Below are 72,089 nucleotides of genomic sequence, written 5' to 3'. Positions count from 1 at the left end.
CTAATACTGAATTTTGATAATCGAGTCAACCGATTTCTTGGAAAACTCCTCTTCTTTTCAGAGTTACCAGATTTTCATTGAAACCATTTTCTTGTCAATACATATATCAATTGTTGGAATATGTCCAAACCAAGCTCAATTGTTTGAACTTGCTCATATATATTCAATTTCAAAATCCCCTATGATGAATTGAGATCATCATATTCGAGGTAATCTCATTATTTGAATCCTAGTAAATTTGTTTAAAGTCTTCAATTTCGATATATCATTTGTTAAAACCACGACACCTTGCGGTGGCGATTTCTTTGAAACTTGGACTCATTTCATTTTCACACCAGAGGTACAAATTTATTGATTCATTATCCTGAACCAGTCTTAATACAATTTTGTGTTAAGATAAAGGTACTTAAATTTCATTCCAATGTACTTCTACTAATTCTTTCGTCTTTGAATTAATTCCACAATATTCAATTCTTTCTTCAATTGAAATATCCTATCTTTTGAAATATCTAGATTCACTTCCTTTGAAAACGGTGAATTCGTTCGGTCACCGTAATCTTTGAATTCTTTCAGTCATTACAACACCTTACGGTGTCTGTATACATTTGTAGCCTGTGCTAATAATAAACCCTATTCATACGTCATTCGTTTGATTCATCATTCAAGTAGTCTTGATACGATTATGTATTAAGACCATGATACACTAAATTCTATTGTATTGTCCAGTGTATCTTTGCCATTTAAATAAACGTTATTGATTTCTAGTTTGATCATTGACAAATCATTTTTCATACTTCCATTCACAAATTGAGATTATTTTCTGGCATTGAATCTTATTGTTTCTACAAGTCATTCTATTTCAAATTCCATGCCTATTAAATATCTCTTTTGATTTATGAAACTTAGTCACCTTGTTAATGGCATTATTTCATCTCATTTGGTTAACCTCAAATCCTGAAACTAAGTTTTGAGACCATTGAATTCCAAACTATCCTATGATATCTTTATATTTATCTTTTGATCTTATCTCAAACACCGTAGTATATTATTTACTAATTAAATATATATATATATATATATATATATATATATATATATATATATATAGTAGGAGTTGTGTGGAAAGTCCTATTTTCCTAGAAAGTCTAGGAAGCAATAGTATAGTGACATGTGGCATGGATGTATTTTAAATAGAAGGGCAAACATGTAATTGCATATATTTTTTTTTTATTTTTGGTAATTATCTCAATTTCTATATTTTTGCATGTTCGTATTTGTAATTGATTTGTATGCAGGATATTCGGGATTGTAGTTTTTTTGAATCCAAATCTATTCCAAATTCCACGAACACGAAACACACATCTATATATTATAATTCGATCATTCTATTATTCACCAGCATAGTTCTTATTCTATATTTTTTAAGTCTGAAAAATCATGGCTTCGAACACCCTTGCTGATGGTGGAGATGGTAATTACAGTTACTTTTTTAGCCTTTTGTCTTGTTATATTATAACCTTTATTCAAAATAGTCAGATTGTTCTTGATGTTGTGTTTTAACAGCAGAGTTGTTAAGGTTTAGTGTTTAGTGAGTATATAAGATTGCAGATGTTTTTCTAATCTTGATGCTGTGTTTTAACAGCAGAGGTCACATTGTTAAAATCCACAGTTGTTTTTTACGAGCAAAACCATCACGCTTGTTATTGGTGCTGTGTTTTAACAGTCATACAGATTCAGGTTGTTTGTGTTTTAACCGTATTGTGTTTAACAAGTTACCTGTTGTAACAGATATTGAGGTTGTAGTCAACGTCTTATATAAATCATTCTGAATGGTGTGTTTAAATAGTGTTGTGTTTTAACAGTTATTGAGACTGAAGTCAATTTTTTTTTTAATGTTCCAAATTGGATGTTGTGTTTTAAAAGTAATGTGTTTTACTTGTTATGTGTTCTATTTGTAGTTTCTTATTGAATGATGTGTTTTAAATTTAATGTTTTTTACCAATTATGTGTTTTACCAATTATGTGTTTCAACAGATGCTGAGGTTGTGCCAAACCATCATCATGTTATTGGTGTTGTGTTTTAACAGTCATACATGTTCAGGTTGTTTCTGTTCATTGTTTCACATGAGTGAGGCTGAAGTCAGTTTTTTTTTAATGTTTCATATTGGATGTTGTGTTTTAAAAGTAATGTGTTTTAATAGTTATGTGTTCTATTGTAGTTTCTTATTGAATGATGTGTTTTAACTGTAATGTGTTTTACCAATTATGTGTTTCAACAGATGCTGAGGTTGTGCCAAACCATCATCATGTTATTGGTGTTGTGTTTTAACAGTCATACATGTTCAGGTTGTTTTTGTTCATTGTTTCACATGAGTTGGCTGATGGTTTCTAGTCCGAAGGTCACCCCTTTATTACATATTTGAATGGTGTGTTTTAAATTCCATAGTTGCAGTTTTTTGTTCCGTTTATTTAAACTATTTATGAGAAATCATCAGTTTGTTATATGTGATGTGTTTTCAACAGTTGTTGAGTTTGAAGTAAATGTTTTTTTATAGGTTCACCTTGTATCATTGAATCGCTGTTTTTTAAATTGCATTATGTTTGGTTAGTAATGTGTTTTATACCCATTTTTTTGTCATGTGTTGTAGATGCACCTAATTACCAATTACGTGGTGTTGAACAAGTTTCTCCAAACACTGGAACGAAGAGATATATTCCGGATTCACCCTCTTCGTTGACGCCAGCAGAGGGAATGTTATTCGATACAGTTGATGACGCGTATAACTTTTATAAAACTTACGCAGAAGCGGGAGGTTGGACTGTAAGGAAGGGCACACAGCACGAAAACCGTGGTATTGTTATAAACAAGTACTTTTTCTGTTCAAAGGAGGGTCAAAAAGACTTTCGACCGGTCGATACTTTAGTCGAACAGCCGTCTGATAGGTGGGTACGTAGGGTACCATCCAAAAGGACCGGATGCCAGGCTGCGATCAGGATAAAACTTACCGATGCTAAGAAGTATTTGCTGTATCATTTTATAGAGGCGCACAACCACGATTTTGTGCATGAAGAAGATTTTCATATTCTCAAGGAAAACAGGGGTATTAATCGTGCACACGAAGAGATGATAAACAAGATGTCACATCTCAACATCGGGCCTGTTCGTGCATTTAACATTATGAAGGAAGTGTATGGTGGGTTCGACAAAGTCGGTGCTACCAAAGTCGATTTTAAAAATTTCAAGAAAGAATTAAATCTTTTTATCGGAGAGTTTGATGCGGAAATGTTTGTCAAGCGACTGATGAGGAAAAAGGAGTTTTTACCGAACTTCTCTTGTGAATATGAAACCACAGACGAAGGTGTGTTGAAGTGCATTTTTTGGGCCGACGAGGATATGAAGAGAAATTATTACATGTTTGGGGACGTTATATCATTTGATGCTACCTACAAGCGTAACAAGTAACGATGAGTTTATTTTTTTACATATTCAATGTGTTTTAAATCTTATTGTGTTATAAATACATCATGATTTTTTTTGTCATCGCTGATTGTGTGTTTTTTTAAAGGTATAACATGATGTTTATCCCTTTCACTGGGATTGATAATCATAATAGGAACGTGACACTTGGTGCTGCAATTCTCGGTTCTGAAACGGCAGAGACGTATAGCTGGTTACTTAGGGCGATCAAGAACGCATACGGGTACGCGCCTCCTGTAATCGTTACTGACCAAGACCCTGCGATGAAAAGGGCTATAGCTGATGTTTGGCCTGAGTCGAGGCATCGGTTATGTATGTGGCATATCATGGATAAACTCACTACAAAGGTCTGGTTTTTATATGGCCGGGTTTTATTTTTTTTATTTGTATGATTTGTACTGTGTTTTAAATTTTTTTTTTTTGTCATTCACGATACAATGTGCCCTTTAGGTCGGGGCTGCCCTATGTTCAAATACAGATTTCAGGAAAAGATTGTCTGCACTTGTTTGGACTGATTCTCTATTGCCTGAAGCTTTTGAGGCTGAATGGGCAGCTATTATTCATGATTTCGGTTTAACCGACCATGAATGGCTGACGTATATATATGGGCTACGTGAATCATGGATTCCAGCTTACTATCGTGAAGAAGAAATGTCTGGTCTTATGCGGACATCATCTAGGTCCGAAAGCGAGAATCACTTTTTTGGCAAAATTAGCAATCCAAAGTGCACGTTGGTTGAATTTCTTAGCCACTTTGATACGGCTATTGAAGCGCAAAGGCACGAGCACCGAAAAAACGATCATGACACTCGATACACCAACCCTGGAGAGTGGAGTGATTTTGTTCTCGAGATGCAAGCAGCTCAGATATATACTAGAACTTTATTTTTGGATGTTCAACTCGAGATTCAACATGCTATCCATCGTTGTACGAGTGTCAGATTAGATCACGTCGGTGATTTCATTAAGTTTTTTATAAAGGATCTCGATCAGCCATGTTCTTCGTTCTTCGAGGTTTTTGTTTGTTTTTCTTTATGTGTTCCTTATTTTTTTATTATTTATTTTTTATATGAACTGTGTTTTATGGATATTAAATGTTACAGGTTATGATACGCGAGGAGGATGTTACTGTTAAGTGTATCTGCAACAGGTTTGAGCAGTTTGGACTGTTGTGTAGTCACATTTTTTGCGTGTTACGGATTCTTGACATAAGGGAGTTTCCGAAACAATATATATTGAGGCGTTGGACGCGTGAGGCTGTTCCAAATAGTTCCCCCGGGTCCATTCTTACGGATGGTGGAGATCCAGATCGTAGTGAGGAGGTTAACCGGTGTGTTCGGGAGATTAGTCACGCAACTGAGTATGTCGTGAACAAGTTGATTTCAAAATTTGATAAGTTGTCTGATTTTCGTGATCATATCAAGCAGTTTATGTCAGTCGCGGATGAAGCTCAAATAAATGCACCTCCCAAGACACGACGTAATCGGTTTGCTGAACTACTAGGAGTTGCTCCAGAGAGCACGGCCACTATCCGTGTTCCAGTTGGTACCAGGTTCAAGGGCTGTGGTTCTCATAAACGCCTTAAATCTCAAAAGGAACGAGCCATAAGTCAGTCTGGTAGTAAACGTCGTCAATGTTCATTATGTAAAAAATACGGTCATAACAGAGTAACGTGCTGGAAATACACCGTGGCTGGGACTGAGGCAGGTTCTTCGCGGAATGCTGGAGGTAATGAAGATACAATTCGTGAAGGAGATGCTGCTATGGTTGTTCAAGGTGATGGTCCTGGATCGAACGATGATGATGATGTGTTTTAGACATCTGGAAACGATGCAGATATGGATGATGAGGACATGGCATAGTAGGATCTTTTTTATCAATATTCTAAGTATGTTGCTGAACTATTCATTTTTTCAGTTTTATTTTTTTATCGTATGTTTGTTTTGGATTTGGTTTTGGTGATTTTAAGACTTATTGTATTCGACATTTTATGAAAATAGTTGCTTTTGTGTTTTAGTGTTAAGCTCTTTATTTAAAGCCATATGTGTTTTATAGGATTCCTGATTTGTTCGTGGGTTTGGCATATTGTTTACTTTGTTAAAAATGTGTTTTAAAGGTGTTTTAATATATAAAGTGCAGTTTTCAACTGTGTCTTAAGTATTCACTTTGTTCCAGAGAAACGAGCATCCTTTTTAAATGTTAATGTGTTTTAGTAGCCATCTGTGTTTTATAGGATTTCTGATTTGTTCGTGGTTTTGGCATATTGGTTACTTTGTTAACAAAGTGTTTTAAGTGTGGTTTAAACTATAAAGTGCAGTCTTTTAACTGTGTTTTAAGTATTAACTTTGTTCCAGACAAACCATCAGACTTTTAAGTGCAGTCTTTCAACTGTGTTTTAAGTATTAATTCTGTTCCAGACAAACCATCAGCCTTTTAAATGTTAATGTGTTTTATCATTTTTAATTTGTCTTATGTTCCTTAGATTCCATCAGCCTGTTATATGTAATGTGTTTTCACAGATATTCGAATCTGAAGTCAATCTTTTTTATACTTGAAGGTTTTTGTAAACTATTTAGTTTCTTTTATTGATAATAAAGTGCTTTAACTTTCTTTTAATGTATGTTTTCACAGATACTCGAATCTGAAGTCAATCTTTTTTATACTTGAAGGTTTTTGTAAACTATTTAGTTTCTGTATTGATATTAAAATGTTTTAACTTCGTTTTAAGGTATAGATACTTGATGAAATAGATAGGTTGGTTACCAGATCACATTATTGGCACTAAGTATCTAGACTTTGTTTTAAGAGGTCATACAACTGTAACAATGTCTTTCTTGTAGATTGAAACAAAGTAACAATGTCTTTTCCAGACAAACTAGCAGCCTTTTAAATGTGAATGTGTTTTAACATTTAATTTGGGTTATGTTCCTTAGAATCCATCAGCCTGTTATATGTAATGTGTTTTCACAGATATTCGAAGCTGAAGTCAATCTTTTTTATACTTGAAGGTTTTTGTAAACTCTTTAGTTTCTGTATTGATATTAAAGTGTTTTAACTTTGTTTTAAGGTATAGATACTTGATGAGATAGATAGGTTGGTTACCAGATCACATTATTGGCACTGAGTATCTAGACTATGTTTTAAGAGGTCATAGAATTGTATGTCTTTTGTAGATTGAAACAAAGTAACAATATAGTCATATATTCACAAGGTTAAAGAGGTTCAAACTTAACATATTCTACTTTTTAAAGTCACTGAGATAACTGAACAAAACGGTGAAACTGGTTTTTTAGAAAATCAGTGCACAATACGTCAACAAACTACCGCTAACAAAGTTTTTTTTTCGAGAACATGTCATTTGAAGCTAGTTATCCAATCTTGCAAGGATTGCGTCATAGGCTTTTGCTTCTAGCCTCTTTTTTTCATCCGCCGTCAACTTGTTATATCTAGCAACCTCAGATTTAACAAAACCTCTGTACTCGTTTCCTTCACTTAGGAGCATCTTCGTAATGTACTTACGCCGCAGATCATCAATTTCTTTGCTCTGCTTGTATGAAATCTCACCCGCATCAGTGCACTCATTTGAGAATCCGCATTCCCAACCTTTTCCAGATACGCCCTTGTATGTTTCCATATGGCGCATCAGGAAGACGCCACAATCGATTACATTATTTTTTGTACGCCATGGCATCTCCAATCGTACCGGCTCAACTTTATCGATCACCCCGCCCGCCGGATGCCCATTTTTTTTCCAAGTACACTGATAAAGCATCACGCTGCACGATAAAAAGTTTTAATCAGCTTGTGTTTTAAACTGAATGCATTAAAATGAACAACGTAATTAACAAAGGGATAAATTTAAAGTTCTGACTCAGTGTGTTTTAAGTTCTTAATACCGTTATTATGTAGAGGCACAATACACATGTGTAGTAAAGTAATACAAGTTTTGCCAACGTAGCATTAAGTAACATTGTGTTTTAATTTAATATTATATGTTATTATGTTTTGTCATATTACACTGTGTTTTAAAGATTTATTAGTGCTGATAACGTATCATTCATTTATCAACTGTGTTTTAACATCAAACTTATAATTCTCATGAAGTGGGTTTTGAGATAATATCATTTACTATCAATTGTGTTTTAAAATCAAACTTTATTCACCTATCCGAACACCTTTTGTAAGCATTTTTTTTGCAGTTTTTAATTTTTGTGTTTATAAAAAACTTGTAATCAAATGGCATGCATTTATATAACACAAGACTTTTGTATTACATATATAGACGGGCGTACCAATTTTTCCGGCCTTTTTTTGTATTTCGCTTGCATTGAGACATCCTTAGCGCTGTTGTCCAAAACTTCTACCTTCATGTCCCTTAAATTAAAGCATACACAATAGAAATGAGCGTCGTGTAAGACTGGTACAAAGATGAGGGCCTGTTCAGGTATCTTTTTCACATCAGCTGAAACTAAAACCGGTTCCATGTTGTCTCCGAACGTTTTTGCTCTTGACTTTGCATTTTTAATGTAGTCGTCTTCATTCTGCATTTCAAATTAACCGCGTTAAATAATATTACTAAAGTTGTAAACTTAAATTGCAATTCCATTATGATCAGCCTTACCAACATATTTACTGAACAGAACAGGCGTGCGATGCTCCCCTTTTGCTTGAATTTTTCTTCGTAATTCAACAAATCCGCCCACGCGCTTATTACCAATACGTGCAACTCGATTCCCGGCAATAATGATTCGAGCGGAGATCTCATCACCGGCACTCCTTTCTTAGTTCTAAACACAACATCCCAAATGTATACAAATGTGTTTTATTAAATGTGTTACAATTTATTCATCAGAATCAGTTTCAAACTATTGTGTGAAAATATTCTTTGTAGAAACATTCTTAATTTAAAGTGCTTTTTTATAACATACCACATCGAACCCCAGGCTGAGAACATGTATGAGCTGACGGAGAGTTCAGTGTTTTCAAGCTTTGCCTTAATCGCTACTGCCCGCTTCACGTAAGGAGACCTTAGAGCATCGGTCAACTCTGTTTGTCTTTCCGGTCTTACTTTCGGCTTTCCAAGGTCCAGATCGTGTATAAGCTGCCCACGTCTAATCGTATATTCGTACTCCTCCTGTGTTTTCTGGGAGATCGGTGTGACGGCGAGTGCCGTCTGCACCATTTCTTCAACCTGAGTCTTCTGTGCGGGCGGCTCAATTACTGCAAGCTGAGTCGTCTGTGTGGTTGTCTTGTCAACCGTCTTGCATACCTCTTCTACCAATGAAGGTGTCCACTGCGACAACTGTGACATATCCAAATTCTCCTTATTTGCCTCTTTTTCCGGTGTTTTATCATTAGGAGTTTGTGGTTGTTCAGTTGTCGTACACGTCGATCCGACCTTTTTCAACTTATCTGTCCACAATTTGTGTACTTCTTTTATTTTCTCACTTTGGGGGTACAGTTGGAAACCTTCTGTAAAAGTGTCGTTTATCCTTTTTACACATTCGTCGAATTAATTCAAGAACACCTCCAACATTCCCGCATGTACCTGAATTACATCATACACACTTTATCATATTCTTATTTCTCCCATTATGCAACGTGTTTTTACCAGAGTTAAAATGTGTTTTTGCCTATCATTATTTGTGGTTCTATTTTAATTTTTAATGTTATTTGTGTTTTACCTACAAGCATTGTGTTTTAGCAATCAGAATGTGTGTATTAAATCACCATTGTGCTAGTTCCAAAACCTGCAATATTTTTTACCATTATTAAAGTGTTTTACCATTTTGAAAAATGATATTTACCAATCATTAGTTGGTTTTTTATTTTGTTCATCAGTATTTTACCAATAAGTAGTGTGTTTTAATAATACCAAATTCAGTTTTTTGGTATTCTGAGTGTGTTATTAGCAATCAGAATGTGTGTATTAAATGATCAGTATGTTAAACCTGCAATGTGTTTTACCATTCTTAAAGTGTTTTACCATTTTGAAAATGGTATTTACCAATCATTATTTGGTTTTTATATTTTTTCCATCATTATTCTGTTTTAACATTTATCAGTGTGTTTTACTAATACCAAATTCTGTTTTTAGGTATTATGATTGTGTTTTAAGATGTTAAGTTTAAGTAATTGGAAAATTAAAAGATTACCTCGTCGCTTTGTGTCGATGGTGTCGATCCATATTGAGATGCCATAGATGAGGTAATTCCCGGCTGACTTTGTTGTGTTTGTCCCCACTCGCCTGTTTCTCGGTAGTATCTTTCTATATCAGATGTATCTATAAAAGGCACTCTTTCCTGGCCAGCTTCTTCATTCATGCAATCTGCAAAATCGGTATGGAAACCCGCATTAACCGGGATTTCTTTGACAACACGCGCATTTTCCGGGCCACTTTCATGTTCATTTTTCTTCTTCCCAGCCTCACCGGCTTTCGGCAACTGCTTTTCAATCTGTTTTTTTTTTCGGTACCGGTGAGACCGGAGGTTTACCATGTGTTTTACCGGCCGGCTTCACAACAGACTTTTTCCTTTTTTCCGGAACACATTTGGTAATGTGTTTTTCAGCCTTGGGTTCATCTTTATGTTTTGTTTTCTCTTCTTCTGCTTCGATTTCATCATCCGTCTTTTTTTCAAATGGATACCTTTGTTCCGGTTGCAACTCATACTCATCCACTAAGATTTGATCAAATCTGACCGAGTCCAACTTTATGCTTACTGCCTCGATATCGTCATCATTGATATCTTCGATGAGATGAGTTGCTCTTGGTTCACCTTCTTTGTATATCTTTTGGTCACGTATCAACGCAGCCTGTAAAAAACCAATAACGAAACTGACGTCAGGTGTGTTTTAAAGTTGTTGTATACTTCCCTCGACGCAAGGCTGGTAAAAACTTCATATTAATTGATGAATTCGTAGTTGTCTCTCCCAGAAGTGTGTTGTAGAACAACAAAAAGTTCAACACAAAGATCCGTCCGCTCGCTTGTTGCCCCTGCATGTATGTTTTGAATTGAACAGGCGTCAAGCGTGCAGGAGCAATTTCGAATTGTCCTTTCCATTCTGCCACAACCTCGTGGAAATCACCCCTTGCTCTCTCTACTTCCTTTATTTCTTCATTCCCTCTCGGTACTCCGAACACATCGTGCACCAATTCCTCTGTTATTTGAATGTGGTGGCTACCGCAATTCAAGACCCGTGTTTTAGTGTCGTAGTTTTTTACCAACCACCAACTCAGAGTTGAGGGAATCGGACCCATTCGAAAGCTAAGTATTGACCCGAAACCTATGTTTCGGACAGCCCCCTGTTGATTTTCATTCAAAGATTCCATTAACTCCCCCATGTGCTTAAGAGCCAATCGCAAAGTTAGTTTCCCATCAGCAAGTGGTATGTAATTCTTCACCGGTTGTGGCCTCTTGCGTGTTTTAGAGTGTTGTGGCTTCTTGCGTGTTTTAGAGTCTTTGATTGATATAGCATCTGCGGGTTGTTGTGTTTTCTCAACAACTTGTGGACCCGCACCTGACCTTGTTTTTTTCCAAGGTGGGTTGTCAAAATCATCATCAGAATCTTCTATTGTCGTACCTGACAAAACACCAATATACGAAGCCGGTCAGCAAGTTAGTCTTTTAAGTATCTGAAATTTAGTTCTTAATTTTAAATTTACCGTGTGCTGCTTCTTTAATCGGCTTGACTGTTTGTATAATCGCAGCTTTCTTTTCTTCCGGTATGATTCCAGCCTTTTTGTGCTTCCTTTTCTTACCGGTATCGTTTTCCTTATTGCTTGTGTCGGCTGATTTAAAGCCCATAAAAGTTGTTAGTTTTATGCTGTTGTGTTTTAAATCATCAAACATATGGTTTCACGTTTGTTCATTTAACTTACATATGGGAATTTCACTTTTTTCGTTTGGTTCCGACTGTAAAACGACATTTTTATCCATTACGTTCGGAAAGAGATGTGCAATGTCAGACAGAAGGGTACCGGCAGGCGGTTGTTGTGTGGACGATACTTTGTTGTCTATTGTTTCTTTATGTTTTTTAACACGCTCAACTGTTAGTAACAAAAAAGAACACAACTGATCAGACAGGTAGCCATATAAGTTACCCCGCCCCCCACACCCTTAACTGCCACAACTAACCGCACCCTGTAAAGGCGATCCTTCTTCTGTGTCTGATTCATCCAGTATTATTGGCTTGTCCGGTGGGTTACCGGGTACCCTTGAAAGCCATTTTCCTTTTATTCTCTCACTTTTTCTCCGTTTGACTGAAAACACATGTTTATGATTTATAAAACACATTTCCCATGCCTTAACTAATAACCTAACCTTAAAACAAAGTATGTTCACCGAAAACCCACTACCAAAATGACCTTAAAACACATATGTTTTACACACACTTCTAATAAAAACCCCATTAACAAAGTCAGTTTATGGATAACACATCATTAACCTAACCTTAAAACACAACATGCTAAAACATTCCAATAAAAGACATTTGTTCAAAACGTGTACATGAAACATATTTTTTAAGGAAAAACCCACTTACAAGCTGACAGTAAAACACATCTGCATAACACCCATTTCAAGTAACATAAACATTAACAAACACAGTTTATGAAGAACCCACTACAGAACCTAACCTTAAAACACATCATCTTACACCGTTCCCATAAAAGTTATATGTTCAAAAATAGTACATAAAACACATATGTTCATTGAAACCCTCTAACTACCTAACCTTAAAACACATCACTTTGAAACACACCCATAAAACACATTTGGGGCAAACTAATTAACACAAAGAATTTTTAACACACAACATCACACTCACAAATTGATACTCGATACAGAGTGTAAAACCTATATAAACATACCATAGCACACATAACCAAAAAACAACCAACAAAAAAAACACAGTCATCCCCAACAATCGGAAATCATACACACATTTTTTACTCTAAAACACATACCTAAGGTTCTCGCTACTTCAACTTTGCTCCCGGATACTGTGTTTTCACTTTCACCGACTTTGATTTTGCTGGAATCCATCTTGTTTAAATCCTCCTTTTTTTTTGTGTGTCTTACCTGCAAACATAAAACACTTCAATGTAGACAACTATCGAACCCTAATCGCCTTCTAAAACACAGAACACAATGCCCAATTGATCTTACGTATATAAAAGTTTGAAAATCTCTTATCTTCATCCATGATTCTAGGTAATTTTGGTATGAATTTTTTCTGATTTCCTCGAGGGTTTAGAGAGAGAAAGTGAGAGAGAGGGAAATTCGCGTGTATTAAGGAGATGTGATGTTTTGACGGTTATTTTTTATTGTTTTAAAACACTGTTATGACGATTATACCCCTCATCATTTAAAACATTCTATTAAATTTAGTTGAATATTACAATATTGCCACTGATTTGATCTCAACCATTAAACACACCAATCCAATGGACCAGATCGCTTCCTAGACTTTCTAGGAAAAACACACTTTCCGTGCGAACCCTACTCTATATATATATATATATATTTAGCCCAAATCTCGAGGACGAGATTTAAAACAAGGTGGGGAGGATGTAACATTCCCAAAATTTCTAAAATTAGTTACTACACGAATAAATCATGGGTAAGTTAACCAATAGAAATGTAAGGTGTTCTGGCAAAAGTAGGAACCGTTTAATCATGGAATTATAAAAATACATTATATTTGAACCTACTCCATTTTTAATGAAACTTGGTTCAAAATGTAGATACAAATATTCTCATTTTAAAGACATATTCATTATTTTATAAAACGTCATATTTTAAAAGTTATAAGCACCAAACGAGTAAAAGCAGAATTAATTATAATAATAATAATAAGATAATAAAAATCAAAATAAAAACTTATGGAAATTATAAAGTGCACGTGAGTGCATGTGAATAGACAAATAGAAGGAATAATAATAAAAATAATAATAACTAAAAACTAACTTATGAAAAATTGAAATGCCAAATGCATGCATGTGTAGATATGAGATGATACGTACGTGTTACCTTGCATTAAATTTCAGTAGTATACGTGTCTCATATTCAACTTTGGCTCCAAGTTACTTCCATTAGTATATATAGGAAAGCAGATGATCGTCTTTTCCTTGCTCAGCTTCTTTCATCCTCTCAAACTATATATCTTTCTTTAATATTTCACCCAATAATAATAAAACCCTACCCCGTTTTAAGTGTTTAACCCTTGATCACCGATACCCTGTCCGACTGACGTAGGGCCCCGTAACGTATGTCAAGGCTCTGCCTAAATTCGTTGGGGTTCTGTCTCGTGACGTAGGAATAAAGTGGAATTAGGTTACTATACTTAATGTGAGTGCATTATTTTAATCCAGGAGTTATACCAAGATATGTCAACCCTCCAAAAATATTTCTGACACCCCTAATATATTTAGAATACCCTATATGTCCTAAAATACAACCCGTATATGAAAACCGATCCCGAATAACCTTTATTTCATTAAAACCAAATAAAACAAGATTTGCCAGTCGCTCGCGGGCCGCGACAGCTCAAAGATAAACGAAAACCTGGTGCCGCCACGTGTCGATGACTCAGCAAACCTAGCCGCCTTTTCTGGACCTCGCGGGCCGCGTAGCCCTTAGCTACGTCTTACGCGGGCCGCGTAAAACTGAAGATCGGGCCCTATAAATAGAAACGATCGGCTGTTCATTCAAATCGTTCAAAAATCAATTTTCTCTCTCAATTTCTGCAGTGTAGGCCCTATACCCGGGCATTATACCCCTCTAAATAGCGAAGCTCTGCCTCGTTGTAAGTATCATAACCCCTGGATACGTATTAGATACGCTGCCTGATTGATCTAGGGTTCCGTAACGGCTGTCGTGGTTCTGCCCGACGTAGTCGTTGGAATGCCGTCTCGGGGAGGGTGTTACTAATGTTAAAATGGGTTATTATACTAACACGTGTGCATTGTTTATTTAATTAGATTATAACCAGGAAGTCACAAAGGAAAGCCCTATAATAGCAATGTGAGTAATCTCCTTTTTATAAACTGTTTTTACAAAACCTTAAATATTTTACAATGCAATTTAGCAGTGATTGAGTCTTTGTAATTCTTCAATTACTGCCGGTATTATGGGGTTTTGTATACATTACTTGATAATCTTCACAATTGGACGAAGAGTTAGCCAATGTGTGATATGACCATAGCCACAGATACGGTCGAGTGGCAAGTACTGAATGAGTAATTGTGTAGATATAAACATTGTAATCGCCCTCAATACTGTTTAAATTAAATTAATGTTTTTGATTAAACTGTGATTCACTCACCAGTATTTCCTGCTGATAAAATGTTTTAAACACGTGTTTCAGGTAACTTAGTGTGAAGCCCATAAAAGCCAGCTGGAGAGCACTGAAGGCTTAGCAAAGTGGCAATAAAAGTTACCTAATTAAAAAGGAGAATTATTTTCAATAACTGGGGTTTTTCCCTATAAATGTATCAAAATGAAAAATCGGGTTTTGTCCCACTTATAAAAATATTATCAGAAAAACTTGGTTTTTATCCCATTTCTTTACTTTAAATATTTTTGGTGTTTAACTCTGATAAAATATTTCCTAACTACGGTCCTGATGAAATTTTCCGCTGCCAAATTGATAAACACCGATACAACTGAAACTGGCCCACGGCCGCCCGCTCCCGGAATAGGGGTCGGGGGTTGTGACAAAAGTACAAGTCAAAGTCAAAGGAAGAAAAGATTGCTAATTCGATCTGTCATTCCTTGCTTAATTATTACTTGTACTCTCGAACTCCGTTAATCGATACCTTAGCTTATGTTATTTTAGTTGTATTATGTGGAGTAACAATGCCATAAACGCTATTAAACGCTAATCTACTTAACGCTAATCTCATCGCAATCGCATCGCATTTTGAATCGCAGTTCTGGATATTGTTTTACGTGTGTGTGCTATTATGTGTTACTTGTGCATGTTTATTATATGTTTTGAGGTGATTAATCGCAAACGCAATCGCAACTCTATCGCAACGCAATCTCATCGCGAACTGGAAACGCAAGTTTACTTATGTTGTTGTATGTTAGTTGTGTTATTTGTGTAACTATTATTTAAACCTATCGCATCGCTTATTCGACACTCGCATCGCTCAACGCACGAAACAAAAAGTCGGAAACCAACTCACACAAGCCATCCGATCGAAGGACCATTCGATCGCATGGTCATCCGTCTAGATGGCCATCCGATCGGAAGGCCATCCGATCTGTCATACCTTGCACCGCCTTTCTTCCTCTCCACCTATAAATACTCACCTTTCACGTCACTGTTCATGTGATGTGACAGCTCTCCTCCGACCAGCGCATTCTCGGCCCTTTTTCTCTCGATTTCTCGCGATTCTTGTAAGTTTTCATTCAAATCTTGTACTTCCATCATCTACACACGCACTTTCTCATCGATTTCACCATCAAATCTTAAGTTGTCACCATGAAATCTGTGGATTTGGGCTGTTCTAGGATGATGTCATCATGGGTTCTTATGAACACCAAAGTGTGACCTCATTCCACCAAGAACAACTCAGATCTAAAGGATTTCTACAATGTTTAAACACTGATTTCACCTAATCTAAGCTTAAACTAAGTGTTTCAAACTTTTCTTCAATATTCTTAACTTTTCATTAAAAAACCGATAGAATCTGAGCTCATTCAGGCCTTCTACTCATCTTCTGGTAAATTGCCGGTCTGAGAACGGATTACTATCGAGGAGATAACTGATGCGTGTGTAGTGTAATATATTTTAGATGTATATTTAAGCCCCTTTTTACACTTTTAGCCAAGTTTTAAATTTATAAAACACGATATTTACTAACACTAAACACACATATGGGCAAGTGCACCCATCGTGGACGTAGTTGGTAAGATACTGAGGTCGTCCAAGGACACAAGAGCTTTTAATACCGGTTTATCCTCAACGTCTAATCAAATCAAAAAAATGAGAAAAATGTTTTAAACTAAGAAAAATAAAAACTAACTAAATGCTGAAAAATAAAATAAAATAAAAACAGATAGACAAGATGAATCACTTGGATCCGACACGTGTGTTAGTATAACCTTTGATTATTTTCGCACTTTTGCACTTGTTTAATAGATTATCTTAGTTATTGTAGTAGGCCCCTCTTTTGAAGGCGACGTTACCCTCAACCCAGTAGTTTGAGTCAGCAAGGATACAATCCTAAAGGGTCGGATTATTGAAAGATAATGAATTAAGTTATTAATGCAAATTGTGGTAGGCCCCGCTTTCGGCGGTGACGTTACCCTCGGCTAAGTAGTCTGAGTCAGCAGGGATACAGTCCTAAATAGCCGGGTTATAGTAGTAATAGTAGTTAACTTATGAGGGGGTCAAAGAGTTTGGATCCCCGCCATCCAATACCTATGGGCATTGAAGGAGATCCTACTAAATTTGACCCAGGTCCCAAGCAGGACCTCTAAACGCTGAACAAGGGCAAGACCCTTACCAAACCGTTCCCTTAACCCCCGACCAGGTAGCCAACATACCTCCATATAGACCGTGGAGATATGAATGGTGAAAATCTTTTATTTTATATAGACAGTAAAATAATGCCAAGACACCACGGACAAACGATAAGGAAAGATCACCTTCAACATAAGTAACTAGTTATTAAAGTCATTAATACAAAACCAAATAAAAAGTGCAAAAGATTAAAAATAAAAAGTATTATACTAAACACTTGTCTTCACCAAGTGATGTAAGAGACTTAGGCAAACATGGCCTTGATTGTCAAGAACTCTTACGATCAATCTTGGATCCCGAGACGACTCACACACTCTATGATGGACAATGGATGATGGTGGTGGATGATGGTGTTATGGTGGTGGTGGGTGGTGGATGAAGTGTGAGAGAGGTGGTGTGCCAAGGGATGAGATGGAATGAAACCAAGCACCCCTATTTATAGGCTGAACAGAAGGCTGGGCACGGCCCCGTGTCCGCTGGACACGCCCCCGTGCCCGTCTGACATTCTCTCTCTTCATTAATTGTAATTCGCAATTACAATTAATGCGCCTGCTGTACTTTCACCACGCCCCCGTGCCCGCTGGACACGGCCCCGTGGTGGGCAATGGAAGCTTCTACTGGTTTGTCTTTTCTGCTGCTTCTTGGGCACGGCCCCGTGTTCGCTGGACACGGGGCGTGTTCAGTCTTCTGTTTTCTCTTCTTTGCCTTGGGAGGTGCCGTTGAGGGTCCGGGCGGTCTACTTTCATTCCTTTTCTTGTATTTATGCTAGAATTAGTTGTCTTTTTGCTTCTTTTGTGATTTTGAGCTCATTTCATCCTGAAAATACAAAAGAAAGACAAAAACACTCTTTTTCCAACATTAGTACTTAAAAAGGGTTAGTTTTATGCCTTAATTGATGTGATTTATATGTTGCATTTTATACACATCAAATACCCCCACACTTGAACTTTTGCTTGTCCTCAAGCAAAACTCTTTTAAATGTGGCTTACACTCCCAAATGGAATAGGTAGAAGAGAAAGTTTTTAGCTTGTCCTAGAGTGTCGGGAATCCAAGGTCTTTGTAAGTTTTATTTTTATTTATTTACAATCCTATTCGTTATGATTTATTTTGAACGTTTCATAAGATAAATTACTTATTTGGGCATAGCATGCCTTATTAAAATTCCATTTATATACAAGTTCACATACCTCGCGGGGGATCACTCAACACTCGGCCGAAGGTGTAGATTTTTAGTGAATCACTCGTGAGCGGCATGGAACTTACGCCTTCCATAGGCTTGCCGAGCAATCAATCCTCCTCCTTTTTAACTTTTTACCTTTGTAAATATCAAGAGGACTTTTGGGGTGAAGGGTTAGGCTTGGGTTAAAGGTGGTTGGTTGGGTTAGTTAGAAAAAAGGGCGAAAATCGTAAAAAGCGTCGGTTTTCGTGACATACCTTGTTTTTAGTGACTTTTTATTTTGAAGTATTTCTCCAAACAAGCTTTTATATAGCTTTTGTTTGTTTTTGACTTCATCATTGTTTTTTTTTTTCATCACATAAAAAAAGCGAGTTTACGAAAAACCGAGCTTGTTACTAAAATAAAGGGTGAAAAATAAAAAGGGTTTTTGGTGGGTAAAAAGGGTTTTGGGGTAATGAAATGAAAGGTTTAGGCTCAAAGGGGCTATCTAGGGGGATTTTGGGTAGGTGGTAAAAAAAAATGAAAAATAATGGTTTAGAAAGAAAAATATGGTTAGTCCTAATGCCTCCATCACTTACTTACTTGGGTTTAAGTTGGTAAGGACCGGGAATGTATTGTCGTGGCAAGTTCTAGAGTTGTAAGAACCAAGCGGCTATTCACACAAGAAACAAAAAATGAGCATTTAGTCTAAATATGTATATCTTTATGCTCAATAAAGGCTCAAAACTCACTTTTGTGGGAATGGGTTTTTAATGTGATCAAGTATATATAATCGAATTTTTAACTAGACTTGTTATGCCGTTTCGTAATTTTCTTATGTTGGTTCTTTGTTATCACGACGCTATCGGTTGTAAATTTGTAAAAATATAACCTTTTTAGAACTTGTTATTCCCAACTTAAACTAAGACAAGTAAATGATAAAATAAATGAAAAAGTTTTTGAAAAAATTTGGGGTGTTTAGCGGTTCCAATAGAGTTTTGTGTAAGGCTTGTATTTAGGATTTGCAAAATTCAAGGTTTTAGCATTCCCCCCACACTTAAATTACACATTGTCCTCAATGTGTCCAAAAATAAGGTTTTTGGTTGATTAGAATGTGTAAAAGTAGGTTAAAAAGCAAAGATTTATGTTACTGGCATCCTGGACACGGCCCCGTGGTGACCGGGCACGGCCCCGTGGTCAGGTGCCAGTAACGAAAATTAAAGAATTAAAACAGAAGCCTGGACACGGGGGCGTGTCCGCTGAACACGGCCCGTGTCCAGTTACCTGAACTGGGTGTTTTTCTGCAGGTGGCTCAGCACGGGGTCGTGTTGGTTGGGCACGGCCCGTGTTGAGCCTTCTGTGATGGAGATTTGTGTCGGGTTGCTCTGTTCTTCGTGCATGGGTCCATTTTTCTCGTTCCCCTTTTCATCCATTACCACCATGAATGTGTTTTATTCGCTAAACAACCATCAATATTAAAAACCATCATAACATTGCAAACATAGAGAGATATTACATAAAGTTAAAGATGAAAGTACATAAATATTAAACCATGGAGTTCTAGCCCTATGCTTTATTCTAATATAGCAAAATTTCCAAGAAGCTACTAATCTTGGTTAGATAAGGCTTTTTAGAACTCCTTTTTCCGGGCGTGGTCCTCCTCATATATCGACGAGCCACTCCTCTACCTCCCTTGGAAGGAGAAAAGAGGGCTCATTTGCATTAGTTTGAGGAGTTTCGACTTCCGCTGGAATTTCTTGTGGGTGTTCCATGGGAGGTTCTGCGGGAAAGTCGTCCCAACCGGTAGGGTTGTTAACCCCGAGTGCCAAGTTCCAGTCCTGTTGTGGAAGGACTGGCTCCATAGGAGGTGCTACAAGAATGTTTAACCTTTGGTGCAAAAGGTTAATTTCTTGGAAGCTACTTTCAAGTCCCATTGTAAGATCGTTAATACGGTCAATAAGGACCTCCTCTACTGACGTCATTTCGTCGAGAGCTTCCCTCAATGCTATCACATAGTGCACAAGTGTAGCTTCAACGGAGGGCCTTCTTCCCCTTCTGCTGTTTGAGGAATGAACGGATGATGTTTCGCTGTTTTCACTCACCATTCTACGAAAAATAAACCAAAAGTAGTTTATATGACGAAACAGTTTCTGGACACGGCCCCGTGCTCATTGAGCACGGCCCCGTGTTCATCTTTCTGCAGAATTTTGAAGCAAGGAATCTTGGGTTTCTAAGTTATTTTCTGAATTTATGTAGACTTTTTGGTCATAAATAACTTTAAACAATGTTACACAACATGTTTTCACCAAGATTCCATGATCAAAACTCCTTGTTTCCTACCACAAAGGTTGAAAAATTCAAACTTTTCATGGTAGTTCTTGAAGAAAGATGAAAAGAAGGAAATGTCTAGAAGAGGAAAGGACAAGATGGGTTGTTGGAACCTTCTTTTAGACTTACCTAGGATTGTTTGAGAGAAGATTCCTTCAAATCTCTGTCCCAAGTTGGTCCAAATGTGCAGGATTTTTGGCTGCATTTATAGAAAACGACAGCCTTCTGGACACGGCCCCGTGTTCGCTGGACACGGCCCCGTGTGCAGATAAAATTCTGACACAGTTTGTCCGTATTCTGACGTTCTGATCAGAAGGGAATCTTTTGGTGGACACGGGGGCGTGTTGGCCGGGCACGGCCCCGTGTCGGGTAGCTGTTTTATGAAGTTTGTCGCTACTAAGGAGTTTATTTATATCGGGTGGTTCTTGATTTGTTGGAACAACCACAAAGTGCCTAAGATACCTTAATTATCCTATACTAAGGCGAGAACGCAAGAGGTTATCGGTGAGGGTAATTCCTATTTTCATTCTAGGTGGACAAGTCCAACCCTTTTCCGGGCTCTCGTTAAAGAAGGTGTATGCCGAATCGCTCAGGTCTATGTATGCACCGAACGAAGTCGATGGGGAGTCCTTCACGGCACAATCGACACAGGGACGACTATCGTCCACGTCTTTTCTAGGTATGAAGGTATTTTCAGGAGCAACGAGGTTGTCGGAATGCGGTTCCAACATTTCCTCATGGTCATTATCTTGGGATGGATCTATAAAATCCTTCCTAAGTTCTTTTGACCAATTGAGAATTAGTGTAACACCCCAACCCGGTTAGGGCTGACGTGTCACTATCATAGATATCAAAAACCAAACACAATCCATTTAACGAAGAAAAATTGAATTCGAAAGATAAACGAAGTCTTAAAACAAACCAAGAATCCTAAGTATTAATTAATTCAAAATGTTGAAATAAATAAAAGTCTTTATTCTTGAACCGCATTTTACTCTCATCATCACTAGTTCCCAACATTCCCCAGATTACCTGTCAACAAATAAGAAAACACAACAAAGAAAACTACGGCTGAGCCAAAGGTTGCCCAGTAACGGAAAAATCAAATAGTGCAAGTAAAGAAAGGACCTAAAGAAAGAAATAAGAAATTTTTGAACACAAACATAAACTGACACTTGAACAAATACTGAACATAATCTGAGGCAGAACATAATCAGACATACAAAGCATACCAGACAATATTATAAACATATCAGATCAGAAACAGATATCAGACTACGTGACTACAAATAACAAAAAAAACCAAGTCACGTGAGACGGAAGCACCCAGAGCCTAAACAGACGGGTACATAGCTAGCTAGTCCATGCACCTATGAGACGGTGAGTGCGATGAGCACCCATTGTTCCATCTCCACAAACCAAACCAAACCAAACCAAACCAAACCGAACCAAACCAAACCAAACATGCTCGGGTGACAGAGTACAAAAACTAAAGCCATTTACAGGCAACTGAACATACTGCTAACGAGAACATGCAACAATGATTACAATTACTACGATATATTGCATGCTACTACGAACTTATCAAATAATAAATGTGAACTGAAACGAAAACTAACAAAACTCCGTACTGCAAAGTAACGGATATGATAAAAAAATTAATAAATAAATACTATGATGAGAAGACCAAAGAATCCGTACCAAGAGTAACGAAAATAAAATTATACTATGATGTAAATGAAACAGAATCCGTACCTTTGGTTTAGCAAGGCAAAGCGACACACAAAAAAAATTCTAGTCGTCCTCTAACAATTAATAACCTATAATCCCGTCATAGGCCAAATTAGTTATATAATAAATTAGTATTATTTATAAATTCATTTGCTAAGAATTTCCCGACGACCAACGTTTGTTTTAAAATTTCTTTAAGTTTTATTATATAAATTCGACATGAAGCTAGACAGCCCAACACTAAGCGTCGTTATGTTCAATTGTATAGTATAAATTTTCATAAAACCATTTTATAAATAAAATAAACAATGATGTCATTTATAAACAATTCTAGTAATAAAATCATGTTGGACCAAATGATATTAATGTATTATTATATTAATAAATATAATATTTTAGCCTCATACTCATGTGCCCAACATAATACCATTCACACATAAAGGTATCTATATAAACACAGTACCAGTACCCATACCCCCACACACATATTAATAAAACAAACACTATGTACTCACACACAAAAAAAAGAAGAAGAGAGAATTAAATATAAAACAAACACACATCACATATGACAATAACAGACAAATCCATGCAAACAAAAGAACACACCCTACACATTCATATACACACACTAATAAATAAACTAAAAAGAAAAGGAAAAAAAAATAGATAAAACAAAATAAAAATAAAACTAGACAAACCACCCCACATATGGACCATAACACGTAGACACAATCTACACATACATACATGCATGTAAATCACAATCATGCATGCATTACCTAAATAATTATAATAAAAAAAACAACAAATGCATACATGAATCAATTGAAACAATTCATATACATATCCTTGAAAATCCTACCTGCAACATTCTCAATATACACATACATGCGACACACTCACAGCAACCCATGCACATCCTACACTCGATTCACAATATATACACACACCTCCCCTATACTAATACACATACATACGAAAACCAGATTTCGAAACACTTTCACCCTATTCGTAACTCACTAGCAACAACACGAAACCATTTATTTGTGGTTATCTTCTTTCAATTAGAAAGGTTTGAAACAGTCGTCGGGAGAATCGAACAAGATCGATTTCATATATCTATATTTAAATCACAAAGACTTTGTTTTAGGTACCTTATTAGTCGAACAGAACCAGACTTTCTAACGATCGTACGGAACCAAGCAAGCGGCAACAATGGTCGCGGGCTGCTGGGTTGTGAATATTCAGATGGACTCGAACGGAACGTTAAGGCTACTTCACAGCGACGCTCCTGCTCGGAGGGTGTGCGATGGCTGGATTCTCACAGTAATGGCGGTTCAAAGGGGGTGCAGTGGCGAGTGGCAGCTATTCGCGAAACGACGGGGCGGAGGTGTACCTGTGGGTGATCCTTCGAACACAGAACCTAGCGTCGAGCGGTATCGGTTGATCGAACAATTGCGGTAGCGGAACAGAAATAGTGGCGGTGAGTAGTGGTTTCAGCGAGGTGGCGCGGCGGAGTATGGGTGGTGATGTGACGGTTGCGGATGGTTGCGAGTCACCAGGGTTCGGTGGTTGAATGATAGTCTGATGGTGGTGTGCCGCAATGGTGGGCGGTGGTGATTGTGGTGACTGACGAAGATGTTTGTAAACGAATTTATATGAGATCGTAAGTGTGGAAACTTGTGAGAAATATATCATTCTAATATTTAAAGTCGATTATTAAATTGATACGGTTTGCAAATTTGTGGCGAAAATCCCGATCGGAATTTTTGAATTCCAAAACTTACAAAACGTCATGATGAAGTTGATTTATCTTGAATTTTCACTATACCCCCTTAACTTATATGTAACATACTAAAGGATCTTTTTGTTTTCTTTGAATTTTAAAAAGCCCTAATTCTAAGTATAAGAAACATTTGTTATAATTAATTTCTAGCATTTATTGAATCAGTTATTTTTTTTTAAAAATGATATACAATATTGTTAAATAATCTCTATTAAATAAGATGTACCGTTTAAACGATAATCGTTGAGTCGAACATAGATCGTATTGAATTCACTAGAACCTACATAAATAATTGATATTTATTACATTAGGGTTATAAAAGTTTCGTATGTTACAATTCTACCCTCCTAAAAAAAAATTTCGTCCTCGAAATTGCGAAGTATGGATAAAGCGCAAAATTTAAACATATGCATATGCTACGAAATTCAGGTATCATAGTTGTATAGCAAAACACCACGCACAAGAGCAAATTCCGAGTGACAAAATGACAGGTAGACATGAACTTAAACTAGTGAGAACTTTTACGAGATCAAACAAAATCAACATATCAAACATCAGAGCAAGCAAACTGTTCAGATAGTGAGAACAAATAAAAAGTCCAATTGGATGTAATGGAACGGAAAATGGACTATGTTCAAACTGGATAATCTTTATAAACATCAGAGATAACGTCGCCTCTTAAGGAGAATAGATATAATTAATGGGTACCCTAAAGTAGTGGGCCTAGTCATCAAGTATTTAGCAAGTAGAAGTGATATCACGTATTGATACAAGAGTGTCAATTAGAGCATGCATATCACGTTAACTAGTATGCAATTAACCGAAAATCATACCTGGGGTATTCGCTGCATCATTAGTAGCAAGTCTGGCATTTCCCCTAGTATTAGCTCTAGGGTTAAACTTAGGGCACTCTTTAACCAGGTGACCTGCATCTCCACAATTGAAGCAGAGACGTTCCGCTCGGCGACAAACCCCACTATGAGGTTTCCCACAAGTGGCACAAGGAGGGTCACGATATTGTGGCAGGTTTTGTTTGTCTTGATGTATCTGATTGTCGTAATTCCTGTTAGAACGGTGCCTACGGTCTCGAGATTGATCATTGCCACCATGAAAAGAAGAATTAGTCTGGTTATCTTCCCTTGGTCGCTTACGATTATCATCCAACGTCCTCTGGCGATGCTTCTTATCATTATCCAAGTTTTTGACCGCATCAACAATCTCATTAATATCAGCGAAACGAAGATTCAGAATAAACTTCCTATCACGGTCACATATAGCCCACTTGAAAGTGTTGGTTTGCTGCTCTAGCGTACCTGCAGTCGGACCCAGAAAATTGACCAAACGACAGAAACGAGTTTTAAACTCCATGATGGGCTCATCGTCCCCCTGCATGATAGAGGAATACTCTCTTAGATATTCACTGCGGTCAGCATCAGTGAAATACTGCTGATAGAACAATGTACGAAACTCATTCCAAGGAAGTGTGGCTGCATAATTATCTCCTCCACGAGCATTCTTCAAAGTCTTCCACCACCTATGAGCATCGTCCTCCAATTTGTAACTAGCAAGCCTGACTTTGAATTCGTCATTCACACCCAACACTTCAAAATTTTTCTCGATATGAGCAATCCAGTTTTCCGCCTCGACGGGAGTAGCAGCGGTACTAAACGATTTTGGCTTTAACTTTTGGAAGCGATCAAGCCAATCATGAATGGCAACAGGAGGGTTAGCATTTCCGCCTTGAGGGCCGTTGTTGTTATTACCCCCTTGTGGTCCGTTGTTGTTATTACCTCCTGGTGGCCCGTTGTTATTTTGCTGAAGTTGTTGCAACAAGTTAGGGATTAAGCCCGCGATAGCTGTATTAACAGCATTAGTAATGAGGGTCTCAATGGGAATGTCGTCATCCTCATTACGGTGCGTGTTCACAATTCTTCTAGGAGGCATCTGAAAGGAGATATGTGTGAGAGGAAAAAATTTCAAATTACGTGAAGAAGAAAGAGAGATATCCTAACCCGACGTCTACCCACTAACTCACATGTTTAATTATTAATGTTAAAGTTTTCTACAGGAAGGAGCCTGGGCTCTGATACCATAACTGTAACACCCCAACCCGGTTAGGGCTGACGTGTCACTATCATAGATATCAAAAACCAAACACAATCCATTTAACGAAGAAAAATTGAATTCGAAAGATAAACGAAGTCTTAAAACAAACCAAGAATCCTAAGTATTAATTAATTCAAAATGTTGAAATAAATAAAAGTCTTTATTCTTGAACCGCATTTTACTCTCATCATCACTAGTTCCCAACATTCCCCAGATTACCTGTCAACAAATAAGAAAACACAACAAAGAAAACTACGGCTGAGCCAAAGGTTGCCCAGTAACGGAAAAATCAAATAGTGCAAGTAAAGAAAGGACCTAAAGAAAGAAATAAGAAATTTTTGAACACAAACATAAACTGACACTTGAACAAATACTGAACATAATCTGAGGCAGAACATAATCAGACATACAAAGCATACCAGACAATATTATAAACATATCAGATCAGAAACAGATATCAGACTACGTGACTACAAATAACAAAAAAAACCAAGTCACGTGAGACGGAAGCACCCAGAGCCTAAACAGACGGGTACATAGCTAGCTAGTCCATGCACCTATGAGACGGTGAGTGCGATGAGCACCCATTGTTCCATCTCCACAAACCAAACCAAACCAAACCAAACCAAACCGAACCAAACCAAACCAAACATGCTCGGGTGACAGAGTACAAAAACTAAAGCCATTTACAGGCAACTGAACATACTGCTAACGAGAACATGCAACAATGATTACAATTACTACGATATATTGCATGCTACTACGAACTTATCAAATAATAAATGTGAACTGAAACGAAAACTAACAAAACTCCGTACTGCAAAGTAACGGATATGATAAAAAAATTAATAAATAAATACTATGATGAGAAGACCAAAGAATCCGTACCAAGAGTAACGAAAATAAAATTATACTATGATGTAAATGAAACAGAATCCGTACCTTTGGTTTAGCAAGGCAAAGCGACACACAAAAAAAATTCTAGTCGTCCTCTAACAATTAATAACCTATAATCCCGTCATAGGCCAAATTAGTTATATAATAAATTAGTATTATTTATAAATTCATTTGCTAAGAATTTCCCGACGACCAACGTTTGTTTTAAAATTTCTTTAAGTTTTATTATATAAATTCGACATGAAGCTAGACAGCCCAACACTAAGCGTCGTTATGTTCAATTGTATAGTATAAATTTTCATAAAACCATTTTATAAATAAAATAAACAATGATGTCATTTATAAACAATTCTAGTAATAAAATCATGTTGGACCAAATGATATTAATGTATTATTATATTAATAAATATAATATTTTAGCCTCATACTCATGTGCCCAACATAATACCATTCACACATAAAGGTATCTATATAAACACAGTACCAGTACCCATACCCCCACACACATATTAATAAAACAAACACTATGTACTCACACACAAAAAAAAAGAAGAAGAGAGAATTAAATATAAAACAAACACACATCACATATGACAATAACAGACAAATCCATGCAAACAAAAGAACACACCCTACACATTCATATACACACACTAATAAATAAACTAAAAAGAAAAGGAAAAAAAATAGATAAAACAAAATAAAAATAAAACTAGACAAACCACCCCACATATGGACCATAACACGTAGACACAATCTACACATACATACATGCATGTAAATCACAATCATGCATGCATTACCTAAATAATTATAATAAAAAAAACAACAAATGCATACATGAATCAATTGAAACAATTCATATACATATCCTTGAAAATCCTACCTGCAACATTCTCAATATACACATACATGCGACACACTCACAGCAACCCATGCACATCCTACACTCGATTCACAATATATACACACACCTCCCCTATACTAATACACATACATACGAAAACCAGATTTCGAAACACTTTCACCCTATTCGTAACTCACTAGCAACAACACGAAACCATTTATTTGTGGTTATCTTCTTTCAATTAGAAAGGTTTGAAACAGTCGTCGGGAGAATCGAACAAGATCGATTTCATATATCTATATTTAAATCACAAAGACTTTGTTTTAGGTACCTTATTAGTCGAACAGAACCAGACTTTCTAACGATCGTACGGAACCAAGCAAGCGGCAACAATGGTCGCGGGCTGCTGGGTTGTGAATATTCAGATGGACTCGAACGGAACGTTAAGGCTACTTCACAGCGACGCTCCTGCTCGGAGGGTGTGCGATGGCTGGATTCTCACAGTAATGGCGGTTCAAAGGGGGTGCAGTGGCGAGTGGCAGCTATTCGCGAAACGACGGGGCGGAGGTGTACCTGTGGGTGATCCTTCGAACACAGAACCTAGCGTCGAGCGGTATCGGTTGATCGAACAATTGCGGTAGCGGAACAGAAATAGTGGCGGTGAGTAGTGGTTTCAGCGAGGTGGCGCGGCGGAGTATGGGTGGTGATGTGACGGTTGCGGATGGTTGCGAGTCACCAGGGTTCGGTGGTTGAATGATAGTCTGATGGTGGTGTGCCGCAATGGTGGGCGGTGGTGATTGTGGTGACTGACGAAGATGTTTGTAAACGAATTTATATGAGATCGTAAGTGTGGAAACTTGTGAGAAATATATCATTCTAATATTTAAAGTCGATTATTAAATTGATACGGTTTGCAAATTTGTGGCGAAAATCCCGATCGGAATTTTTGAATTCCAAAACTTACAAAACGTCATGATGAAGTTGATTTATCTTGAATTTTCACTATACCCCCTTAACTTATATGTAACATACTAAAGGATCTTTTTGTTTTCTTTGAATTTTAAAAAGCCCTAATTCTAAGTATAAGAAACATTTGTTATAATTAATTTCTAGCATTTATTGAATCAGTTATTTTTTTTTAAAAATGATATACAATATTGTTAAATAATCTCTATTAAATAAGATGTACCGTTTAAACGATAATCGTTGAGTCGAACATAGATCGTATTGAATTCACTAGAACCTACATAAATAATTGATATTTATTACATTAGGGTTATAAAAGTTTCGTATGTTACAATTAGCTCTTCTAGTTGAAATAACTCGTCAAGGAGCATTTCTCCTAGAATATCTGGCTGGGCGCATTCGAGGGAGAGATAGTGCTTATTTTTACTTTCGCCCCTTTTAAGGTTACAAGGAATCGGTGGGTCTATATAGTGGGGCCTATAATTGAGAAAATAACATTTTAATTCCTCATGTTCGCCTCCACATAATCGACACCACATACCATAAGAGTGCCGAAAGTAAAAAGAATTACTATCACTCATGTTTGTGTCAGAAATTACCAACCGCCGGGATCTAACGGTTCTGTTTTCAGTAAGAGAATCTTGGGCACGGGGGCGTGTTGAGTGGACACGGCCCCGTGTTCAGCTTACTGTCTGACTTAAAACAGGATTGCCAGTTCCAATGATTGAGCACGGGGGCGTGTTCAGCAGGCACGGCCCCGTGTTGAGCTCTGCAGAAGCTGAAAATCTAAGAAAAATCCTAAAAATCAAAGAAAATAATAAAAATATGATTAGGCCGTTGATTCCTAACTTTCTTAAAATCCTTGTGTCCCCGGCAGCGGCGCCAAAAACTTGATGCGTGTGTAGTGTAATATATTTTAGATGTATATTTAAGCCCCTTTTTACACTTTTAGCCAAGTTTTAAATTTATAAAACACGATATTTACTAACACTAAACACACATATGGGCAAGTGCACCCATCGTGGACGTAGTATAGTGTTGGTAAGATACCGAGGTCGTCCAAGGACACAAGAGCTTTTAATACCGGTTTATCCTCAACGTCTAATCAAATCAAAAAAATGAGAAAAATGTTTTAAACTAAGAAAAATAAAAACTAACTAAATGCTGAAAAATAAAATAAAATAAAAACAGATAGACAAGATGAATCACTTGGATCCGACACGTGTGTTAGTATAACCTTTGATTATTTTCGCACTTTTGCACTTGTTTAAGAGATTATCTTAGTTATTGTAGTAGGCCCCTCTTTTGAAGGCGACGTTACCCTCAACCCAGTAGTTTGAGTCAGCAAGGATACAATCCTAAAGGGTCGGATTATTGAAAGATAATGAATTAAGTTATTAATGCAAATTGTGGTAGGCCCCGCTTTCGGCGGTGACGTTACCCTCGGCTAAGTAGTCTGAGTCAGCAGGGATACAGTCCTAAATAGCCGGGTTATAGTATTAATAGTAGTTAACTTATGAGGGGGTCAAAGAGTTTGGATCCCCGCCATCCAATACCTATGGGCATTGAAGGAGATCCTACTAAATTTGACCCAGGTCCCAAGCAGGACCTCTAAATGCTGAACAAGGGCAAGACCCTTACCAAACCGTTCCCTTAACCCCGACCAGGTAGCCAACATACCTCCATATAGACCGTGGAGATATGAATGGTGAAAATCTTTTATTTTATATAGACAGTAAAATAATGCCAAGACACCACGGACAAACGATAAGGAAAGATCACCTTCAACATAAGTAACTAGTTATTAAAGTCATTAATACAAAACCAAATAAAAAGTGCAAAAGATTAAAAATAAAAAGTATTATACTAAACACTTGTCTTCACCAAGTGATGTAAGAGACTTAGGCAAACATGGCCTTGATTGTCAAGAACTCTTACGATCAATCTTGGATCCCGAGACGACTCACACACTCTATGATGGACAATGGATGATGGTGGTGGATGATGGTGTTATGGTGGTGGTGGGTGGTGGATGAAGTGTGAGAGAGGTGGTGTGCCAAGGGATGAGATGGAATGAAACCAAGCACCCCTATTTATAGGCTGAACAGAAGGCTGGGCACGGCCCCGTGTCCACTGGACACGCCCCCGTGCCCGTCTGACATTCTCTCTCTTCATTAATTGTAATTCGCAATTACAATTAATGCGCCTGCTGTACTTTCACCACGCCCCCGTGCCCGCTGGACACGGCCCCGTGGTGGGCAATGGAAGCTTCTACTGGTTTGTCTTTTCTGCTGCTTCTTGGGCACGGCCCCGTGTTCGCTGGACACGGGGCGTGTTCAGTCTTCTGTTTTCTCTTCTTTGCCTTGGGAGGTGCCGTTGAGGGTCCGGGCGGTCTACTTTCATTCCTTTTCTTGTATTTATGCTAGAATTAGTTGTCTTTTTGCTTCTTTTGTGATTTTGAGCTCATTTCATCCTGAAAATACAAAAGAAAGACAAAAACACTCTTTTTCCAACATTAGTACTTAAAAAGGGTTAGTTTTATGCCTTAATTGATGTGATTTATATGTTGCATTTTACACACATCAATAACCGACTTAACAGGCGTTCAACCGGGTAAGTCATGATTTTTTTGTCCCTTAATGTTAGGGGTTTGGGGGTGTCTCGAAGGCAAGATGGCTTAATTCTATTAGGACCGAGCACAAGATTTCCTTTGTGACGATTCAAGAGACTTAGTTGGAGCAGATCAGTCTCGATTTGGGTAGCTAAGTTTTGGGGAGGTAGTAATTTCAATATGGAATTTGTTGAGGCTAATGGTAGATCAGGAGGGTTGTTAAGTTTCTGGGACCCGAATGTTTTCCGGATGATGGGGGTTAATAAGCACAAACATTATCTCTTGTTTAAGAGGCATTTGTTAGGTAACAATCAAGAGATTAATATTATCAACGTTTATGCTCCTCATAGGGTTGCGGAGAAAAAAGTTTTATGGTCCAGCCTTAGGGAGGTCATCGGTGCAGGGTCAGGGCAACGGGTTATTCTTGGGGATTTTAACGCGGTTAGAAGCTCGGAAGAGAGGAGGAATTCTGGGTTTAATAGAGCTAGTGTAGCCGATTTAAATGAGTTCGTGGCTTTGTCTGGCTTGGTTGAGTATTGTATGAGGGGCCGCAGTTTTACATACCTTGCACCTAATTCCAACAAAATTAGCAAGATCGATCGGATTCTAGTTTGTAACCGATTCTTTGAGGCTTGGCCAGATGCGTGCTTAAGGGCGTTACCCCGTTTACATTCCGATCATTGCCCGTTAATTTTGGTAACTAGTCGGTTTAATTACGGGCCTAAGCCTTTCAAGTTCTTCAACTCTTGGATGGGGAAGGAAGGTTTTGAAAGTGTGGTGGAGACGGCGGCTGGGTCTTTCGTTAGCAGGGGAGGTCCGGCTGACGTGAATCTTACTTTGAAACTCAAGCATATCAGGAATAGTATCAAAAGCTGGATTATTACCGAGTCGAGAAAAGCCAAGGAAGATATGCTTCGGGATAAGGAAGAACTTGAAAATTGGACAGTCTGAATGACGTCAGGAACTTAAGTGAAGAAGAAAGATGGATTAGAGAGGAGTGTCTCAAAAATATTAGGGAACGGGATTTAGCGGCTGCTATGGACTTGAAACAAAAGTCTAGGTGTCGTTGGGCATTGGAGGGCGATGAGAATTCAGCCTTTTTTTCACAGGCTTATCAACAATAGAAAGAAATTAAATGGCATTCCGGGCTTGAATGTGGAGGGTAATTGGATTTCTAATCCAAAGAAGGTCAAAAAAGAAGTTCTGGCATTTTTCAGGAATCACTTTGCTGAAAAGACCAGAGTTAGGCCGAGACTAAATTGTCCTGGGTTGAAATTGCTATCGGAGGAAGAGGCCAGTGGGATTTTGGGTCCGTTTACGGAAAAGGAGATTAAAGAGGCCGTTTTTTATTGTGGGGCGGACAAAGCTCCTGGCCCTGACGGTTTTAATTTTATGTTTTTAAAACATTTTTGGAGATTCTTTGAGAAAGATTTTAGAGACATCTTGAACCAGTTCCATGAGACGGGTTCGATTGACGGGGGTTCAAGCACGTCGTTCATTACTCTTGTTACCAAAGTTGTTGATCCGATTCATTTAAAAGACTATCGGCCGATTAATCTTGTTGGGATTATCAGTAAATCTATTTCAAAGATCCTAGCATTTCGTATTAAGAAGGTGACTGGGAATGTAATATCGGAATCGCAGTCGGCTTTCATCAGAGACAAGTATATTCTTGACAACCCTATCATTCTAAGTGAAGTGTGGTCTTGGTTAAGAAAAACGGGCAGGAAAGCATTTGTGTTTAAAATCGATTTTGAGAAGGCTTACGACAATGTCAACTGGGGTTTTTTTGCTCGATATGATAGAACAAATGGGTTTCTCTTCTTGGCTTAAATGGGTGAAAGGGGTGCTCGTCTCCGCCAGATCTTTAGTGTTGGTCAACGGCTCGCCTACGTTTGAGTTCCAATGCCGAAAAGGAATTAGGCAAGGTGACCCGCTTTCGCCTTTTCTCTTTCTTATTGTTATGGAAGCTTTCTCGTGCATAGTCGCTAAGGTGTGCGAGGTGGGTAGACTGAAGGGGATTAAGTTACCTAATGGGGGCCCAGTCGTTTCGCACCTTCTTTACGCGGATGACGCGCTAATTGTGGGAGAGTGGACGTCAGAAAATATTAAGGTGGTTGCTAGAATTCTTCGTGTTTTCTATGCTTATTCTGGTCTGAAGATTAATTTCCACAAATCTAACCTTTTTGGGGTGGGCATGGAAGAAGTCAAAATTTCTCACATGGCGGAAGCAGTGGGGTGTCTTAAAGGAGATTTCCCGTTTAAATATTTGGGTATTCTTTTAGGAGCCAACATGAATAGAGTTAAAAATTGGGACCCTATAGTTATGATTTTTCAGAATCGGCTTTCGTCCTGGAAAGCTCATTCTCTCTCCATTGGTGGTACTCATCAAATCGGTTCTCGAAAGCCTTCCCATTTACTATTTTTCCATCTTTAAAGTTCCGGTTAAAGTGGTTGATAGGCTTGAGGCTCTCATGAAGAATTTCCTTTGGGGTGGTTCGGAGGAAGTGAGGAAAACGCATTGGGTCGCTTGGGTGCTGGGAAAAGGGAATTGTATTCGGTTTTGGATTGACGTTTGGACTGGAGACACCCCTCTTATGTTAAAGTGGCCAAGATTGTTTGCTCTGGAAGATAACAAAAGTTGTTGGGTTAAAGATAGGGCGCCGAAGGCAGGATCGGTTGGTCAGTGGAAATGGAGCTGGTCCAGATCCCCGTTGACCCAAGAGGAAGCCGCAAATTTGGTGGAATGTCTTGATTTTCTGGACGAGGTGTGTTTATCCGAAGATAAGGATAAGTGGCAGTGGGCACCGGAGGAATCAGGAAGGTACTCTACCTCTTCGTTTCAATCTCTGCTTGCTGATGTTTCATGACCGGATCAGAATTATAGGCTATGGAAAGGAGGATGGATTCAATCTAAATGTAACATTTTTATTTGGAGAGCGAACCTTGATCTGATTCCTACGAGACAAGCTTTGGCTAGGAGAAACATCCCGGTCGAATCGATGGATTGCATCTTGTGTGGTGAGGCGATAGAGTCGGTGGACCACCTTTTTTCAGCATGCAAAATGGCGGCTTTAGTCTGGAATAAACTTAGCGAGTGGGCCAAGATTCCGCCCATCTTTGCCTTCTCGTTTAGAGATCTTGTCTCTATTCATAACGGCGATGGGGTGGTTCGGAAAGCCAAGGATATCGTTCGGGGTCTTATTATGGTAGTCTATTGGTGTATCTGGAAAGCTAAGAATGCAAATTTTTTCTCTAACGGAAAAGGTTGCAGTGAAGAAATTTTTGGGGAGGTGAAAGCTTTAGGTTTTCTTTGGCTAAAGTGTAGATCCAAACATAAGAATATTGTTTGGAGAGATTGGTGTATTTCCCCTTTGTATATGTTGTAGTTTCGGTCGGTTCGGTCCTGCGTTTTTTTGGGATCGGCTTGCCTGTTTTTAATGAATTTTACCTTCTAAAAAATTTTTATAAGCATATGACGTGACAGCTGACTTGAGTATACTTGAGTATCAGAACATGCATTGCATGCCCTTTTCTTAATCCGAACTGAAACTTAGGGTTTTAAACAAAACCACATAGCCGCACATCAAAACAACAGAAAACATTACACACGTTCTCACTCTGTCTGCTTTCTGCTGTCTTCCTCCGCCGGACTCACCGGCTCCGTCCCTCCGGCGTCCGCAGTCCGCGCCTGTCATCTCGAGTAAACCAATAGGTAAGCCTTTTTTTCAGTTTCATAACTTGAATTTTGTTACTTGTTTAAGGATTTGTGACTATCATTATGATTTTAGAAGAAATCACTATAAAAGTAAACGTTTGTGTGCTATGAATTTGAATTTAGAATTCGTTACTTAGTTTTCCTAAAACTTAAACCCCAAAATTCTAACCTTTGGTTGTAAAAAAAATCTCAAATATTAGTTAAGTTATTATGTGTTTATCTGCAGCATATAAATTAATTAGCTTAACATGAACAAGCTTGTTTATGCATATCAATTAACTTCCTGTCTGTTCATATTAATGTTGTTTATAACTACTAAAAACAATCTGTAACATCTCATATGTTGTGAATAATGTTTTTTGTTTTCACTTTTGTTGTTTCTTCATTGCCAAATTTCTCAACAGAGAGCAATCTACCCACAAATTTCCAACGATGCCGAAAGTTCCGCTTTGGGATCTGCCTGAACTGCCCCAAAATCAGCTTCCTCTTCACCTTCAACTCCAGAAAACTCGCGTCTCCTGCAACAACGATGCTCCAACTAATGTACGATTCTCAATCTGTTAATTTAGAGTGGATATGTGCGGCTTGGTTGATTTGATGACTGAATTTTGGCGGGTTTTTTTGTTTTTGATTCTGATTTTGAAGACAGAGAATGTTACTTACTCCGGTGCGTATGCAGCACTGGGAGTTGATAACAGCTTAAGGTTGGATGAATTTAGGAACAACTTTAAAGTCAAAGTGATTAAGCTCAATGAAGAAGATATGGAGTTTGATTTGATCGGAATCGATGCTTCGATTGCGAATGCTTTTAGAAGAATCCTCATATCTGAGGTAGTTTCTTTGTTTTTGTTCTTCTCATGTATGATGTTTTTATGGCAATTGGATGGTGGTTTGGACTAGGAGTGCAATTCCTGATACGACCCGAAATCCAACCCGAACCCGTCACGAAAAAAAAACAAACAGGTTTTGGGTCAGTTAACACGACCTGTTTTTTATACGCGTCGGGTTTGGGTTGACCCGTTAACCCGTTTAAGTATTTAAAATAATACTTTTATAGTTTTTTTTTCGTTTTTTTTTTCTGAAGATACACTTGCAATATCGAATGCATTATCAAGATTTTCAATATTTTTCAAAAAAACATTCATACTCTTATTTTACAACCCAACAACCCGATTATAACTCGTTAACATATATGATTTACTAGTATTAAGCCCTGCGTTGTAGCGATTGTCATAAAACTGTGTTAAGTAGTAGCAATACTATACCATTGTCAGCGACCACCAACATCGGAAAAACTCGTCAAAATAAAATAAATAAAAACGGGAAAAAAATAACGCTGTGCGAAAATCAGGCGTAAAATCTTTGAATCGCGCACGCTCGTTGCTGAGAAATTAAACTGAAACGTAAAACATAGAAAAAAATAACTAAGTCCATCCAGGACCCGCGTGTTGGACGAACTTGTCAACGCAGAAAAATAGATGTGACGTGACGGGCCAGTCAAACGGGAAAAAAATATACGAAAAAATGTTGAACCCCACACGCACGTTGCGGTGCGTTAACTCACAAAATTTAGAACGAAACGAAAAACTTGGTAAAGATGAAAAGTATGGTGGACCAAAATTGAAAATAAAAAAGAGTTGGGATTAAATTGCAAAAGATGAAAAAACTTTGGGTTAAAAGTAAAAATAACAAAGGGTCTTAATTGCAAAACTGAAGTTATTTATTAATTTTAGATAAAGATAGGGATAAAAATAAGTGATATCTATATATTGGTTATTAATTAATATTAATATTAATATTAAAAGAAATTTATTAAACAAATATAAATAAAATTTATGAGGTTGAAGGAGAGAATGCCACGTGGCATTATTTGGAGTCTTTTATTATAAGTTAGATTTAAAAATAGGGGTTAAACGGGTCGTGTTAGGGTTGACCCTGATTTATATCTGTGCAGGTTAGGGTTAAGATCTTTGACGCAGATAATAATATGGGTTGGATTAGGTTTGCACATTTCAACCCGCCAACTCACCAACCTGACACGATTGACACCCCTAGTTTGGACTAATTAAACACTCTTTGAGCATTTGAATGCTATTTTGTATCAAGTTATTACTTTTTTGTCTGCAGTTGCCTACTATGGCTATTGAGAAAGTTCTTGTTGCAAACAGTTCATCAGTGGTACAAGACGAAGTACTTGCCCACCGATTGGGTCTCATTCCGATAAAAGTCGATCCAAGACTGTTCGATTATATGTCAGGTTTTTATTTTCTAGACGTTTACCTTTTCATGCTTTTATCACACTTCCATGTAGTGTTGTGTTACATTATTATCTTTCAACTTATTTATTCAGAAAATGATGTCCCGAACGAGAAAAACAGCATTGTTTTCAAACTCCATGTCAAGTGTGAGCGAAAATCCGGTGAACGCCTCACAGGTATCAAAAACATCCTTAAAAATCACCAGAATCTTGACCTTTGAATATTTACTTAATTCTGGTTTTTTGTGTCACAGTGTACTCTCATGATCTCGAGTGGTTACCGTCTGGCAGTGAATATGTTTTGCCCACTGAAAATTCTTCAGAATCGAAACCGAAAACATACACGTCATTTACTTCTAGCCAAGTCTCTTTGCCAGAATTTGCAAATAATCCTATCACTGTCACTCCTGGTATCATTATATCAAAACTTGCGCCTGGGCAGGTGATTTTTTTTTTTTTTTTTAAATTTGAATAACATTTATACAAGTTCCCTTTTTATGTTTTTATGTCGTGTTATTGTTATTTCAACGTAGTGGCCATCCGTGTGGTTTACCAAAATTTTGGATTTAGTCCTCCAAAAGTACATGAATGGTTCCGGTGGTTTGCACTTTGTAACGCGTTTAGTCCCCAGCTTTTTCCAAAAGTACATGGATGGTCCCTGCGGTTTGCACTTTGTAACACGTTTAGTCCATAACTTGGACATGCTAAAACCTTTAGATTTGTTGGCAGAGGACTAAATGTGTTACAAAGTGCAAATCACAGGGACCATTTGTGTACTTTTGAAAAGCTAGTGACCAAATCCAAAATTTTGGTAAACCAGAGGGACCATCGGTGTACATTACTCTAGTGGTAATGATGTTTTATTACATATGTAGGAAATTGAGCTAGAAGCGCATGCTGTTAAAGGTGTCGGTAAAACACATGCTAAGTGGTCTCCAGTTGCCACTGCGTGGTACAGAATGCTCCCTGAGGTGAGAACATGTTTTGTTTTACGAATACCTTGTATATTGACATGTTACCGAATATGATGACTGATGAGATCTTTCTTGCTCTTTTTTTTATTTTTTTTTATTTTTTTTATTTAAGGTTGTATTGCTGCAAGATATCGAGGACGAGGATGCCCAAAAACTTGTAAACAAATGTCCTGTTAACGTGTTTGACATTGAAGATATGGGCAAAGGTACTGGACTTGATATTGTGTTTGTTACGTTTTTATTTCTGATGTTTTTATTCGAAATACCTAAAAGTGATTTAAAACTTTAAGTCCAGCTTGAGTATTCAAGCTTAGGGGTGTTTAAAAAGTTAAGCTCGAGCTATGCCTGACTCGGCTCCTGAGCTCGTGAGCCGGCTCGAGTTATTTTATTTTATATATACTATTATGTTTAATTTTAAATGTATTAAAATTATAAATATGTGGGATGGTATCGAAGTGTTAACATTTTAAGTTTAATTAATCAATAATTTATAAAAATATGGGAAAAGAAACAAAAAATATCCATATAATACTTTTAAAATATGTCTTTGGTCTTTAAAATATTAGAAAAATAAAATTAATACATATGGATATATGTGTAATATTTTTGTTTTTTATGTTATCAATATTTGTATAAAAAATAATAACAAAATTTAATGAGCCGGCTCGAGCTCAACTTTTCAGCTTGATAAAACAAAGCCAAGCCGAGCTGGCTTGTTTAAGTTCGAGCTCGAACTCAACCTGGCTCGGCTCGATTATAGCTCTACTCGAGCTTGGATCATTTACTTCAACAGAGCTCGAGCTCGGCTCATTTTGAGCTCTATATATAAAGCTCGAGTTTTGCGCATGTTTTTCAAGCTCAAAAAAAGCTCGCTATCGGCTCGTTTAATTGACTTGTTTGGTATTTAATTATTTATTTGTTATTTTTGAATACACATATAATTATCTTTCTATATATATTAACACTTATAATAATATATATAACATTATGTTTGTATAAATGATACACTTGTTTAGGCTCGTGAGCCCAGTCAAGCTCTGTATATGAAACTCAGGCTCATGTATTAAACTAGCTTCAATTTTAGGCTCGAGCTCTTGATCAGTATTTTTGCGAGCCGATCACTAGTAGCTCATCTCTAACAATGTCACGTCTTTCGAACAGGTGTGAAGAGGGCAACTGTGGCTAGACCGAGAGCCTGTACCCTGTGTCGGGAATGCATTAGAGAGCCTGGATGGGAGGAAAAGGTGGCATTAAGACGCGTGAAGGATCATTTTATCTGTAAGTACAGTTAATTAGTTGCATAATCATTATTCGGCCTGGTTAGTAACGGGTTTAAACTGGTTCAGTCAAATCAGTGAGTTTTTAGACAGGTCGGGTTGTCCCACTCACATATGTATTAAATATGTTATCGTGTTTTTTTTTTTTTTTGTGCATTAGTCACTATTGAATCAACTGGAGCATTGCCACCCGAGGTGTTATTTACTGAAGCTGTCAAGATTTTAGAAGACAAGTGTGAAAGTGTTATAACCGAGCTCTCATAGGCCGATTCTTCCAGCATATTTTTCTTATATAAGTTGTGTTATTCGTGTTACATTCTTTAATGATTTTAGTATAGTAAACCATGTTGAGTATCTGCGTTAGTGATAGCATATCGGGATTTTTTGGGATGTAGATTTTAAGCAATTTTATGACCATCCCATGGGAAAGTTGTTTATGGTACCACTTTTTGGTGTCGGTTTTGCGGTATGTAAGATGTAATGTTGATAAAGTTTTTAAAAATCTGGAGTTGCTTTGTCAATCATTTACTTCCCATTAAACCAACCATAAAGTTATATAATCATCAAACTAATTCACATTTTGACCAACGTATTCATTTTCACCGTATGTAAGGAGGGTTATGATCAAATACAAAGACTCCTAATTGTAAGAAGTGTACAAAGGCTTTTAAAAAAGCCCACTAAAAAAAACCTAAACACCTATCACCACTCAAAAGCCTAAACACTTTTTACAATTAGGAGTCAGAATAACTTAACCCGTATATTAAATGAGTGGTATTGTCGGGAGTAAACTGGTTTCTTGGATGGATGTAAATATGTATATTGCTTATGTAAACTGGTTTCTTGGATGGATGTAAATATGTATATTGCTTATGTAATGTGTGCGAAGTACACAAAATTTGAGTTGAAGGTTATATTATGCTGTTTTTTTTCGTTCTTTTATTGTGGGAGATTTTCTTTTGTTAGAATTTTCTTTATACGTAAAAGTACGCTACGTACGCATCAGACCATTTGTGACCATAGTTATGTTGAAGTATAATAACTCAACGGTGAGGTGAACACGAACACGACCCATAAACTCTAATTTAGACACACTTAAAATCATGTCATCTTTGTGTTATATTTTAAGTTGACTTGTTTAATATTCACTTGTTAGAGGGTGTTTGAGATTCCTTTTTAAAAGTCATTTTTGACTTCTCTAAGAAGTTAATAAGTTAGAAATTGTGACTTATTAACTTCTTTCCTCACAACACAAGCAATCTCAAACACATTATAAGTCATTTTTAACTTTTCAAACACCCACTTAGGTAAGTTGGTAACGTTTTAAAAAAACAATGACCCCGACTAAAATGAACATTTGTAGCTGGTGTCTTTTTAATGTTATATCCAGCTCTAATTCTCAATTAATAAACTTGGGTTTATATAAATAGTTCGAGATTATAGGAACAAGCTTAAAATGATATCCGCAGTTATTATTACGCTACTCGTGCCAATGAGGTAGTGGTGGAGTGGTTGGGGAAAGACTTGGTGTTCGTTGTGACCCAGGTTCGACTCTCATTCTCCCCATTATTTTCTACGGCATCCAGGTGAAGGGTGAATACGGATGGCGAAGGTTCGTCTTGGATGGGAGGCGAGTTTTTACCGATTATTCCACTGTCGTGTCTTCGGGCGGGTGGAGGTCGGGTTTCCGCGTATCTGGGAGAACCAAGGGGCTGACGACGGTCGAGTAGTCGACCTTGGCCACAGCGCCCGATGTCACGGTGGTTGGTACGTCGTTCCTTGCCGTTATATATATATATATATATATATATATATATATATATATATATATATATATATATATATATATATATATATATATATATATATATAGTAGGGTTCCTACGGAAAGTGTGTTTTTCCTAGAAAGTTTAGGAGGCGATCTTGTCCATCCGATTGGTGTGTTTAAGGGTTGAGATCAAATCAATGGCAATCTTGTAATAATTTACTATATTTAATAGATTGTTTTAAATGAGGAGGGGCAATTTCGTCCTTATGTGTGTTTTAAATCAATCAAAAATAACCGTCAGAGATATCACATCTCCTTAATACACGCCATTTTCCCTCTCTCTCTTTCTCTCTCTAAAATCATACCAAAAATACAACGAAAACCCTCTAAAATCATACCAAAAATACCTAAAATCATGGATCAAGATAAAAGATTTACCAACTTCTATATACGTAAGATCTTCCCAACATTGTGTTCTGTGTTTTAGTAGGCGATTAGGGTTCAATCGTGTTCTACATTGAAGTAATTGATGTTTGAAGGGAAGAGATTCAAAGAACAGAGGGATTTGAACAAGATGGATGGAAGCAGAGATGAAGTCGCCGGAAGAAAAGTTGAAGTTGTGGATGACTCTGCTTGCTGGGGCGAAATCTGCTGATGTAAAACACATTTGTATGAATCTGCTTGCTGTTAAAACACAGTTGTATGAATCTGAATTGCTGTTAAAACACAGCTGTATGAATCTGAATGATAAAACACATTTGTATGAATCTGCTTGCTGTTAAAACACAGCTGTATGAATCTGAATTGCTGTTAAAACATAGTTGTATGAATCTGCTTGCTGTTAAAACCCAGTTGTATGAATCTGAATCATAAAACACATTTGTATGAATCTGCTTGCTGTTAAAACACAGCTGTATGAATCTGAATGATAAAACACATTTGTATGAATCTGCTTGCTGTTAAAACACAGCTGTATGAATCTGAATTGCTGTTAAAACACAGTTGTATGAATCTGAATGATAAAACACATTTGTATGAATATGCTTGCTGTTAAAACACACCTGTATGAATCTGAATGCTAAAACACAACTGTATGAATCTGCTTGCTGTTAAAACACAACTGTATGAATCTGCTTGCTGTTAAAACACAACTGTATGAATCTGAATGCTAAAACACAACTGTATGAATCTGCTTGCAGTTAAAACACAGCTGTATGAATCTGAATTTTAAAACACAGTACCAAGAACATGCTGATAGATTCCAGCAAGAAAACGAAGGAAAGATTGATACTAAGTGAGATAAAAAATCGAAAACAAAAAATTCCGAAATTTATGGATAGTTAGTTATTGAAGATAATTTCCTAAAATAAAAATAGATTGTGAAAGTACATAAATGCCCTTTTAGATAAAATCCTTCAATGCCACATATCGCGTTCTTATTGCTTCCTAGACTTTCTAGGAAAAACACACTTTCCACCCAACTCCTACTCTATATATATATATAGGATTAGGAGTTGGCCAGAAAGTCCAAATTTCCTAAAAAGTGTAAAAAGTCATAAAACACCATAGTGTCAACCATAAAACACACAAAAAACCCACAAATAATATGATGAAGATTACTAAAACATCATGTATGTGGGTTTTGTGTTGTGTTTTAGATGTTAAGGCTCTGATTGTGGAATGACAAATATTATTGTGTTTTATGTTGTTTAGCATTGTGTGTTTTATATTCATAGTTCTACGATGGTGTGTTTGAAGTTTTTATGGACTATTAGAGTTTGAATATGGTGTTTTAGTAATATTCATTCTATTATTTGTGAATTTTAGGTGTGTTTTATGCCTGAAATTATTGTGTTTTATGACTTTTTACACTTTTTAGGAAAAACACACTTTCCGTAGGATCCCCACTCTATATATATATATATATATATATTTATATATATATAGGTAGAGGATCCTGTAAAAAGTACTCAAAGTGTATTATAACACTATATATAATAGGAATAATGGAATTTAATAATCCCAACTTTCACCAGTTGGCCGGCAACGGATTCAACTTCAAAAATAGCCACTGGCGGTCCCAACTTTTGACATTTTGTAAAACATTGGACCCTTGCTAACACCGTCCAAGGGATGTTAGTGGTGACCGCCAGTGATCCAATGTTTGAAGTTGGGACCACCCTCTCCTACTCTCCCAGCAAGGGTCCAATGTTTTACAAAATGTCAAAAGTTGGGACTGCCAGTGGTTATTTTTGAAGTTGGGTCCGTTGTCGGCCAACTGGTGAAAGTTGGGATTATTAAATTCCATTATTCCTATATAATACTATATAACACCATATAAACACCGTATAACAATATGTAACACCATATAATACCATATAACAGTATGTAACACTATATATCATTATATAACAAATATAACACTATACATCTAATATAGACATGCTATCAGACAACCTATAGTGTTACTATAGTGTTATATTTGTTATAACACTATTATATGGTGTTATATATTCTTATACGGTGTTTATATGGTGTTATATACTATTATATATAGTGTTATAATACACTTCTCACACTTTAAGCCCTTTTTACACTATCCTTACCCTATATATATATATATATATATATATATATATATTACGCTACTCGTAAATTGTAGCGTAATGAATATTACACTAGTTCAAATTTTGTTATATCGCAAAGTACTCTATTTATAGGAATTAGGAAAATGCCACTACATGAATCTTTCCCTTCACTTTTTATGGTTCGCACACTAATCTCTATTTGTATTTGATCCTTAAATACACACAATTTGTGAGTTATTCAACACACAAAAACATTCAACGCCAATATCATGGAGTGTTTCACAGACAAACCACTTGACAACCCAAAAAACTAAACATGACACTAAAAAAATTGAATGCAACAATTAACAAAATGCATGAATTGATGACACCTATCATGAAGTATTTCACAAACAAACTGAAGAAGAAAAATTAAACATAGACACTAAAAAAACAAAAAATGAGACAAGCAACAAAAACATACTGATGACAACTTATGATTTGCTTATTAAACGAAGATCTTCAATTCAAGTTTGATATGTACACAATATAAAAGGCTATTAACATTTTTATTCTATTTCATATCGCTTACATTTAAAGCTTACATTTAAAGAAAGAAATAAAACCTTCTAAACACAATAAAATGTAGACAAAAGATCAAATACAAATAATCTTAACATACTAAACATATAAAGTGAAGGAAAACTCAAAAAGACAAGGTGACATTTTTGTAATTACCACCAACTATCAAAGTTACTATACAAACGTGAACTCAACCAAAAATACATACAAAAAAAATAAATGTAAACATTTTTTATTAAAAAATCGTTAGCAAAAATTTTTTTTTTGCTACTAAAACTAGCGATTTTTTAATAAAAAATGTTAAAAAAATAAAATAAAATAAAATAATTTCGGTGTTTTTGTTAGATTTTAATAAAAAATGTTAAAAAAATAAAATAAAATTTTTGCTCAAAAAGACAATTAGGGCTGTAAACGAATCGAATGAACACGAATGAGCCCTTGTTCGTGTTCGTTCGCTAAGCAATGAGCATGTTCATGAACTATTCACGAACGCTTATTGAATGAGATTTATTGTTCGTGTTCGTTCATTAAGAAAACGAGTGTGTTCATGAACTGTTCACGAATACTTATCAAACACAAATGAACTCAAACGAATGTTGAACACAAAAAATGTTTATGAACACAAATGAATACACACGAACGTATATTCATTTTCGAACAAAATTTGCATTTTTCATCACAAAGATTACGAAGAATCCACCAAAAAATAATCACTTAACATAATTATCCGAACACGGTTGACATAATTAACAGAAACATGATTAATACATAATTTAGAAGTCTATAGTATAACTAAGGTTTTAAATGAGCGATGTTGAGCAAGACATATAGTATTAACTAAGGTTTCAAATTTTAAAAAACCGAGCGAACATAAATCAACACATTACCGAACATTCACGAACATACGCAACCTCTGTCCATGTTCATTCATTTAACTTAACGAACAAAATTTCTTGTTCGCGTTTGTTCATTTATTAAACGAACGAACATAAACGAATATTCGCTAAACGTTCATTTCGTTTTAAAGCCCTAATTACGAGAACTAAAACCAAAACTTACTAAAATTTTGAGGACTAGTTATGCAGTTTTCTCATAGAATCAGGACCAAAATTGCAATAAGTTGAGAAAACGACCTATGTGGGTTTAGGGTTTCATCCGATACACATATATATACACACACACACCCCTATCCCCTTTCTCCGTCATTTTCCGTCAACCGGCCACCACTCGTTTCTCCGTCGACGTCAAGGTACATCAATCTTATCCATACGATGTTCGTTATTTCATCGTTCCGTACAGTTTATTCACGTTCAACAATTTCAGAATGATTTGATTTGTAGTTTGACTGTAATAGAGACCTAATAGTAGAAATTGAAATCGATTTTGTGTTTGTGTCGTTCGGTTAGTGTACGACTAGTTCAATTAAGTTGTTAGGTTTATATTCGGAGAGTTTATACGTATGCTACAACTGTCGCAATGAATGAATGACCTAGATTTGATGTTTAGTTGTTTAGTGAAGGTTTTCTGGTTTTATTTGGCTGTGGTTGTAATTGATGCTGCTGATTGCTGCAATAGGTTATTGAATTTATGTAGGATTTGTATTTTAAGTTGATTAGTTTTGATGTTGTTGAAAAAACTCTAGTTAAATTAGTCATGTGGTTTTAGGGTTTTAGCTTGCATCACTTTACTGATCAACTTTTGACAAGTTTAATTACACAAAGGTTTTTTTTAACATTTTTACTGGACAATTGAATTATTAGATTTTTGATTTAACTAATTTTTTGTAAGAATGCGTTTATTGTTATAATTTTTGTTGTTAGTGCAGTTTTAATAAGAAATGAGGAAATTCGAAAAAAATGTATTGTATATCTGTTTTTTTTTTTTTTTTTTTTTTTTTATATTTGTATGTCTAGATGCAATGCTTTTGAGTATCGTTGGTGCTAGCTGTAATCGATGCTGCTGATAATTGCAATAGGTTATGGAAGTTGTGTAGGATTACATGTTCAAGTTGCTTAGTTTTGATTACGTTAAAAAAGTTAAAAGTTAAGTGAGATATGTGGTTTTAGGTTTTAAGGGTTTTGCTTACTGGTTATTTAGTATTCTCATCTACTTGCATCACAGATTAACTTTTGAGTTGTTTTAACACAAGGCTTTTGTTATTAAAATGTTTACTTGACATATGAATTTTTAGTTTTTAGATTTAACTTCTTTTGTGTGTGAATGCATTTTTTGTTGAAATTTTGGCTGTTTGTATATTATTTATGATTAAGTTTTTTATATAAAGGAGTGAAGAAATTAGAAAAAAATATATCGTTAGCTTATTTTTTATGTTTGTATGTTTAGATGCAATGCTCTCGAGTAGATTGTTACCATCTGTTAGGTGCTTTGTTTGTCTCTTTTAATAGTTTTTTATAGTATTAGTTAAGTTATGTGTTTATGTGCATATAAGTTAACTTGAAGAAGCTTGTGTAATGTGTATGCACGTTGATTAACTTTTGTGCTTATATTAAGATCGGTATTGTCTATTAAAGTGGGCTGTTGTCTACGAATAGGAACAATTTGTGGCATCCCATTTGTTGGTGTTTTTTTTCCACCTGTCTTGTTTCTTTATGGGCCGGTTTCTCAACAGAAAACAATTTACTCTACTGAAATCAGCGTAATGTTGATATTTTTCACACTTAGTTATTATAATATTTGACGAATTTTCTTTTTATTCATCACAGATGAATGTTGAAAAGCTACAGAAGATGGCTGGTGCTGTTCGCACTGGTGGAAAGGGTAGCGTTAGAAGGTTTTTTTTTTTTAATCTTTTTTATGCGTTTATTTTTTATGGTGTGTTACACACATGCCTATTATCATTACCCTGTATGAAAAAAGGCAGATAATACTAGAGCAGTTTTCCAATTATATGATGAATGGCGATTGGCGAACAAGTATAGTAGAATATTTATGTGGTGTAATAATTTGTCAAGTAAAAAGACTATTATTCATAAAGAAAAACATACAAAGAATGAATACTCTTCTATGTTCCAGCTGAACGTTTATATGAATTTATATCTTATATAAGTTAGTGTATATTTACATACAGAAAGAAGAAGGCCGTGCATAAAACGACTTCAACTGATGACAAAAGGCTACAAAGCACTTTAAAACGCCTCGGAGTAAACCAAATCGCTCAAATCGAGGAATTCAACATTTATAAGGATGATAAAGTTATCCATTTCTTGAACCCGAAAGGTACTTACTAACTTCAAAAGATAAATCATTCTTTTTCTATTTCTATTTATTTAAAGCATCAATTATCAACTCAATCTTGTTTTGTTTTTCAGTTCAAGCTTCTATTCCTGCTAACACTTGGGTTGTTAGTGGTACTCCCCAAATAAAAAGTAGGTTTTTATAATATATAACTATCCAGCTACTTCAATCTTGTTTACTTAGTTTTGTCATCATCTTATGATTTTTCTTGCGTGATGGTTCAGATGCTGCAGAAATTCAACAACCAGACATCACTCAAATGCTCAGCCAGTTGGGTACGTTTAAAATTTATTTAACCTTTTCACAGGCTGTTAGTTTCAATTAAAAATGGCAAGATAATGTGCATTATAATGATTTGTGGTTGACAATGAATGTTGTACAGGGCCTGAGAATTTGAAAATGTTAGCTGAACAATATCAGAAGCAGGCAGCTGAAGCTGGCAACCCTGCTATGGCAACAATACAAGAAGATGATGATGACGTTCCTGAACTTGTGCCGGGTGAAACTTTTGAAGCTGCGGCTGAGGAAGGACCCAAACCCGAAACTGCTGCTGAGGAAGGATTGAAACCCGAAGCAGCTGCTGCTGCTGAGGAAGGACAGAAATCCTAGAATCGCATGTGAGGATACTCTTTTATGTTCTATTTTTACGTATGAAGAAAAAAAGGGTAGGAAGGTGCACAGTTATTTATGTTCTTTTTGGCTTTAAATACGTGGGCTTTGCCATGCGATTATCAGGTTACGGTTGATTTCTTTTTTTTTTGGTTGGATTGTGGTTTTTTTTAAATGAACACCCGTTATTTCATATCATGTGTGTTTCTTTTCATGTGAGGTTATTGTTGCAAATCAGATCTTCTTCAACATAATCAAAGAAATGATTCAACAAGAAAAACTATTTGATTAAAACCAGTGTTGCAAAAGTCGTCAGGCGGACTCTAGTCGGCCAACGAGGGAGCTGGGTGTATTCGGAGTACTAGGGGAGCACTCGGACATGGTAAATATAAAGAATTAATTATTGGATATTATATAGATGTCAAAATAAGCATAATCCATCTCAAAATAAGCATAATATATAAGTCGACAAACGAGGTTGACTGACTAGGCCGACTATGTCCGACTAGTCCTGACTTGACCCACTACCTCTGAAAAGTATACAAATGAGGTTGACCGACTAGGCCGACTATCCCCGACTAGTCCGACCACTCATCGAAAATTTAACAAACGAGGTTTGACCGACTAGTCCTGACTAGACTGACTACTCTTTGATGTCGACCAAGTTTGACCACCGGCGACTAATTGAGTCCGCCTAGGTGAAAGTCGCCTCAGAGGGGTTTCGAGGACCGACTACTTGCTGAGTACAAGGCATTGGAATCCGACTTTTACAACACTGATTAAAATTGAAAGTACTTAAACTTATAATCCCTGTGTTGAGCAACCTCTTTTATAGAACAAGTAACCTACTATAAAGAAACTAGAGTTGTCCTATCGTGTATACCTGTACGAACACAATAATACACAATACACGAAATCCCATACACGAACACGACATGATAAGGTTTCAGGTCCAGTTTTCCATACACGAACACGAAATTTTTTTAATAGGTATACACGATAATTACCTGTTAATACCTGTTTACGAATGTTTCAATAATTACATATTTACATATCTAGGAACCTGTTCAGTGAATCAAAAGTTGCCAAAAGTTCACAATAGGCTAAATAATGCATAAACACAAGTTCACATGGGCCTTTCTTCTCAAATCTTCAATTCAAAGTTCACATGGGTCTTTTTTCTCGACGGCGGTGGTTGGGATGCTGTGCATTGGAATGGGAACGGGCCGAAAGGGTTAGGAAAACTAGAGAGTTAAGTAATAAGATCAGATTTTCAAATCATATGGTCCTAATAAATTATATTTTTTATTATATTAAAATTGTTAACATGTATTACCAGGTACTAAACAGGTAAACATGTATTTTACCTGTTTAGACACGAAAATTAACAGATATTTTCGTGTCTACCTGTTTAGTACCTGTTACTTGTTAAGGCCATACACGATACCTGTTAACTTCGTGTAGATTCGCGTACGTGTCTAAAATTGCCAACCCTAAAAGAAACCAAATAAAATAAAACTAGTATTTCCTAAATCTTTCTACTAAAATGCAAATAAAATAAAGAATTCAAATCCTTTAACTTTTGAGTATTGACAATATTAGTTCCAACAATCACCCCTCTAATCTTGTAAAGTTCCTTCTAGGTCTTGAATACCAAGTAAGAGCTGAAGTTCTTCCACTTATTTAATAATCGGTCTTTTGTGTTCGCTTTGCATCAACACCTTTGCTACAACCAACACAACACCGCACCCCTTGTTTTTTGACTCCTTTGGCATCACACGCAAAACTTGTCCAAACACTTGAACCATCAACCAGACAACATCCTTTCTCTTCCACGTTGATCAAACCTGCTACTTCACTACCTTTGAAGTCTGCTATTGATCCCATCTAACATTGCACTACACCTGAGTTTTCTCCTTTGATCAAGCCTGCAATCAACAACTCCTTAACCAGACAACATCCTTTCCCTTCCACCTTGATCAAACCTGCTACTTCACTACCTTTGAAGTTTGCTATTGATCCCGTCTAATATTGCACTACACCTGAGTTTTCTCCTTTGATCAAGCATGCAATCAACAGCTCCTTGATTGTTATGGTGTTGTTGTCGTTGATCACAACCATGATCACCACAACCTGTTGTCGCCGTTTGATCAACAAACCCTTTTGAACCTGCCTACTTGATCGCAACACCTTTTTTTCTTTCCCTTTAATCCCCCTTTTTACGCCAAACCCCTTTTTTGTCACACCCAACTGATGGCGGAAACATCAGAGTGAGATGAAAACGAGACTGTAAGAGACTTCATAACGATTATTTGTGACAAGTATTTAATAAGCAAAATTCATTTCATTACTAAAGCAAAGATACAATGTTTGGAAGCAAATTACAACAACTTGTAACATAGAAATCAAAGTACAATACATGAACTAAAATTTAAAGTGCGTTTCTAGCCGTCCTACTAGATTTCTTTCAACGTAAAGTTATCAAGATCCTGCAATACATATTAAAGTACATGTCAACACAAAAGAGTGTGGGCGAGCATACAAGTTTGATTTACTAACATAAGTATAAAAAGTTTAAACAAATCCACATGGCATAATCGTATACCAAGGCATATCATTACAACACTAGCATGCATCACATAATTGTCAACCCAAAGATTCCACAAGCTTAATCTTGTCGTTGCAACGACAAGACAGTTTATGTATAACTTAACATGACCACAAGAATATGGGCGACGTGCTACTCCTATAGCGCTATACATGTTAAGGTAGGCTCGTACAAAGTTAATGACAAAGTATAGTGCAAGAATGGCTTCTAGCATGTATGAAATTCTAAGCATCATGTATTAAGCATGTGTAAAGGATTGTTTGTTTGTGTCAAGCATGTTTGTATGTGATTATGCGAATTCAATAAGTTATATGTATTGCACCCCAAAAGTGTCTAAAATTAAAAAGGGGTCATGCATACTTACGGTTTGCGTAGTGTTTCCAAAAGAGCGAGTCAGACAAGTTCTTGAGTTTGGAGCACCGAAGTTACCCTAAAGGGAAACAGAGGTGTGTGAGTTTCGGATTTGATTAACGGGTTGGATTCGGATTTAAAGTTAACGTATAACATGAATAAACGAAAAGTAAAGTACCATGAGAATGGTCATGCAAGGAGGTAGGATGAATTTCATCCATTTAACCTCATTATATGATTCACCAAAGCACAAAATCATCAACTTAGTTGATGATTTCGGTTGGTCATGAATATAGACTAAAAATGAAAAATACATGAACTACTAAATCTTAAAACAACCAAGTGAGTAAGCTAGATGCGTGCATCCCAAACATGGAAAGTGTTTGGGGACGTGTTGTAGCCTTGTCCCTTTAATGGAATTTGTTTTGAGACTTAGTGTATGAATCTAAGCTAAAGTATGACTAAGTGAGGTAGTGGAACAAGTTTTGAGGGCCACGACTTCCATGGTTCACACATTCACCAAAACACAAGTGTTTCAACATTGAAGGTTGAAAGCTTGGATGGTTCCAACACTTTTAAAGTTACTTGGAACTTTTGGGCAAAATTTTAAAGAGGTTTTAAGTCTTGTTTCTTATGGAAATCAACCACAACACAAACCCACAACTATGAACTTAGTTGGGAGCAAAGTGGGTACAAGATTCCACTAAGTTTCAAGCATAATACATAAGGAATAAAAATGTAAATCAAAGCAGAATTTTATAGCTATTGTGGTCCTCAAATATAGTGAGGTTCCACCTTAGTTTGTCATGGAAAACTTGTGGAAACCTTCATAGAGGTTATCCAAGTAGTTTAGAAAAAGAAATGAGAAGAACAATGAGTGAAAACTCACTTAGAACATCTAAGTGATTTCTGCCTTGCTAGGAAGATTTGAGAGAATGAGAGAGTTTGAGAGAGGATTTGGTGTGTGAAAAGTGTTTAGGAGTGTATGTAGGCTCCTATTTATAAGATAGTTAATGAAGTTGGTGGTAGTTGGGAGTTGAAAAAAGGTGAAAAGGAAGTTTAAAACAGATTCTGTGAAGTTGGGCTGAAAATTCCCGTCCACAATCCTCCACGCGAAGGCCATTGTACAAACGAAGGCCACATTCGCATAGCACGAAGCCCACGAAGGTGTGCCTTTGGGTGTCCTTCGTGAGTGTTTCGCAAGAGTGGGAGGCGATGGCCTCCTTCATGTGGCAGAAAGGCCACGAAGATTGCCTTTGTGCCCTTCGTGTGCCTTCGGCCCAAAGGAGGTGGGGTTTGGATTATTTTATGCCGTTTTATCATATTTTAGCCCACTTTTAGGTATTCCAAGTATATCAAAGTAGTGTATGAGTGTGTTGCAAGTATGATTGATAAATCCAAGTATTTCAAGTCTTGGTTTTGCGTATAAACATGTATTCGAGATTGTAGCGTATATCACAAGTATGTAACACGTATATGTAAAAAAAAGAATGAGTTTCCATTATGATCAAAGCCTCGGATTACAAGGTTGGAAATGAAATATGAATACGACAAGGTTACAAGTTTTTAAAAATAGACTACAATTACAACTTTCTAAATAAGGAAAGTATGAAAATGCGAAGCGTTACTGTAACACCTCGAATTTTTGTGTCCAATGATGTGTTAACACGTGTCATTTGTTTACACGTGGCATCTATAATAAATAAAGGACTAATTTTGACAAACCTTGAAAGTATATAAATTCGAGGGTTATAAATGTCAACAAGGGTAAACATACTGTATAGTAACCCTAAATAATGCTTGAACCTTCAAACGAATAAATCATAGATCGTGCGGAAGCGAAACGCGGAAGAAAGTGAGAGATTACGAGCTACAGGGGTTAACTGTGTCAACATGTTTAATATTACCTCTGAGTGACCCTTTAACGTTCCCAAGGCTTCGTAACAGTACTATACGCTCACTAGAATATACTGTATAAATTCCGCGAAGTTCCGTCTTAAAACGAGAGAGTTATACTCGAATTCGTATGAGAAGGGTTAAAAGCGTCAACAGTGAAAGTTAAGGCTTTCCAAATAATTAATAAATTAACCGGGGACTTTATAATGCGAGTAAATAACACGAGGCCCCTATCGGTAAATAACCGAGGGCCAAACCGCAAAGTTACCCCTTCAAACCCGAAAGGTCAGGTAAATCATTACGAAAGATTTCATTATTAATTACCAGGATTTCGTAATCATTTCAAAAGATTTTAAAAATCTGAAAAACAGGCCCCACGCGACCCGCATTGCATTTGTGGTTAAGTTGAGGCGGGCCGCGAGCCTCCTCTTTTACTCGCCTGGTATTTAAATCCCAGGCGGCCCGCATTAGAAACGCATGGAACTCCCATGCGGGCCGCATTAGACGCCCATATGCAGAAAGTTGTAACTACTTGCCTTTTGGAGCATTTGAACGACCAAACATCAATCAATGAGGCATGGGTGCCCCCTACTCGACCCATACACCTTAGGGACACCTGCCCATGATCCATGATCAAATGTAGGCTGAGTTGTGATGATCTTGAGGTCCTTTGAGCACTATAAATAGCAATGTTGAGGTTACAACATTCACACAACTCAAACACTTCCATCTGATCATTCCAAGAGCTCCCTAGCATTCTCTTCTGTTCCATAAGCAAGAACACACTTCTGTAAGTCGTTCACAACCATTTTGGTCATACATTTCCATAGTTTTAGCCTATAAACACAACCGTCGTAACTAACGGTTGTCATTACAATAACTTGCAAATGGTTCAGTCTTATGACGAATCAAAAGTGGTTATGAGATGGTATTTATGTGGGTAATAAACCTCTAAAAAGGTTCCCCCTGATCACCACTCTAACTATGTCAAATATCGAGTCAAACGTGCGGTTAAAAAGTCAACAGAAAGCTATTTTAGCGATTTATGCATAATCTGTAATGTATATGTTATGAAACCTGTTTTGACACTTATAAAACATGATATTAAGTATATAAACTTGTTTGCGCTCGTTTGAATCGACCATTTGCTATATTGAACCGGTTCGGAGCCGTATGTCGCAAAAGTTTGACTTTTGCTTTGACTTCAGTTCTGACCCGTTTTAGTGAGGTATAGATATGCCTTAGGACTCTCTTAGGACCAGGTTACATGATGGTATGAACCTCTGTGATCGGTTCATGAGTTATCCGAGTCTTTTGCGCATTTCCGTCATTCGCCTAAAAGTTGACCGTAACGGCCTTTATAAAATAAAACGAGTATTTCGGACACGTGAATGGACCATAACCTTGCTTATTAAATTATAAGCATGTCCTTAAAGTTCCACGTCAATCCGAGGTCTAGAATGAGAGTTATGCTAATTAGCGCAATTTAAATAAACTTTTGTAATAAACGGCGCAATTAGCATAACACCTATCTAAACCAAGATTTCGTCACCAAAACTTTTACCCACTGTATTAAAATAATATTTTGGGAATTTTAAAGATTTTTAATAATTTTTACCTCGCTCATAACCTGCGGTTATGGCTACGGTTCGGTAAATACCGAATATGCCCTTTTCGGCCAAAACATGAGTTCTACAAGGTCTTTTGACCCGATTCCAGTTACTACTGATTTTAAATAATAAATAAAGTATTTTAAGCTTTATAAGCTGTTCGGGAAACTCAGATTTCCTGTAGAACTCGAAAAGCTCTTTAAAAGTCTTTAAAATGACCGAAAAGCCCCTACGGAGCATAATATTAACTTAGACTCGTTACGGGCATCACGGAAGGTATCCTACTGATACCACAACCCATTTAAGGCATATTGACTTAGGAAATAAGCGTACGACTCTCATGGTTAACCGTTTCGTCTATTGCGCGCACGGTTCGGCTTATGAAACTAGTTTTCATAAATTAGCCGACACGGGTCAAATTATATTATTTGAACCCCAAAATCCAGAGTGTGAACCATTAACCCATATAAAACAAGTCTCTGAACTTGTTGGGTCAGAATCACTCTCCATTCTCGGTTTACGCCTTTTCGCGCGATTAAACCATATCTATATATATCGGAACCAACCGGTCTAGGCTACGGCCATTATAACGACTCGTTAGGATTCTAAGAGGTTAATTAAAACCTTCGTTCCAGATTAGGAGCCCCAGTAAAAGCTATCGGTGATTTAATCCAAATTAAGGAAATATACTTGCAAAGGTAAATACTTTAACTTATTTCCCCTATATGGCTTGGGTTACGGTATATTAATACCGCTTGATTGAGCATTATATTCATCCATCGCTTAGGTGGTTAATTAAATAATATGATCGGCTCATTTAAACAGTTTTGTTGCTTAAAAGCCTTTGGGGGGTTTAATGACCGTTGTCCCGGATATCCTTGGCATCATTTTACGAAATGGCCACGACCATCGACATCCCGGTGTAGGCGTACACTCGGTATAAAGTGTCGACATTAAATTAAAAGACGTAGCCGTTGGTTTTTATACTACGGTTTTACGCAAACGTGGTGTGTCTATAAATCTTTAACCCGGCACGACCCGGGCTACTGAACGCATAAAAGAACATGTAAAACGTTCACAAGATTTTATTATAATTTTCCCAAGTTATAAAAGAGTTTGTGCCTTGTGCATTCAAATCAATTTTAATAAACATTTTCAAATGTGTTAGTTGAATGTATTTACCAGTGTAAACTGACGTATTTTCCCCAAAAAGATTAAGTGCAGGTGCTAGACGAAATTGGCTGGTATTAGCTGCCTAAGCATCACGAATAGTCTCGCAAACTTGATGCCGTATCTGAATGAACAATATTTATTTATTTTGATCCGCTGTGGATACATTCGACTTCTGTAATACATTTGATATTACAATCAGAGGTTGAAATATATTTATTTATCTTTAAGCTTCCGCTGTGCATTATATAATTGTGTGGTTTGACTATATTGTTGCCAACATCGTCACGGTAATCCCCCACCGGGCCCACCGGTGAGACACGTGGAAATCGGGGTGTGACAGGTTGGTATCAGAGCCAGGTTGAGTGAATTAAACACTACCCTATTGTGTTTAATCTCAATGACACAATTGCACATACTTGAGTCTAGACAAGAACTTAGGACAAATTCGGATTGATACTCCTTTTTGTCTTTATTTTCTATTCGATTTTTAATAAGTTTTGGAGCAGGAAAATGCCACCTGTTATATTCCGAGGAAGAGGAAGAGGAAGAAGAGGCAGAGGAGAAATCGTGACACATCACGATAACGAAGCTGGACCATCTGGTACAAGACATCCTTCGATGACACGGAGCGAAGAGCCACAACGACGAAGAGATCTTTACGAACCCGCGAGGCATTCCACTTCGCACAGCTCGACGCCATCCTACCGGCACTCCTTTGGGCCAAACTCAGAAAATGATCCCAACAACCCACAACCTTCCTTCATACCTCTACAACGTTCAGTATCGACCCGGAATTATGACGACCCTACTCCATACTACATAGGTCAGTTTAATCCGGCTGACTACATACAGGAACCTTCAAGTTTTGTTCCATTAGGGCCACAAGATCATTTCTCCGAGGACCATATGGATGAAGATACTGATCCAACTGAACCTGCGCGTGGTACGCCCACGCATCCGATAGAAGTCTCTGATGGGTCATCCTTCCATGGTACACCCTATCTGTGACAACTCGAACCTCAGACTTGCTTTGATGTAACGTTACGTGCTTATGAGAACTGAATTATATGATTTTAAATGAATGTTTGTTTATGTGCATTATGTGTGTATGTATGTTATGTGTTGCACGAGCCCAAACTACACAAACCGGTCACATAAGCCTGTTTGGGCCACACTTTGAAATCGGATCCATTAGGCAACCGAGTGGGCTCGGCCCACTCCCCACTCGCAAACACTAAACCCTTTGGTAAGGATTTGATTCTCATTGTTGTTACAAAACATAACACGCACACAACCCTAGAAGCTCTTGCTCTCTCTCTCTCTCGTTTTACTTGGAACCCGACGGCACAAGATCCACACTACTCGGATCATCCTTACTACTCGTAATCCGGTTAGTGTTTGTTATTAAATTGCTTGTTAAATGATGCTATGGTTGTGGATCATCGGATTGCTTGTATGATGTTAGTATGTTGATTATGCTAGTATAATGATAAATTGTTAATGATAAAGTGTTTGAAATCGGCTCATGTATGTTTATAAGATGATGATTTATTTGATGATAATTGTTTGGGTTCTGTTAATCGGCCACCATGTTTTATACTCGGATTATTGCATGATATTGGTAGTATGGATGTTGCAAATTGATAATGTTTGAGTGTGCATGTAACCGGTTGATTTATGTTAAACCCGAATAATTTACTTAGATCCGTATGAATGTTAGGATGGTTATTCTTGAACATGATATGAACAGGTTGAATGTGTTTTGAAACTGATTAAATTATGAGTTTGATCTGATTCCCGAAACTGCCAAACTTGTTTGCTGAAATTACGGAAGTGATTGAAGATTGAATTTAGGGAAATCAGGAAATCAGTTACACACTGGGTTGCGACTCAGATTGCGAGTCGAAACCTCACAATCACGACTCGAGACCACAACAGCACAAGCCGAGACCATGGTTGCGAGTCCCGTTGCGACTCGTAACCGGACCATGATAAGCCGAAATCACCATTGCGACTCGCAACCTCCTGTTGCGACTCGTAATCAGCTGTTGTGACTTGTAATCCCGGTTGCGACTCGAGATCGCCGGTTGCGACTCGAGACTAGCTGCACGTACACTGTTTTGGGCCTACACTGTCACTGGCCCAATCTTATGACTGTTATGATATTGGACTGCTTATCTGTTTGGGCTGACATGTTATTTGGACTGTTTGTATTTCGGGCTTAGACATTGGATCGCACATGAATGTTAATGCTATGCTCTTACCTGTTCACACGCATACGTAATAGTAACGTGTTAACATATGTGATGCACACGTGTATAATTTGAAGTCAAAACCTGACTCGTATAATAACCATGATAGGACGTGGTTGACCATTTACTTGCTACCTGTATTCTTTGTGTATCTGCCGAGCAAACCAAGGTGAGTTCACACAGCCAAGGCATGGGATTCCCGGGTTGGGAATTGGGTTGGATATGAATTGATATGGAATGATTACACGTACTTACGCATTCACTAGACTATAGACCATCGTCCTCAGGTAGTCAGGACACGTTACGTAAAGCCTACGTAACCCAGTATAATTGCCATTTGTCTCCCGGGTCGGGAGGACACGTTACGTAAAGCCTACGTAACCCAATACCATCTACTGGCTTCCGGGTCGGAAGGCCACGCTGCGTAAAGCCTACGTAGCCCCCACGCGTACCATGTCCTCGGGGAAGGGCACGTCACGTAAAGCCTACGTGACCCTGTACGTATTCCTGTTCTCGGTAAAGAAGAACACATGGTCGGAAGTTAGTCTAGTAAGTACCGTTAATGAGAAGCCCTCATTAGCAAGGATAAACATGGGAAGCCCCCACCAGTAATAAGAACACAAGGTTTGGGAAGCCCCCACCTTTAGTACACACTAGTCTGGGAAACCCCCACTAGTTAAATATGCACACTATACTATGAACTTACTGTGAACTCGCTCAACTAGTTTGTTGATTATTTGCTGCATGCCTTGCAGGACCTTAGGTACATTACGGAGCTTGCACAGGGAGGAGCAGGTCGTTGTGGGATACGGATCATGAACTTTATCTGAACTTATAACTATTTTGAGATTACATACTATGCTTCCGCTATTTAAACGATGTTTGGTTTTGAAACATCAATCATGTCATGATGATTTACATTAATTACTTTTATTATTAAATGCTATGTTTGATATGATTGATGGCTTGATCCTGGTCAGTCACGCTCCCAAGCGGTGGTACTCCGCGGGTGGATTTTTGGGGTGTGACAGATTGGTATCAGAGCCATTGGTTATAGAGAACTTGGTTTTAATATGGGAAAACGTTTTTATTAAAACCGGACTATAACCAGAACAGTGCTCTCAACGATCCACAACGACGCTTCGCTCCACGTGCAAGACTCGACATCCTAGGTAATAAGGTTTATGTTTATTGCCTGTTTGCTAGAACTGTTTAGAACTTTGCTCGCATTACGCTTAGATACACATGATACTATAGCATGAGAATCCCTACGTGCTTACTCTTTTCTGTCATCGCCCTATTCGCGAACCATTCTTACTTATGCTACTTGTTACAATGAAGATCATGTCTGGACGAATCAACATGACTCAAGCCCAGCTAGAGGCTCTCGTTCAAGCTCAAGTTGCTGCGGCAGTTGCAGCAGCTCAAGCAGGTAGAATATCCTGCAGTATAGGCACACACTAGGATCTTTGGATCCTACATTAACTCTCGTATTTAACTTCGTCCTATTCGTACACAATAGGTCAACACGCGCAGCAGCCTGTCTGCACATTCAAGAACTTCATGGACTGTCGTCCGAATTCTTTCAGTGGCACTGAGGGGGCAGTGGGACTCCTCCATTGGTTTGAAAAGCTAGAATCAGTATTCGAAATGTGCGAGTGCCCTGAGGCTCGCAAGGTCAAGTTTGCCACTGGTACCTTGGAAGGAATCGCGCTAACCTGGTGGAACGCGCAGGTGCAAATTCTGGGGTTGGCAGCTGCTAACGCCACCCCATGGAACGATTTCAAGGAACTCATCAAGCGTGAGTATTGTACACGTGAAGATATTCACAAGCTGGAAGACGAGCTGTATAATCTGAAAATGGTTGGATCAGAGATCGAAGCGTATACTAAACGGTCGAATGAGCTGGCCGTTCTGTGTCCTACTATGGTGGACCCTCCATACAAGCGCATCGAGATGTATCTCAAGGGGTTGGCACCGGAAATTCAGAGCCACGTTACCTCGGCTAATCTCGACAACATCCAGGAAATCCAGCGTCTCGCTCATCGTATCACCGACCAGGCAGTGGATCAGAATAAACTGCCTAAGCGTGTCAACGCTACTGCTACAGTCACCCCTTCAGCTACTCCTGCTACTACTAGCGAAAGCAAAAGAAAGTGGGAAGGAGATTCTAGTAAAGGTTCAGCATCTGTTCAGCCACAAGCTTAGCAGCAGAAGGTTGACCACTATCAGAGTCCCAGTCAGCAATCCTCTGGTGGTCACAGACAGAGGAGATATCAGGGAAGTCAACCTAAGTGCTACAATTGTCACAGACATCACAATGGCCCGTGTAACAAGGGTCGTTGTCAAAGGTGTCTTAAGATGGGTCATGAGGCCAAAGACTGTAGGAGTCCACGGCCTGCAAATCAGAATCAGCAGCCTCAGCAACCAGCTCCACAGAACCCACAGCAGCAACAGCAGCCACAACGTGGAAACCGGGGATGTTTCCAGTGTGGGGCTGAAGGCCATTTCAAACGCGACTGCCCTCAGTTGAACCAGAATCGCAACAACAATAACCAGGGCAATGGGAACAACAACGGCGGGAACAACAACAATAATGGCAACGAGGCAAGAGGTCGAGCTTTCGTTTTGGGAAGAGGAGACGCAGTGAACGATCCCAACGTGGTTATGGGTAAGTTTCTCCTCGACAATATTTACGTTACTGTTTTGTTTGATTCGGGTGCGGATACAAGCTATATGTCTGTGAAAATGTGTCAACTGCTAAAACGTGCACCAACACTTTTACCCACCAAACATGTAGTAGAGTTAGCTAACGGTAAAAGTCTAGAAGCCACGCACGTAGTTCAGGGTTGTGATCTTATCCTAGCTGGTCAAGCTTTCTCTATAGACCTCATTCCCATAGTTTTGGGTAGTTTTGACGTCGTGATTGGGATGGATTGGTTATCCCAACACCAGGCAGAAATCTTATGCAGCGAGAAGATAATTCGCATTCCTCGTTCGGGTCAAGAACCTCTCGAAGTTCAAGGCGACAAGAGTGGTGCAGTGGTTGGCATCATCTCTTTCTTGAAGGCTCAGAAATGCTTACGTAAGGGTCACACAGCCATTTTGGCTCTTGTTTCAGACGCATCAGTAAGGGAAAAGAAATTGGAGGATATTCCAATTGTACGTGATTACCCTCAGGTGTTTCCTGAAGACTTACCTGGCTTACCGCCTCATCGTCAGGTCGAATTTCAAATCGAGCTCGCTCCAGGAGCAGCACCCATAGCTCGCGCACCATACCGTCTAGCTCCATCAGAATTGGAGGAATTGTCAAAGCAGCTACAAGAGCTCTTGGAAAAGGGTTTCATTCGCCCAAGCTCTTCGCCTTGGGGAGCTCCAGTACTTTTCGTGAAAAAGAAAGACGGTACGTTCAGGATGTGCATCGACTACCGTGAACTCAACAAGGTGACGGTGAAGAACCGTTATCCTCTTCCACGCATCGACGACTTATTCGACCAGTTGCAAGGGTCGTGTTACTATTCGAAGATAGACTTGAGGTCTGGGTACCATCAGCTGAGAGTCCGGGATGAGGACGTCTCCAAGACAGCCTTCAGAACTCGTTATGGCCACTACGAGTTTCTTGTCATGCCGTTCGGGTTAACGAACGCGCCTGCTGTATTTATGGATCTTATGAACAGGGTGTGCAAACCCTATCTTGACAAGTTTGTCATAGTATTCATCGACGACATTCTGATTTACTCCAAGAGTCAGGAGGATCACGAGCAGCATCTTCGTCTTATTTTGGAACTCCTTCGGAAGGAACAATTGTACGCCAAGCTTTCTAAATGCGACTTCTGGCTTCGTGAAGTCCACTTCTTAGGCCATGTGGTAAACAGGGATGGGATCCATGTCGATCCATCCAAGGTAGATTCTATCAGAAACTGGCCTGCACCGCGTACACCGACAGAAATACGCCAATTCTTGGGTTTGGCAGGATACTACAGACGGTTCATCAAGGATTTCTCAAAGATTGCTCAGCCGCTTACGCTACTGACACAGAAGGGTGTTGCCTATCGCTGGGGAGAGCCCCAGGAGACTGCTTTTCAGCACTTAAAGGATAGACTTTGCAGTGCACCTATCCTCTCATTGCCAGAGGGCACAGATGACTTCGTGGTTTATTGTGATGCATCCATTCGGGGACTGGGATGTGTGTTAATGCAGCGCGACAAGGTTATCGCTTACGCCTCTCGTCAACTCAAGATTCACGAACGGAACTACACGACGCACGACTTAGAGCTGGAGCTGTTGTTTTCGCGCTTAAGATATGGCGACACTACCTGTACGGTACCAGGTGCACGATTTACACCGATCACAGGAGTCTCGAGCATATCCTTAAGCAGAAGGATTTGAATATGCGTCAACGACGATGGGTCGAGTTACTTAACGATTACGAATGCGCCATCAAGTACCATCCAGGCAAAGCCAATGTTGTGGCTGACGCCCTCAGTCGGAAAGACACTTTACCACGGCGCGTGCGAGCGCTACAGCTTACGATTCAGTCTAGCCTTCCAGCACAGATACGAAATGCTCAGGTAGAAGCATTGAAGCCCGAAAATGTCAAGGCTGAAGCCTTACGCGGCTCACGACAGCAAATGGAACAGAAGGCAGATGGCGCCTACTATGTAACGGGGCGTATTTGGGTCCCACTTTATGGCGGTTTACGCGAACTTGTAATGGACGAAGCTCACAAGTCTCGTTACTCGGTACATCCAGGGTCGGACAAAATGTACCACGATATCAGCACTACTTATTGGTGGCCTAGTATGAAGGCCCACATCGCTACATACGTTGGAAAATGCTTGACCTGTGCGAGAGTCAAGGTTGAATATCAGAAACCAGCTGGCCTACTTCAGCAGCCTAAGATACCTCAATGGAAATGGGAAGAAATTTCCATGGATTTCGTTACAGGCCTACCTAGATCCCAGCGTGGGAACGATACAATATGGGTGATCGTGGATCGACTCACTAAGTCTGCACACTTCCTACCTATAAAAGAAACGGATAAGTTCTCCACTCTCGCAGACGTATATCTTAAAGAAGTTGTTTCGAGGCACGGGGTGCCCACATCTATCATTTCGGATCGCGATGCACGATTCACGTCAGAACTTTGGCAAGCGATGCACAAATCTTTCGGCTCAAGGTTAGACATGAGCACAACATATCATCCTCAGACGGATGGGCAGTCTGAGCGAACGATTCAAACGCTTGAAGACATGCTTCGGGCATGCGTTATTGATTTCGGCAACGGCTGGGAAAAGCACCTCCCTTTGGTGGAGTTCTCGTATAATAATAGTTATCACACCAGCATCCAAGCCGCTCCATTCGAGGCATTGTACGGGCGTAAATGCCGGTCACCTCTCTGTTGGGCAGAGGTGGGGGATAGTCAGATCACGGGTCCAGAGATTGTAGTGGACGCCATAGATTAGATTGCCCAAATAAGACAACGCATGGCGGCAGCACGCGACCGTCAGAAAGCCTACGCGGACAAGCGTAGAAAGCCTTTGGAATTTCAAGTCGGGGACCGGGTTTTATTGAAAGTCTCACCCTGGAAGGGTGTGGTTCGTTTTGGCAAACGGGGCAAACTGAATCCGCGGTACGTCGGACCATTCGAAATCATAGAAAAGATTGGCAAAGTAGCATACAAGTTGAACCTACCAGCTGAACTCGGGGCAGTTCACAATGTCTTTCATGTATCGAACTTAAAGAAGTGCCTATCAGATGAAAATCTCATCATTCCTTTTAAGGAACTCACTATCGACGAGCGGTTGCAGTTCGTCGAGGAACCAGTTGAAATCACGGACCGGGATGTGAAGGTCCTCAAAAACAAGAGAATCCCTCTTGTCCGAGTTCGTTGGAACTCCAAACGTGGCCCAGAGTACACCTGGGAACGCGAAGATAGGATGACAGAAAAGTACCCCCAGTTATTCGAAACCAATGCTACCACTACTGAGGCTGAAGCTACTACTTCGGAATTTCGGGACGAAATTCCAGATCAACGGGGGGAGGATGTGACACCCCAGGAAAACCAGTGAACAATACAGTTTACCTAGCTTCCTCAGTGAGTGCATACCAAATTTCGGGACGAAATTTCCAATTAGTTGGGGATAATGTGACAACTCGAACCTCAGACTTGCTTTGATGTAACGTTACGTGCTTATGAGAACTGAATTATATGATTTTAAATGAATGTTTGTTTATGTGCATTATGTGTGTATGTATGTTATGTGTTGCACGAGCCCAAACTACACAAACCGGTCACATAAGCCCGTTTGGGCCACACTTTGAAATCGGATCCATTAGGCAACCGAGTGGGCTCGGCCCACTCCCCACTCGCAAACACTAAACCCTTTGGTAAGGATTTGATTCTCATTGTTGTTACAAAACATAACACACACACAACCCTAGAAGCTCTTGCTCTCTCTCTCTCGTTTTACTTGGAACCCGACGGCACAAGATCCACACTACTCGGATCATCCTTACTACTCGTAATCCGGTTAGTGTTTGTTATTAAATTGCTTGTTAAATGATGCTATGGTTGTGGATCATCGGATTGCTTGTATGATGTTAGTATGTTGATTATGCTAGTATAATGATAATTGTTAATGATAAAGTGTTTGAAATCGGCTCATGTATGTTTATAAGATGATGATTTATTTGATGATAATTGTTTGGGTTCTGTTAATCGGCCACCATGTTTTATACTCGGATTATTGCATGATATTGGTAGTATGGATGTTGCAAATTGATAATGTTTGAGTGTGCATGTAACCGGTTGATTTATGTTAAACCCGAATAATTTACTTAGATCCGTATGAATGTTAGGATGGTTATTCTTGAACATGATATGAACAGGTTGAATGTGTTTTGAAACTGATTAAATTATGAGTTTGATCTGATTCCCGAAACTGCCAAACTTGTTTGCTGAAATTACGGAAGTGATTGAAGATTGAATTTAGGGAAATCAGGAAATCAGTTACACACTGGGTTGCGACTCAGATTGCGAGTCGAAACCTCACAATCACGACTCGAGACCACAACAGCACAAGCCGAGACCATGGTTGCGAGTCCCGTTGCGACTCGTAACCGGACCATGATAAGCCGAAATCACCATTGCGACTCGCAACCTCCTGTTGCGACTCGTAATCAGCTGTTGTGACTTGTAATCCCGGTTGCGACTCGAGACTAGCTGCACGTACACTGTTTTGGGCCTACACTGTCACGGGCCCAATCTTATGACTGTTATGATATTGGACTGCTTATCTGTTTGGGCTGACATGTTATTTGGACTGTTTGTATTTCGGGCTTAGACATTGGATCGCACATGAATGTTAATGCTATGCTCTTACCTGTTCACACGCATACGTAATAGTAACGTGTTAACATATGTGATGCACACGTGTATAATTTGAAGTCAAAACCTGACTCGTATAATAACCATGATAGGACGTGGTTGACCATTTACTTGATACCTGTATTCTTTGTGTATCTGCCGAGCAAACCAAGGTGAGTTCACACAGCCAAGGCATGGGATTCCCGGGTTGGGAATTGGGTTGGATATGAATTGATATGGAATGATTACACGTACTTACGCATTCACTAGACTATAGACCATCGTCCTCAGGTAGTCAGGACACGTTACGTAAAGCCTACGTAACCCAGTATAATTGCCATTTGTCTCCCGGGTCGGGAGGACACGTTACGTAAAGCCTACGTAACCCAATACCATCTACTGGCTTCCGGGTCGGAAGGCCACGCTGCGTAAAGCCTACGTAGCCCCCACGCGTACCATGTCCTCGGGGAAGGGCACGTCACGTAAAGCCTACGTGACCCTGTACGTATTCCTGTTCTCAGTAAAGAAGAACACATGGTCGGAAGTTAGTCTAGTAAGTACCGTTAATGAGAAGCCCTCATTAGCAAGGATAAACGTGGGAAGCCCCCACCAGTAATAAGAACACAAGGTTTGGGAAGCCCCCACCTTTAGTACACACTAGTCTGGGAAACCCCCACTAGTTAAATATGCACACTATACTATGAACTTACTGTGAACTCGCTCAACTAGTTTGTTGATTATTTGCTGCATGCCTTGCAGGACCTTAGGTACATTACGGAGCTTGCACAGGGAGGAGCAGGTCGTTGTGGGATACGGATCATGAACTTTATCTGAACTTATAACTATTTTGAGATTACATACTATGCTTCCGCTATTTAAACGATGTTTGGTTTTGAAACATCAATCATGTCATGATGATTTACATTAATTACTTTTATTATTAAATGCTATGTTTGATATGATTGATGGCTTGATCCTGGTCAGTCACGATCCCAAGCGGTGGTACTCCGCGGGTGGATTTTTGGGGTGTGACACTATCAAGGACCAGACAGTTTCCAAGCGATGTTTGACCGACATGAGTGGTACTACACGCCACCTCAACAGACATCTCAACAACCGAGACATCCACAGGATCCCTCTGAGGATTCACGCTTTGAGGCAGTTACGCCACCACCTCCGCCACCGGCGCAACCAGTAATACCTGATCCGCCAAGGCGTAGGAGGACAAATGCTCGTATGTCTACACGAGGAGGAGGGGGTATCCACTTCAGCACTCCTCGACATTCTAGTAGTAGCCACTATCCGCCACTACGAGAAGAAGGACCTTCAAGTCCTATACAGGAGGCGAACTCCGCACCAGTTGCACAAAATTCGCCACCATTTGGGTATGACCAACCCATACCTGCTTACACGGGTCCAACGGCTTACAATCCGTTCGAACCGTCACAAGCACAATACAACTACGGCTATGAGCGCGACCCATATGTGGTGTCGGCAAGATATAATGCGCGCTACCCTGACGGAGCACATGGAAACATGGGATCACCGGACTACTCAGCTCATGGGTATCCAATACCTCCCAGACCTCCAGTTCCGCATCAAGCGCCACAACCACGTTTCTCTCCTCCTGAACAGGAAGAAATACTCCATCGACTAGATCGTGTGGAGAGAGAGTTCGAGGAAGAGAAGAAAAGCCACCGAGGATTTCTCAAAGGCTTGGCGAACCTACTAAAGGGCAAAAAGAAGAAACGTGACCACTAGCCCTTAATAGTTGTACGAATGTAATTTCTACTTTGAAATAAGTCCCTGTGTGGACAACTTATCGTATTTCAGTCCCTACGTGGACTTATCTTTAGTCCTTGTATGGACATTTATCTTATGTCAGTCCCTACGTGGACTTATCTTTAGTCCTTGCATGGACACCTATCTTGTATTAGTCCCTGCGTGGACTTGTCACTTATTTTAAACCTCTATGGAGGTATGTACTATTTGAAAGACCCGTTTAGGGCAATATGTAATTGTATTGGAGATTTGGAATGTATGTTATGAGTTTTGTTTTAATATGTATAAAATAAATCAAAACCATTCCTTTTGTATTGATCTGCCTAAATAAAGAATCTTAAAGGGTGAAACCTAGCTTGGTGTCTTTTAAGATCCAGTCAAGATGGTACGACCTAATTAAAAAGATTCTGATTCCCTGTTAACCTCTGTACGCATGTTAACAATCATGGCAGATGTGATTCGTTAAAATCACGCACGTCATTCGTACACAATAATCCTTTAAGGATTTCAAGACCCAACTAAATGATTTATGAATTGTGGGTTAAATCACCCATGAAGTGATCAATATTATTAAAACATCCATTAGTGATGTAGTGCCTACGGGCCAATATTATTAAAACATCCATTAGTGATGTAGTGCCTACGGGCCAATATTATTAAAACATCCATTAGTGATGTAGTGCCTACGGGCCAATATTATTAAAACATCCATTAGTGATGTAGTGCCTACGGGCCAATATTATTAAAACATCCATTAGTGATGTAGTGCCTACGGGCCACTATTATTAAAACATCCATTAGAGATGTAGTGCCTACGGGCCAACTATATTAAGACATCCATTAGAGGTGTAGTGCCTATGGGCCGTAATAGTTGTCTTATAAAGACAAAAGGCAGTGGTAGTCTATGACTCTCTGTCAGAAAGAGATAAAAGAACTACGGTTCAATTCTCTATGCCTTTGATTCTATGAAATCTCGGCAAATATCATAAAACATCATCATGATTAGGCTTTATGCCGCCCATACTATTTATATAGCTGAAATAGGGTATATTCAAATCCTAATATGTAATGAAATAATAAGTTAACCAAATATGGTCTCTGTACCATGGTTGACAAATTGTCATAAACGACAATTATATAATAACCTCCTGAATAAAAATTTTGTTATCTTTTGTAACAGATTCAAGTTACAATGGCGGATCCCAACGGAGAGAATAGCCATACTAATGATGATGAATACGACAATACGCCAGTACATTTGACAGGCGCACAACTGAAGGCTCTGATTGACAATGCTGTTCAGGCAGCTCTTGATCGTCAATATACTGAGTCCCAAGGCAGAACCGTGTCAAAACCACCCTCTAAACCAAAGACACACTCCAAACCACCCTCTGAACCCAAGAAAGATGACGACAAACACTCGTCCACTGAGAACAACGTTCATCGCGATAGAGAATATACTGATGCATCAAATGCTAAGGGTTGCACCTACAAATACTTTGTATCTTGTAAGCCCCGGGAATTTACAGGGGAGAAAGGTGCTGTTGATTGTATCACCTGGCTAGATGAGATGGACACTATTGTGGACATCAGCGGGTGTGCAGCGAGGGATGTGGTGAAGTATGTGTCCCAGTCTTTTAAGGGCGAGGCCCTGGCATGGTGGAGGGCGTTGGTGCAGGCATCTGGTAAGTCTGCTTTATACAAAATGATGTGGGAGGAATTTATTGCTCTCATTAAGGAAAACTACTGCCCTCAGCATGAGGTTGAGAAGATCGAGGCTGACTTTGTGTCACTGGTGATGACGAACCTGGACTGCCAGGCATATTTGACGAGTTTCAATACAATGTCTCGTCTGGTCCCGTACCTTGTGACCCCAGAACCTCGAAGAATCGCCCGTTTTATTGGGGGCTTAGAGCCCGCAATAAAGGCGAGTGTAAAGGCCTCTCGGCCGACGACCTTCAGGTCAGTTACTGACCTCTCCTTGTCTCTCACCTTAGACGCTGTCCGTCTGAGGACACTAAGGAACAAGGAGGCTGAGAAGAGAAAACGTGAGGATGATACCTCACGAAGATCAGGGAAGAAGCATCGTGGAAACGGTGAAGGCAAAAGAGGGTCGGAGGCAAAGAAGGATGGGCAAGCTGGTGAAAGGCCCAACTGTAAGATCTGCAAGAAACCCCACTCTGGGAAATGCAGATTTGCATCAAACTCACAGTCACAATCAAAGACTCCTTCCTGTGGACTATGCAAGTCCAAGGATCATAAGACTGTGGAGTGCAAAAAGATCAAGGATGCAACCTGCTATGGTTGTAATGAAAAGGGGCATATCAAGAGTAACTGCCCAAAGTATGTCAAGAAGGCGGAAGAGACAAAGAAGTCAAATGCGAGAGTTTTTCGCATGGATGCAAAGGAAGCGGTTAAGGACGACAATGTGCTTACAGGTACTTTTCTCGTAAATAATATATTTGCAAGAGTACTATTCGATTCTGGCGCTGATAAATCCTTTGTAGACCAGAAATTTTGCCAACTACTAAATATGCCTATCAAAACCCTTGATGCGAAATACGAAGTAGAGTTAGCAGACGGCACGATAGAGACCGTCTCAACTGTTCTAGAAGGATATGAAATGTCCATTAGGAACCATTCTTTTCCTTTATCTCTACTTCCCTTCAAATTAGCAGGTTTTGACATTGTGCTAGGCATGGACTGGTTATCCCATAATCAGGCCCAAATCATTTGCGGCAAAAGGCATATAGTATTAAAGACTCCGAGTGGTGAATCTCTTACCATTCGAGGAGATACGCAGTACGGATTGCCCGAAGACGTATCTATGCTGAAAGCTTCAAGGTGTTTGAACAGAGGCTGCGTAATTTACATGGCTCAGGTGATAATTGAAGAACCTAAGCCGAAGATAGAGGATCTTCCTGTCATTTCTGAATACCCCGAGGTTTTTCCCGAAGAACTACCTGGTTTGCCACCAGATAGACAAGTGGAGTTCAGAATAGACATCATTCCTGGGGCAGCTCCGATAGCAAGAGCACCTTACAGGCTAGCTCCAACGGAAATGAAAGAACTGAGGACCCAGTTGGCTGAACTGTTGGCGAAAGGTTTTATCAGACCTAGTTCATCTCCCTGGGGAGCTCCTGTCCTGTTTGTAAAGAAGAAGGACGGATCGATGCGGTTGTGCATCGACTACCGAGAGCTAAATAAAGTTACCATAAAGAATAGATATCCTTTACCAAGGATCGATGATCTATTCGATCAGCTGCAAGGAGCAAGCTACTTCTCAAAGATCGACTTAAGGTCGGGCTATCATCAACTAAGGGTCAGAGATGAAGATGTACATAAGACAGCATTTAGGACTCGCTATGGTCATTACGAGTTCCTAGTGATGCCTTTTGGGCTCACGAATGCACCGGCTGCGTTCATGGATCTCATGAATCGCGTTTGCATGCCATACTTGGACAAATTCGTCATAGTCTTCATCGACGATATCCTTATCTATTCCAAGAACCAAGCTGACCACGAGAAGCACCTCCGTTGCATTCTCGAATTACTACAGCGTGAGAAACTCTACGCCAAATTCTCGAAATGTGAATTCTGGCTACGAGAGGTTCAGTTTTTAGGTCACGTTGTGAGTGAGCGTGGTATCCAAGTGGATCCCGCTAAGGTAGAGGCGGTCATGAACTGGCAAGAGCCAAAGACGCCTACCGAAATCCGTAGTTTCCTGGGGTTAGCAGGATACTACAGGAGGTTCATTGAAAATTTTTCGAGGATTGCTGCGCCCTTGACTTCCCTGACCAAAAAGAAAGAAAAGTTTATTTGGGGCCCAAAGCAGCAAGAGTCCTTCGAAATACTGAAGCAAAAGCTGAGCAACGCACCTGTGTTGACCTTACCTGAGGGTACAGAAGAATTCGTAGTTTACTGCGATGCATCACACACAGGCATGGGGTGTGTGCTTATGCAGAAAGGCAAGGTGATTGCCTACGCTTCAAGGCAATTAAAAGTGCACGAAAAGAATTACACCACCCATGATTTGGAGTTGGGTGCCGTTGTATTTGCACTAAAATTGTGGAGGCATTACCTTTATGGTATTAAATTTGTGATTTATTCTGATCACAAAAGCCTCCAGCACCTGTTCAACCAGAAGGAGTTGAACATGAGGCAGCGCCGTTGGATGGAGACCCTGAATGACTATGATTGCGAGATCAGGTACCATCCCAGCAAGGCGAATGTAGTCGCTGATGCCTTGAGCAGGAAAGAAAGGGTAAAACCCATTCGAATCAATGCCAAGAGCATTGAAGTCAAGAACAACCTAATTGAAAGGATATTAGCTGCACAGCGAGAGGCTGTGTTAGAAGCTAATTACCCTAATGAAAAGCTGGGAGTAACTGAGGAGCAGTTGACTCTTAGCAAGGATGGAATTCTTAGGCTGAACGGACGTATATGGGTTCCGATTTATGGAGGACTACGAGATGTTGTTCTCCAGGAAGCCCATAGTTCCAAATACTCGGTCCATCCTGGTGCTGACAAGATGTACCAAGACTTAAAGGCAAATTATTGGTGGATAGGCTTGAAAAAGTCTGTAGCCGCCCATGTAGC

The 72,089-nt window shown here is 38.6% G+C and overlaps 7 protein-coding genes across 8 annotated transcripts; 6 read left to right on the top strand and 1 right to left on the bottom strand.

Annotated features, from left to right (window-relative positions):
- Positions 1–1,437: 1,437 nt before the first annotated feature.
- Positions 1,438–3,463, top strand: LOC110895036 (protein FAR1-RELATED SEQUENCE 5-like). Its single transcript, XM_022142325.1, has 2 exons — positions 1,438–1,471; positions 2,649–3,463. The coding sequence occupies exons 1-2, from the start codon at positions 1,438–1,440 to the stop codon at positions 3,461–3,463; spliced, it is 849 nt and encodes a 282-aa protein (XP_021998017.1).
- A 2-nt stretch (positions 3,464–3,465) lies between these two features.
- LOC110894951 (protein FAR1-RELATED SEQUENCE 5-like) lies at positions 3,466–5,323 on the top strand. Its single transcript, XM_022142242.2, has 3 exons — positions 3,466–3,825; positions 3,929–4,492; positions 4,582–5,323. Exons 1-3 carry the CDS (start codon positions 3,574–3,576, stop codon positions 5,293–5,295), a joined length of 1,530 nt encoding a protein of 509 aa, XP_021997934.2. The 5' UTR covers positions 3,466–3,573; the 3' UTR covers positions 5,296–5,323.
- Positions 5,324–24,831: 19,508 nt separating this feature from the next.
- Positions 24,832–25,959, bottom strand: LOC118490234. Its single transcript, XM_035987655.1, has one exon. The coding sequence runs from the start codon at positions 25,957–25,959 to the stop codon at positions 24,832–24,834; it is 1,128 nt and encodes a 375-aa protein (XP_035843548.1).
- A 5,663-nt stretch (positions 25,960–31,622) lies between these two features.
- On the top strand, positions 31,623–32,393 carry LOC110894871. Its single transcript, XM_022142150.1, has one exon. It carries the CDS (start codon positions 31,623–31,625, stop codon positions 32,391–32,393), a length of 771 nt encoding a protein of 256 aa, XP_021997842.1.
- A 2,051-nt stretch (positions 32,394–34,444) lies between these two features.
- On the top strand, positions 34,445–34,831 carry LOC110894726. The gene has a single exon (XM_022141992.1). It carries the CDS (start codon positions 34,445–34,447, stop codon positions 34,829–34,831), a length of 387 nt encoding a protein of 128 aa, XP_021997684.1.
- Positions 34,596–40,170, top strand: LOC110867195 (DNA-directed RNA polymerases I and III subunit rpac1). 2 transcript variants are annotated; one of them, XM_035976714.1, is made up of 11 exons: positions 34,596–35,157; positions 35,565–35,703; positions 35,806–35,991; positions 37,288–37,417; positions 37,511–37,594; positions 37,672–37,859; positions 38,293–38,388; positions 38,504–38,597; positions 39,553–39,669; positions 39,829–39,966; positions 40,025–40,123. In XM_035976714.1, the coding sequence occupies exons 2-10, from the start codon at positions 35,593–35,595 to the stop codon at positions 39,930–39,932; spliced, it is 1,110 nt and encodes a 369-aa protein (XP_035832607.1). In that variant the 5' UTR covers positions 34,596–35,157; positions 35,565–35,592; the 3' UTR covers positions 39,933–39,966; positions 40,025–40,123. The 2 variants fall into 2 exon arrangements, with proteins under 2 accessions (XP_035832607.1, XP_021972020.1); XM_022116328.2 differs by having other exon boundaries at positions 39,829–40,170.
- A 5,519-nt stretch (positions 40,171–45,689) lies between these two features.
- On the top strand, positions 45,690–48,644 carry LOC110867185 (basic transcription factor 3). Its single transcript, XM_022116318.2, has 6 exons — positions 45,690–45,834; positions 47,309–47,376; positions 47,674–47,822; positions 47,915–47,971; positions 48,065–48,115; positions 48,223–48,644. Exons 2-6 carry the CDS (start codon positions 47,309–47,311, stop codon positions 48,447–48,449), a joined length of 552 nt encoding a protein of 183 aa, XP_021972010.1. The 5' UTR covers positions 45,690–45,834; the 3' UTR covers positions 48,450–48,644.
- The last annotated feature ends 23,445 nt before the right edge of the window (positions 48,645–72,089 follow it).

Source organism: Helianthus annuus, chromosome 1 (assembly GCF_002127325.2).
Source record: "Helianthus annuus cultivar XRQ/B chromosome 1, HanXRQr2.0-SUNRISE, whole genome shotgun sequence".
Taxonomy (NCBI): Eukaryota; Viridiplantae; Streptophyta; class Magnoliopsida; order Asterales; family Asteraceae; genus Helianthus; species Helianthus annuus.
Note: the sequence above shows the minus strand (reverse complement) of the source record. Positions and strands in the feature narration are given on the sequence as shown.

Coding starts and splice junctions, on each gene's coding strand:
- LOC110867185 (XM_022116318.2), top strand. CDS start 47,309: ATGAATGTTGAAAAGCTACAGAAGATGGCTGGTGCTGTTCGCACTGGT. Junction 47,972..48,064: donor TGGTACTCCCCAAATAAAAA/GTAGGTTTTTAT, acceptor GTGATGGTTCAG/ATGCTGCAGAAATTCAACAA. Junction 48,116..48,222: donor TCAAATGCTCAGCCAGTTGG/GTACGTTTAAAA, acceptor AATGTTGTACAG/GGCCTGAGAATTTGAAAATG.
- LOC110867195 (XM_022116328.2), top strand. CDS start 35,593: ATGCCGAAAGTTCCGCTTTGGGATCTGCCTGAACTGCCCCAAAATCAG. Junction 37,860..38,292: donor CAAAACTTGCGCCTGGGCAG/GTGATTTTTTTT, acceptor TTACATATGTAG/GAAATTGAGCTAGAAGCGCA. Junction 38,389..38,503: donor GGTACAGAATGCTCCCTGAG/GTGAGAACATGT, acceptor TTTTTATTTAAG/GTTGTATTGCTGCAAGATAT.
- LOC118490234 (XM_035987655.1), bottom strand. CDS start 25,959: ATGCCTCCTAGAAGAATTGTGAACACGCACCGTAATGAGGATGACGAC.
- LOC110895036 (XM_022142325.1), top strand. CDS start 1,438: ATGGCTTCGAACACCCTTGCTGATGGTGGAGATG. Junction 1,472..2,648: donor CCTTGCTGATGGTGGAGATG/GTAATTACAGTT, acceptor CATGTGTTGTAG/ATGCACCTAATTACCAATTA.
- LOC110894951 (XM_022142242.2), top strand. CDS start 3,574: ATGATGTTTATCCCTTTCACTGGGATTGATAATCATAATAGGAACGTG. Junction 3,826..3,928: donor TGGATAAACTCACTACAAAG/GTCTGGTTTTTA, acceptor TGTGCCCTTTAG/GTCGGGGCTGCCCTATGTTC. Junction 4,493..4,581: donor CATGTTCTTCGTTCTTCGAG/GTTTTTGTTTGT, acceptor TAAATGTTACAG/GTTATGATACGCGAGGAGGA.
- LOC110894726 (XM_022141992.1), top strand. CDS start 34,445: ATGGATTGCATCTTGTGTGGTGAGGCGATAGAGTCGGTGGACCACCTT.
- LOC110894871 (XM_022142150.1), top strand. CDS start 31,623: ATGGAATTTGTTGAGGCTAATGGTAGATCAGGAGGGTTGTTAAGTTTC.